The sequence below is a fragment of the Triticum urartu genome, chromosome 3A (assembly GCF_056163025.1).
Source record: "Triticum urartu cultivar PI428250 chromosome 3A, HENAU_Tu73, whole genome shotgun sequence".
NCBI lineage: Eukaryota > Viridiplantae > Streptophyta > Magnoliopsida > Poales > Poaceae > Triticum > Triticum urartu.
In genome coordinates, this window is record NC_141875.1 from 480,655,689 (window position 1) to 480,726,516 (window position 70,828).

General features: G+C 49.2%; 3 protein-coding genes and 1 long non-coding RNA gene across 7 annotated transcripts; 3 read left to right on the plus strand and 1 right to left on the minus strand.

Moving 5' to 3' along the window:
- Positions 1 to 29,860: 29,860 nt before the first annotated feature.
- Positions 29,861 to 30,957, plus strand: LOC147980194 (LEAF RUST 10 DISEASE-RESISTANCE LOCUS RECEPTOR-LIKE PROTEIN KINASE-like 1.2). The gene is made up of 2 exons (XM_087515511.1): positions 29,861 to 30,787; positions 30,938 to 30,957. Exons 1-2 carry the CDS (start codon positions 30,034 to 30,036, stop codon positions 30,955 to 30,957), a joined length of 774 nt encoding a protein of 257 aa, XP_087371637.1. The 5' UTR covers positions 29,861 to 30,033.
- A 7,073-nt stretch (positions 30,958 to 38,030) lies between these two features.
- LOC125544509 (LEAF RUST 10 DISEASE-RESISTANCE LOCUS RECEPTOR-LIKE PROTEIN KINASE-like 1.2) lies at positions 38,031 to 50,512 on the plus strand. 3 transcript variants are annotated; one of them, XM_048708231.2, is made up of 5 exons: positions 38,031 to 39,207; positions 48,532 to 48,564; positions 48,894 to 49,181; positions 49,268 to 49,718; positions 49,808 to 50,512. In XM_048708231.2, exons 1-5 carry the CDS (start codon positions 38,331 to 38,333, stop codon positions 50,265 to 50,267), a joined length of 2,109 nt encoding a protein of 702 aa, XP_048564188.2. In that variant the 5' UTR covers positions 38,031 to 38,330; the 3' UTR covers positions 50,268 to 50,512. The 3 variants fall into 3 exon arrangements, with proteins under 3 accessions (XP_048564188.2, XP_087403546.1, XP_048564187.2); XM_087547420.1 differs by lacking the exon at positions 38,031 to 39,207 and adding an exon at positions 40,293 to 41,814; XM_048708230.2 differs by lacking the exon at positions 38,031 to 39,207 and adding an exon at positions 44,373 to 45,836.
- Positions 50,513 to 50,660: 148 nt separating this feature from the next.
- Positions 50,661 to 53,847, minus strand: LOC125544510 (uncharacterized). The gene is made up of 5 exons (XM_048708234.2): positions 53,276 to 53,847; positions 52,199 to 52,235; positions 51,862 to 52,098; positions 51,731 to 51,778; positions 50,661 to 51,449 (listed from the first exon to the last, which is right to left on the minus strand). The coding sequence occupies exons 1-5, from the start codon at positions 53,647 to 53,649 to the stop codon at positions 51,051 to 51,053; spliced, it is 1,095 nt and encodes a 364-aa protein (XP_048564191.1). The 5' UTR covers positions 53,650 to 53,847; the 3' UTR covers positions 50,661 to 51,050.
- A 12,459-nt stretch (positions 53,848 to 66,306) lies between these two features.
- LOC147980195 (uncharacterized) lies at positions 66,307 to 69,038 on the plus strand. Of its 2 annotated transcripts, XR_015619148.1 has the most exons (4): positions 66,307 to 66,871; positions 67,350 to 67,437; positions 68,130 to 68,553; positions 68,770 to 69,038. It is a non-coding gene; the product is annotated as an uncharacterized LOC147980195 (long non-coding RNA). The 2 variants fall into 2 exon arrangements; XR_015619147.1 differs by having other exon boundaries at positions 68,130 to 69,038.
- Positions 69,039 to 70,828: the final 1,790 nt, after the last annotated feature.

Sequence of the window (70,828 nt, forward strand, 5' to 3'; positions counted from 1 at the left end):
TTTCTCGATCACGACAGGCGAGATTAAGTTCAGACCGGCCCCGCCATCGACTAGCATCTTTGTCACCTTGAGGTTGCGTATTGTTGGTGAAACCAACAATGGCAAGCACCCGACTGCAGTAGTGCAATCAGGGTGATCCTCAGTGTCAAAAATGATAGGTGTGCTGGACCACTTCAGCGGCCTTTGGGCATCAAACGACGGTTCCACCGCTGTAATCTCACGTGCCCACTGTTTAAGCTGGCGGTGAGAGGTATGCAGCGAGGCGCCGCCATCGACGCACATGGCCTCTGTAGCTTTCTGAAATTCTTGGTCACCAGACTCATCGTCCTCTTCGTGATCATCGTCTTCTGGCTTTTTGTCATGGCCCCGGGCGGGCCTCTCCCGCTGTTTATCTTTGCCGCGACGGCCCGTCTGGCCGTCATGCTTCTTGCCGGACCCCTCAGCACCGTCCTGGCCTTTCTCCTTGTCCCGCCTCTCATATTCAGCCCTCTGCTTCTCAGCAAGGAGCTCAACCTGTCGGCAGTTCTGGAGATCATGGCCTTTGGTGCAATGGATCTTGCAGTATTGCTTGTCGGAGTTCCCTGGCTTCTCGGCAGCCGCCAAGGCCCGACAGGCGACACATCCGGCAATTCCCTTGCCGGGGTCATCTGCCTTGGTTTTCTTGGTGGAGCCGGCGTCGTCAGATTCCTCGACGGCAAGCACGGCTTTACCTTTGCGCTTCCTGTTGCGGCGCCGGCCTTTCTTCGCCGGCGCGGCAGTATCCTCATCTGAGGAGTCGGTTTCCACGCCGGCATCTTTGTCGGGGTACTTCCTTCCCTCTTCAGCTCGGGCACATCTGTCAGCAAGAACATAGAGTTCTGCCACATCTTTCACCTTGTTCATTGCCAGTTCTTCGCGCATCCTGCGCCTACGCACGTTCTGATGGAACGTGCTGATGATGGCGGCAGGGTGAACATCAGGGATATTGTACTGTACCCGGCTGAACCTCCATATATACTTGCGCAGACTCTCGCCTCCCTTCTGGGGAATGACATGCAGGTCGCTTGCTTGGCCATGGGCTTGGTGACCTCCAGTAAAGGCGCCCACAAACTCATGGCACAAATCCGACCAGGAGGAAATAGAGTCTACCGGCAAGTGCATCAACCACGACATGGCGTTGGGTTTAAGAGCCAATGGAAAGTAATTCACAAGCACCTTATCGTCGCGGGCTCCGGTGGCTTGCATCGCGATGGTGTAGATGTTAACGAACTCAAACGGGTGAGTCTTGCCATTGTACTTTTCGCCAACGTCAGGTTTGAAGGTGCGGTGAGTGGTCCACTGGAACTGCCGCAGCTCATGGGTAAAAGCCGGACAGCCTACCTCGTAAGGTAGGCCTCCAGGGCTCTCCGGGGCTGGGTGGTTCACAGCAAGCCCTGCTCGCCTGTCTGACTGGTGGCGCGCTCCGCGCCGGCGCTCGATAGTGGTTCGAGCGTCTTCATGGGCTCATTCCCGAAGAACTTGGCGCTGGTCACAGTGGGTCCGCGGGTCAGACGATGCTATGGAGATGCCGTCGCCCCCGACGTCGCGATGAGCCGGCGTCCGTGGTACCGGATGGGGAAGAGGTGAATGCACCGTGGTCGCGGCGCCGCCGGCTTTTCCGCCACTGGTCCGCGGGACTCCATCGGAGCGTCGGCCCGGGGGGCCCATCGGACTTGGTTCGTCTTTGTTGGCCACCGCAACAAGGCTTCAGATAGTGGCTCTCCATTCGTCGAGTTTCCCCGTAGTGGGAGGAAAGTCGAGGAGCAACTGCGCGCGCGCCAGGGCCTCTACTGGCGTCGGTGGCAGCGAAACCTGCACGGATCGCGACCCGCTTCGACTTCTGACCATGTCAGAAGGAGCTCTATCACGACCCCGCGGTCGCATGCCATTTTCACCAGCGCCTCGGCGAGTGGGCAGGTCTTCTATGTCCCGGGAGTGGCGCTCGGGGCTCTTCCCGCGGCGACGCCCGGGATCTTCGGCGTGATTACGCCGTTCGTCGCGCGCTGCCTGGGAGGAGCGCACTGTTGGCGCCGGCGTGGGAGTCTTGGAGGCCCTTGCGTCACCTTCGGGCGGGGCGGCGATGACCTTGGAAGGCCCCGCTCCACCCGCGAAGGGCTTGGCTCTGCCTTTGGATTTGGCGATGTGTGGCCCGTTACCAGGTGCACAAACATCGCTGCCTCCCAAACTCCGGCTGCTGGGATGGTGTTGGTGTTCGCGAGCAGCGCCCCAGGTCCTTTCTGCGACCGGTCCGCTGCTCGCCCGCGTCGGAACGGGCTGTCCGGCTTCCGACTGGCCAACCGCCACCGTCGTCTTCTTCTTGGGCGCCATGATGATGAAGAAGTGCCGAACTAACTGCTAAAGCCGATTCTCACAACTGCGCCCCCTACCTGGCGCGCCAAAGATGTTGGTGGGAACGACACCTATGGGATCACAAGAATCCATACTATGGTTAGCGGGGCGCAGGGTCATGAGAAGAGCGGATCAAACAGATAGCACACGGTTCGTTTATCCAGGATCGGGCCGCGAGGATGCGTAAAACCCTACTCCTGCTTTGGTGGATTGTATATCTGTGTTTTTGAGCTAGCTATGGGGCGTGAGGAGCTCGAAAAAGCCGAATCCTTCCTCTGGTCGCCTCGGGCCTCCTTTTATAGAAAAAGGGTTTGCCACAGTGGCACACAGGAGGTGGAAAGGGTACAGTGATGCGAGGTTATCCCTCGCATTACATGACAAGCCGCATTTAATGCGTCTTGCTTAGGTGTCCTTGCTTTATCGGGGACGGGGGAGAGATCTGTCTCGTCCGTCGCCGCTCCTTCTTGTGTCGACACGCGCCCTGGCTAGCGACGCCTGCGATGCCATGTAGGTAGGCAGGCAGCTGAGGTGGCGCAGTGGTGGGTCTTCGCAAAGATCTGCATGCCGCCACGCGGGTGCCTGCCCAGCTGGTTGGGTTGGCAGTTGCATGCATGCGGTGGTGGAGGTTTGGTCTGTGTGGGCCTAATGGTGGCCCTGCGGGTGTCCTCGGCAAGGGCCTTGCCGGGGCCTCGGCAAGGGTCTTGCTGAGGCGCCTGCTGTCATCCCCGGCAAGGCGCTTGCCGGGGGCCTTGTGGTCTTCCTCGGCTGGGATCCCGCCAAGGGTTGTCGTCTCCTTAGTGCGTATCTGATCTTGAATGTCTTCAAAAAGATCTGCATGCCGCCACGGGGATGTCTCCCGAATCCTTGCCCCTTGGGGGCAGTGGACTCAAGGGTGATTTGCTCCGTAGGCGCGGGACGAGTCGCCGCGGCAAGGGTCTTGCCGGGGCTGCTAGAACTGTCTCCCGGCAAGGATCTTGCCGGGGGAGTCCGCTTTGTCCCCTTTGCTCTTCGTGGTCTTGGCCTTGGCGTCATTCTAGTTCTCTTGAGCTTCGGTCTTACCCTGGCTCACCTCCCTTGCCTTGCTTGGTGTGGTGGTATCCGCGGCTCAGACTGCCCGTGCACAGTTATAGGGGTATAAAAAGTGTACCCCTCTTTTTGTACACCGACATCCGGTTCAGCAACAGCAACACCAGCGGGAGCAGGGAGCTCTACACCACCTCCGGCTCAGGTTTTGTCCGATCTATTTGACGCTTTGGCAACATTGCTGGCAGCGGAGGTAGACGCGGCAACCCGGGATCAGCACAACACAGAGATTGCAAAGGTGAAGGACCAGATAACTCAGGCTAAAGCGGACCTGGCAGCAGAAAACACCAGGATGGCTACAGAGCGGGCCGGATTGGAGGCTCAGGCGTACCGGCTTATGCTGGATCAGAGTGCGTCAGATGACGCCATGAGGAGGAGATACCGGTCGTGCCTTCCGTCGGTCTTGGAGGCGAGGAATCTCTTTAACACGCCAAGGGCAGGCACCAGCAACCAACCTGTGGTAAACCGGGCGGAGGTACCTGGGACCGGGGCACCGGTTCAACCTCGTGCGACGGATCTGCCGCCTCCGCCTCGTCAGAATGACATTCCATCACGACATGTCTCAACACCTCTGGGTCATTACTCTAACCCATTTGATAACATCGTTGTTGTCGCTTCACGATTGGCAGCTCTCCCGATTGATGGCGAGTCCCCAGTAGCGGTTGAGACACGACGGGCTAGGGAGCTCCTTCAGACGGCTTTGACTCAGCAGCAGGCCTATTCATATAGCCGCGAAAGGATTCATTCTACTCCCCGCCCAAGCCGGAGCTACAGCAGGCATATCGATGAACCGGCCGTATCAAGTAGTGCGAGGAATCGTAATCCGCCCCGTGGCAATAACCCGGCGGGTGGCGGTGGCAATGCCCAGGATGTAGTGGATCGCACTAGGGCACGTCGGGAAGCCGAGTTAGCGGCACAACACAAAGCTCTGGTTTGTCAGCTCACATCGGTTCGTCAGTTCACTCCGGTTCGTCCAACAACATCGGTGGAACCGGGGGTTACCTCCAGTTCTTTGGGAGTGCCATGTCTTATCCCAGCGCTGCGCAATGTACGGTTACCCAAGGATTTCAAAGGCCCGCGTAAGGTGCCAAATTACACCGCCGATTTATCCCCTGAGTCATGGGTGGAGAGTTATGAGATGGCAATGGAGATGTTGGATGTGGACGAAGCGGCGTGTGCCAAATACTTTACCATGATGTTGGAGGGAACGGCTCGCATGTGGTTGAAAAATCTGCCAGCCAACTCTATTGGATCATGGGCCGAATTAAGGGCCCGGTTTATCCAGAACTTCAAAGATACGTGCAAGCAGACCATGTCCATCATGGATTTAGCTGCATGTATCCAGGAGGAAGGAGAATCAACAACCCACTGGGTGTGCCGGGTTTCGGAGATTTTGCATTCATCAGACTGCATCAATGCTGACATAGCCGTTTTAACATTGGAAGGCAATTGCCCGTTTGCACCTTTGAAGCTGAAATTGGGACAGCTCAAACGTCATTGTAATGACATGGGAACGCTTATGGCGGCTCTAGTAAAATATGCCGACTCTAATAGTACCAAGGACCCCGAGTCTGACGATGACAAGACAGGGAAGGGAAAGAAGAGCGGCAACGCCAAGGGGCAGCAGCATAATCCGGCAGGTCATGGGAACAATGGTAAACGCAAGGCGGATAATAGCTTAGATTTTGTGGCTAACACCAACGCCTAGGATAATGGTCAGCGGCGTAAGGGTAAACCGCCCCAGTGGGGTGGAGGGCAGGCCCCAATCTGGAGCGCATGTTAAACCAGCCTTGCCCAAAGCACGGATCAAAGGAGAGGCCATCTACGCATCTTTGGAAGGATTGCTTCATCATGCGGGAGTTCAAAAATTCAAATCTCTTTCAATATGACAATGGACCGCCTGGCGGTTCAGGAGGTGGTTTCCATGGGCCAGGTTATGGTGGTGGCAGTTCCGGTTCCGGGTTCCAGGGCAACCAAACTAGACATGGAAATCAGAACAGCCAGGGCAACCAGGGAAGTTACAACCATCAGGGGAATCAACAGCAGCAGCAATCGGGTTATCAGAGCAATCCAAAACAGTTGAATAGTGGGCAGTATCATGTCTTCACCACTAGCTTATGTAAGCGCGATCAGAAGCTTCATAAAAGAGCTGTGAACTCCGTTGAACAACCCATCCTATGGAGTCGAGAGGATCATCCACCCCGGGTTGACAATCCGGGTCATCTGGCTTTAGTGGTGGCACCCCAGGTTGGGGGGTATAAATTTACCAAGGTGATTATGGATGGAGGAAGCAGTATCAATATCCTTTACTATGAAACCTTTCGTCGCATGGGGTTAACAGATAAGAATCTTAAACCGTTGAACACTGTGTTTCATGGGGTGGTGCCTGGTAAATCGACATACCCAGTTGGCAAGATAGCTCTAGAAGTTGCTTTGCGAGACGATCATGATTCAAGATCAGAGGTGTTGACTTTTGAAGTGGTGAAAATCAAGAGTCCATATCATGCCTTGTTCGGGCGGTCGGCTTATGCTAAGTTCATGGCAAGGCCTTGTTATGTTTATTTGCAGCTTAAGATGTCGGGTCATAAGGGGACCATCACGGTGCATGGGAGCTGGAAGATTGCTTGGAATGTGAAGAAGGTGATGCGGCTTATGCTGAATCGGTTTGTGCCACAGAGGAGCTGAAATTTTACAAAGACAATGTTGATCCGGCAGATATGACTTCTCTGAAAAAGCCAACTACTGAGCATGATCCGGCACTGAAGTTTAAATCGGTTGAGGAGACTAAACTGGTTGACTTTGTTCCTGGCGATTCATCCAAGCAGTTCAACATCAGCGCTAACTTGGATCCGAAATAGGAAGGCGCACTCATCTAGTTCATCCGTGAGAACCGGGACATCTTTGCATGGAAGCCTTCTGACATGCCAGGTGTACTGAGGGAACTCACTGAGCACGCCCTTAACATAGATCCTAAGTTTAAACCGGTCAAGCAGTTTCTTTGCGGCTTCAATGAAGAAAGGCATAAAGCTATTGGTGAGGAGGTAGCCCGGCTCTTGGCAGCAGGGTTTATTGTGGAGGTCTTTCACCCTGAGTGGCTAGCTAATCCAGTGCTGGTACTTAAGAAAAATGGCACTTGGCGTATGTGTGTGGATTACACAGACTTGAACAAAGCCTGTCCAGCTGACCCCTTTGCTCTCCCACGAATCGATCAAATTATTGATGCTACAACAGGTTGTGACTGTTTGTGTTTTCTGGATGCTTATTCTGGTTACCATCAGATCAAAATGGCAGTTAAGGACCAGGAGAAGACAGCCTTCATAACTCCCTTTGGAGCCTTCTGCTATGTATCTATGCCTTTCAGGCTCAAGAGTGCCCAGGCAACTTATCAGCGATGTGTTCAGAATTGTCTACATAAACAGATTGGGCGCAACGTACATGCATACGTGGATGATATTGTGGTGAAATCCAGAAAGGAGGAGACACTGATAGGTGACTTGAGGGAAACTTTTGATAACCTCCGGGTTTATAAGATGATGCTTTTTCCGGCCAAATGTGTCTTTGGTGTACCGACAGGTAAGCTTTTGGGTTTTCTGGTGTCTAACAAGGGGATTGAAGCTAATCCGGAGAAGATCACGGCTATCACGTCTCTGTCTAAACCGGCGTGCATTAACGATGCCCAACGTTTGGCGGGCCGGATTGCAGCCTTAAGCCGGTTTATCAGTCCCCTTGGAGAGAAGGCTATCCCTTTGTATCAGATGTTAAAGAAAATGGATCACTTCGTCTGGAGTGATGCTGCTGATGAAGCACTTGCAGATCTGAAAAGATAGTTAGCCGAGCCACCTGTCCTTGCGGCTCCGGTTGATAAGGAGCCCTTATTGCTATATGTGGTTGCTAATGCCCGAGCTGTTAGTGTGGCTATTGTTGTGGAGTTCAAGGAGGCTGGGAAAGAGTATCCGGTTCAACGGCTGGTTTATTATATCAGCGAGGTGCTTATCGAATCCAAACAGAGATACCCACATTGGCAGAAACTGGTGTATGGAGTTTTTATGGCAAGCCGGAAGCTCAAGCATTATTTTTAGGGTCATCCTATCACAGTGGTCAGTTCAGCCCCCCTGGGAGATATCATCCAAAACAGAGAAGCAACTGGCCGGATTGCTAAGTGGGCTATTGAGCTTGGACCTCACGGGCTAAAATATACACCTCGCACAGCAATCAAATCCCAAGCACTTGTGGACTTCATCAATGATTGGACAGAGTCGCAAGCACCGAAGGAAAAGCGAGACAACACTTATTCGACTATTCAATTTGATGGGTCCAAGCAATTGGAGGGCTCGGGGCTGGAGTCATATTAACTTCCCCACGAGGTGATAAGTTTTGTTATGTTCTCCGTTTAATGTTCCCTTGTACTAACAATGCAGCTGAGTATGAGGCCTTGCTCCACGGTCTTCGGATGGCTAAGGAAATGAACTTAAGCCGGGTTAAGTGCTTTGGTGACTCGGACCAGGTGGCTCAGCAGGTATCTAGCACTTGGGATTCCAAGGATCCACTTATGGCAGCATATAGACGAGAGGTGGATGCAGTGGCTGGCCATTTCAAGGGTTATCAAGTGGACCATATAGACCGGCGGAAGAATGAAGCAGCCGACGCTTTAAGTCGCTTAGGCTCTCAACGAAAACCGGTGCCACCCAATACCTTCCTCGATGTACTGCATAACCCGTCAGTGAAGATACCTACGGAGGAGGATTTGGCTGTGCCCGACCCGGAGGCTCAATTGGTGGCGCCTCTTCATGTTATTCCGGATTGGACGGTCCCATACCTGGCATACATGAACCGGGGTGAGTTGCCAGACGACGAAACCTTGGCCCAGAAGATAATCCGGCGATCCAAGTCAATGACCATTGTCAATGGGGAGCTACACCATTGTAGCGTCACAGGAGCATTTCAGCGTTGTGTCTCTCCTCAGGAAGGTTGTGAGATCTTGCGTGAGATCCACGAGGGAGATTGTGGTCACACGTCGGTTCAAAATCTTTGGTGGCTAAGGCTTTTCGTCACGGCTTCTATTGGTTGACGGCTCATGCTGATGCTGAGGATTTGGTAAAGAGGTGTGATGGTTGTCAAAAGTTTGCACGTCGTGCTCATGTTCCAGCCCAAGAATTAAGAATGATCCCAATAACTTGGTCATTTGCAACTTGGGGGCTTGATGTGGTTGGACCTTTTAAGAGGTCCAAGGACAAGAAGACTCACCTGTTGGTAGCAGTTGATAAGTTTACCAAGTGGGTAGAGGCAGAGCCAGTCAGTAAGTGTGATGCGGCCACAGCGGTTCAATTCATCAAAAAGGTGATATTCTGTTTTGGTTTTCCACACAGCATTATCATTGATAATGGTACTAATTTGTCCAAGGGTGCTATGGAGGAATTTTGTCAACGATAGCACATTCGGCTTGACGTGTCATCAGTGGCTCACCCCCAATCTAATGGTCAGGTAGAAAGGTCTAATCAAGACATTTTGAGAGGTATCAAGCCCCGGCTTATGGTTCCTTTAGAGCGGACACCGGGTTGTTGGGTGGAGGAGTTACCTTCCATGTTATGGAGCATCAACACCACACCAAACAGATCTATGGGTTACATGCCTTTCTTCATGGTTTACGGAGCAGAAGCAGTTCTCCCTAGTGACATACGTCATGACTCGCCTCGTGTGGCGGCTTATGTTGAAGCTGATAATGAGAAAGCACGTCAGGACTCACTGGACCTGTTAGATGAGGAGCGTGATCTTGCGGCAGCATGTTCGGCAATTTACCAACAAGATCTGCGACGTTATCACAGCCGCTGGGTTAAAACCAGGACTTTTCAAGAAGGCGATCTGGTGCTCCGGCTCATCCAGGATCAGACTGATATGCACAAGTTATCCCCATCTTGGGAAGGGCCTTTTGTGGTCAGCAAAAATTTGCACAATGGATCATACTACCTTATCGATGTTCGAGAGCACAAAGACTCACGTAAATCGGAGGAGGAGACCAAGCGACCGTGGAATGTAGCTCATCTTCGGCCTTACTATACTTAAGCCATAGGCTCTTTTTTATGCACATAGTTATGACAATGTATATATTATGATCAATATAATAAACCAGAGCCTCAGCTAAAGCAGGGTCTCTGTTGTCTTTACATCTAGTATGTTTGCATAAGGGCTCCTATTCATAAAAGCAAAGTTTTGCTGATCCGGCTTGTCTAGCCACACGTATGAAATCACTAGGGGGCTTGGTCATATCCGAACCTGAGCTACACCTCTTGATCGGCTTAAAGCCAAAGGGAAATCACTAGGGGGCTTGGTTGTATTTACACCATAGCCACACCTCTTGATAGGCTTAAGGCCAACAGGAAATTATGTGGGGCCAAAGAGAGTGTTGCACCAGCGCAACTCAAACATAGGCACCCACCGAGCACAGCTCACATGTTGCTTAGGGGCTCTTTGCTTCTCAAAGAACAAAGAGTCTGCACCTTTGCAATAGGCTATCAAGCCAGGTGTATTCCCTAAAACCCCGGGTTATCCTGCCTCTTTAAGTAAGCCACTCCATCCATGTAAACCTGATATGACCCGTTGAACGTTTGACAAGTCAATCTCATAGACCCTGAACTTGTCAAAGTTAAAACGATGATTGGTTAAAGATTGAGGTACGTCTTAAAAGGCTTTGAAAAATGGTTTAACTCAGTGGCCTGGCAGCCCATGAAAAGCCTTGCATATTCTTGTTGTGTTTTTTGCAAAGTTTTTCTTTTTTGATATTCATAAAGTATTTTCTGATAAACCGACGTTTATTACAACCCGGCATGGTTTACAATGCTAAATTGTTAGTACATGATCAGCTATAATCCGGCGCTTATTGCTTCAGTCTGATTTTGACTAGGAGTCACCAGTATTATATGGATCAAACCGGTGTTTACCATAACCTGGTATGATTTTATCGTAAACCGGCAAACCTGGAAGGAGTCATCTATACTCCAGCTTGGTGTTATCACCTATTTTTTACACAGCCATGGGTGAAATGAACGAGGTAATCAGTATTTTCTATGTTATAAACAGCCTTGGTTCTACATCCAGGTTCTATATTTGGGCATCATGACCCGTCCAGTGGTAAACTGCCAGGACCCTTTTTCAATCTCTTGTATGCAGGAACAAGTTAACATATAGCCAGTGTGGATTATGCATATAATAACAATCCCAAAAGCATGGCGGGTTATCAGTATCCAGCAACATAAGTATGCTCGATGGCATAACAAACAACGTGTTTGAACTAGCCTATTACAAGGCGTTTTTATGCCCACACAGGATAATTGTTTCAGCAAGAAGGGTAGGCTATGACGGGCTAAACCGGCCTCTGGTTCAGGATTCATCATCAGGACAACTTGAAGATTGTGGGTCATCTTGAGTTGGTGCATCCTCCTCCTCTCTACCCAGTGGCTGGAAATCAATTGTTGTCCAATCGATTCCGGTTAAAGCTTGGAACACGGCTTCTTCACTTATAAGGGGGGAACGATCAATGTCAGGGGCATAAGTGTGCTTACGGAATGGCGGAACAAGATCCTCTACATCATGTATCGGCGCAGGATATCTTTTCTGATCCACATCATAAACCGGCTGATAATGAGACAGATCTATTTCATCCACCAATTTGCTTGATATAGGTCGCGTTTTCCTTGTAAGCCTTCGGAGATCATCATTATTAAATTCTGAGCCGTCTTCCTTCACGCGGGGATAGCCTTGGCCAATATCTGCCGGTTCAAGATCTGGAATCCATGCCTTGGCCCGAACTAGCGCAGTCAGCGCACCTAACCTTGCAGCTGATTTCTTAAGTTCATCCAACCGGGCGGGCAACATTGACAACTTCTTGATGGTTTCCTTTATCAAAGACGGAGGAGGCTTGTTATAAGCAGCAGTGCAAATAGCTCATTGGGATCGGGAATATAGCTGCTCTATCAAAGTATACGCAGCCTTCAGCTTCATCCGCATATCGGAGCCCAGATGGGTAATGCGGGTCCCTGTGACATTGCAAGCATCAGTAAACCGGTAACTGATAAGGTAAAGAGGACTTGAAACATATCAGATGAGGGCACTTACCAAATACAGCAGAGGTCATAGCATTTATTTGCCGCTTTAAACCAGTCAGTTCTTCAACCACCGGTTTAAGGGTTGCTTCTGCGTCCTTGGCTTTCTTTGCTAAAGCATCCTTCTCTGTATCCCAATCTGCATGTTCCTTCTTAAAGTTTTCCTTCAGCTTCTCCATGGCTGCTAAGGCATTAGTCAGTTCCTCTTTGGCTTTAGAAGCCTCCACTTGCTGAGATTTGATGTTTTCTTGAAGATCAGCGGTTTGGGCGTCCTTTTTGCTCAACTCGGCCTATAAAGAACAGACATGTCATCAACGGGCTATATATATTTGAAGTACCAAGCGTATAACAAGTTATGCACTTTGCACTTGGGGGCTAATGCCTACTCGCTTCATTCTAGAAAATTATTTCAAAGTCCCAAGTATCATGCAAGCATTATTCTTGGCACTTGGGGGCTAATGTACGTCTGCTCAAAAGTAACAGTGGTTAAAGTCCCGGTTCACCTTGGAAAGGTAAATCGGCCCTTGGGGACTACACAGGCGAAAGTTGTGAGGATACAATGCTCAAGTACCGGTTCATTTTGAAAGGATCAACCGACCCTTGGAAGATAAGTATGCAGAAGTACGGTATTATGACGTCCCAGTTTTTGATTATTATCATAAATCGGCCCTTGGGAGCTACTGGAATAGGTACTTACGATTGGACTTAAGAGAGAAAAGGATTTGTACTTACTTCATAACGTTCCTTCATCAAATTCACTAAACCGACTTCATAGTCACGGTTTGTGTGCAAATGGTTCAGAAAACCAGAATGGAGCTCTTGGGCGTTAAGGTGGGCATAGCTTGATAAATCGGTGCTCCACTTGCCTTTCTCCATGGCAGCACGTTCTTCTTTGGCACTATGTTTTGCCAATACAACAGGATGACCAGGGGAGGTGTGGCCAACGCCAGTAATGATAACCTCATCTTCCTTGTCGCTAGCAGCCTTTTCTGGAGTTGATGGAATATCAGTAGCCTTAACTGGACTAGAAGGTCCATCATCAGTTCGGACTGGACTTGCCGGTTTATCAGCTTGCACAGCGGTATCAACTTCTGTTTGTTCATCAACGTTATGATATTGAGGGGCGGTTCGTCAAACGTGGCCTCAGTATTTGGACCTTCTGGTTCTGTAGTCGGCTCCGGTTCAATCACCACATGGTCGTCAGACGGGTTATTCACCCGAGCCTTCTTACTGGGTCTAGCCTTGGCTCTAAAAAGAACAAATGCAAAGGTTAGCATAGCATACAAAGTGTAAAGCATCAAAAGATTAAGTTGAAAGACTTACCCAGCAACGGTCTTAAGAGGAGGGAGTTGTGTGGCCGTCGATTCGCCGGATGATGAAGGAGGTGTTACCTGATAATTCAAATCGGACGGATTAAGAGGTTGTCAGAAATAGCCTGCCTTGGGATAAGAAGTGTCAGAAGTGGGTGAGACCTCAGGTCGGCGTTTTCGAACCGGGGTGTTCGGTAAACCGGTCGAAGTGACAGTTTGGCCACTGTGCCAGGTTGTGCGGAGAGCCTCATGCTGCTGCTTCTTCAAAAGAAATTTTGGATCTGTCGTGGTTTTGTCACGGCAGATGTCCTAGAGAAAGGACTTAGTCGTGGAGCCATCGCGACGGGTTAGCTTGAAGGGGTTAAAGCGGACACAGGGACGCAAGAGAGTTTATACTAGTTCGGCCCCTTCGATGAAGGTAAAAGCCTACGTCTAGTTGTGATGGAATTGATGGGGTTTCGATGACTAGGGAGCAAACAAGCTTCGCCTATGTCTCGAGCTGTTGTCTGCCCTTGAACCACCGCCGGGTCGTCCCCTTATATACACGGGTGACGCCCGTCGGTTCACAGAGTCCCAACACCGGTCCATATTCATATCCGGGTTGGTCTCTCCTTATTCCTAACTTACAATACAAGTTTATATACAAATGCCGGTTTACAGCTACAAGTCTAAAACCGACCACGGGCCTTAGGCCCTTGTCTGTCTTCTTGGGCTTTAGCACTCTTGAACTACTGATGAAGTTGACCCGGCCCAGATAGGCCGGTTTACGCCCAGCGGTAATATCCCCAACATTAGGCCCCAGATTGATTTGAACGGGTTCATGTCAATCCTTTAGCAAAAACTTCATCTTCAACATCTTCTCATAAATTGGTAAACCGCCATGATGCCATCTTCTCTGATTGCTGTAAACTGGAGTGACGTCACCTGTCATAACGAAGCTTATCCATTATGCTTCCTTATTTAATAGATCTGCGGAAATCGAGGCGACAGCTCCGTTTCGTAGCCCCTTGATTGTCGCACCTGACACATGTCCTTTTGCCTTAGAAATAGGACCGAAGGGTCATTTCTTTTCTCCCCTTCGTGCCTTTCTTCTTCGTCTTCCTCGCGTCGCCATCCTCGGAGCTCCGCCGCCGCCGTCAACTTCTGCACCAACCTTGGCCGCTGCATCAACCTGAATGCACCAGAGCACCGCGGCAACCTTCCGCGTCTTCCTCAACTCTGGTAAGCCTTCTGCTCTTCTCAACACAGATCTGTTCTAGGGTTTCGTGTTCTTGCAGTGTTCATCACCTGTTCGTGTTCATATACTAGCTCCTGGATGCATCTGTGAACCCCTGCTCTGTGTAGCAGTAGCTTTTAGTATCCGCCTTTAGTTTCATGCCCAAGACCATAGATCTCACATATATTTCTGCCCATTGATTCAATACTCTTCTACTTTGAGCTTTTGAATATTTTTCTTATTTTCTGAACTTGCTTCAGATCCAATGCTGTAGAGAAATCTTGTGAAATCTGTTTCTGCATACTTATCCATCCGCAATCTCAGCTGTTTCAATGCTTAGATCAGGCGGTTTAACTTTGTAGAAAAATTGCCAAACCGGTATATACCATTAGTCCCCTTGTTGAACCGCCAGTTGTTGTTGCTTCATAAAACTCCGGTTTAGATAGATCTGTCTCTGGTTTAACATTGCACATACCAATGTACCTTAATCAATGCATTTTTGAACCGGGATCATCTACCTTGTAGATTTCATCATGGCCAAGCAAGTATATGAGTGCAACTGGGTTCCTTCTCGCGTCACAGAGGCTCAACTGGACGAGTTAGTCCTGATCGGCGCTTTAGGCAGCAAAGATACCATCCATTGGAGGGCTCCTGGCAAAGAATGCCCTCCCACACCTCAAGAAGGAGAGGTCGTCGTTTTCGTAGATCACTTAGCCCAGGGCTTTAAGCCGCCCGGTTCTAAATTTTACCGGGATGTTTTAGCCGATTTTCAACTCCATCCACAAGATACTGGCCCCAACTCTGTTACAAACATGTGTCACTTCCAAGTGCTCTATGAGGCGCTCTTTCAAGAGGAGCCCACAGTGGAATTGTTCAGAGACTATTTCCATCTAAACCGCTGTACTGAGTTTACTGACGGCTCCAATACGGAGTTGGGTGGTGTGGCGATTCAGAAAAGGAAAGAGGTCACATACCCTCACGCCAAACTGCACAGCCACCCCAAAGAGTGGAATCAAACATGGTTCTATTGCAAAGACACCTCCCTTGCTGGTGAATATCCCTTGCCTGGCTTTCGTCCGGAGCGACTTAGAAATACACACCCCTTTCCGCAAAGGTTGACTGCCCAAGAGAGAAGCAAATATGCTCCTCAACTGTTGAAGCTCAGAGCCTTTATGGCCAATGGTTTAACCGGGGTTGATCTCGCCCGCTGTTGGATATCATGGAGCATACTGCCCCTTAGTCAGCGCTCCGGTTTGATGTGCGAGTATACTGGCAGTGTTGATGATCCACTGCGACATTCCAACATCCAGCTCACCGATGAAGAAATCACAGAGGCTGTGAATAAGATGCTGAATGAACTAGAACACATCTGTGCTAAAACCGGCCTGCTTCCCTTCTGTGCCACCAACAAACCGCCATCTATAAGAGTTTGATTTTTCTTTTTGCTGAATCTACTGTTGATATATCTTGTCATTGTTTTAATATCAGTATCTGTGTAACCAGGGCAATGATCCGTTTTGGAGCAAGAAACTGCCGCAGGAGAAACCAGAAAAACCAGACAAACCGGAAAGGGCAACCCGGCAAAAGACTAAAGCTGTGAAGAAGACTGCCCACAGGAAAAGAACCACTGCATCCTCTAATCCGGCCCCTGATGATGATGTGGATAATCCGGACCTTGAGGTAGGGCTTGACTCACTTTGCTTATTTTTCATGTGTCTTATTGATGATGATATTTGTCAGGATGATGCCGAAGCCAGCCATGCTGATGCTGTAGAGGTAATTATTCTCTCTTCCGATTCAGGACCTTTGCCTTCACTAAAAATCCGTCAGGCAAACCAAAAGTTAAATTTTCTCATCCTCTTGCTTATTTGGATCCCAAATTTCTTATGAAGACCCAACAGCATGAAGCTCGTCGCACAACCCAGCACAACGGCCAGGTAGTTACCTCCGCCGGTTTACCGAATAGTCCGGTTCGGAAACGCCGTTCAGAGGTCTCTAATTTGCTTGTCAGTGCTTGTCCTAAAGCGGGCTGCTTTCGTCAACTTCTTAATCCATCTGACCCCGATTACCAGGTTACTTCCCACTCATCCTCTGGCGAGTCATCGGCTACTCAGCTGCCACCGCTCAAAACGGTGCTTGGGTAAGCTATACTTATCATAATATTTGCAGCACATCGCCTTGGGACATATGATGTATTTGATTTTGTTATTCCTTTCAGGGCCAAGCCTAGGCCAAGCAAGAAGGCTCGCCTGGACAAAGCGGCCGAAGAGGATGCCGTCCTTGAACCGGGCAAAACACCAGATCTTGAAGCGGCAATTCCTGAGGATATACTCAATGATCCACCGCAGCAAGACGACGATCTTATTGCTGAAGAGAGACCTATTGATACCTCAAATCCTGTCAATCAGCCCACAAGCTCCATCCGGATTGAGAAATCCACCGGTCCAACAAAGCCTACTGACAAGCCAACAGCCCAAGTGCAAACCGGCGATACCAAGGATGATGAGGTTGTCATTACTGGCACTGGCCATACAGAGCCAAGCAATCCTTTCGCTTTGTCCAAACATTCTGCCAAGGAAGAATTTGTTGCCTTTGGAAAAGGCAAGTGGAATGCTGATCTGGCGACTTACGCTGCTCTGAACGCCCAAGATATCCATTCTGGCTACCTGAACCGGCTGTATACCAGTCGTGACTATGAAGCCGGTCTGGTTAACATGATGAAAGATAAATATAAGGTAACTTCCATATGCTCTTTCCTGCTTGTATGCTTCAATTCTTGCTGACTCTCCTAGCCCCCAAGGGCCAGTTTGTAATCTTCTTTCAAATCGGGACTTACTAATATAAATCTTAATGCTTTGAAATTTGCTGATGTAGCCCCCAAGGGCCGGTTCAACTTAGCGTAGTTAAACCGGGACTTTAAGTAATTGAGATTGCCGCATCAAAATATATACGAGCAAATAGCCATTAGCCCCCAAGTGCCAAGTTGAATAATTGTATTGATCTTGGGACTTTGTAAGCAATTGAAAGATGAAAATCGAATATGCATTAGCCCCCAAGTGCCAAGTGCATAACTTGTTATGTGGTTGGTACTTCAATCCTTGTACCATTTTTGCTGAATCATATAACTGTCTGTATGCAGGCTGAGTTGAAGACGAAAGAAAGCCAAGTCACCGATCTCCAAGATAATCTGAAATCCCAACAAGCTGAAACCTCCAAAGCAAAAGAGGAATTAACCAGCGCTTTAAGCGCCATGGAATAGCTTAAGGAGAACTTCAAGAAGAAGTGGGCGGATTGGGCCACTGAAAAATCCGCTTTAATCAAACGAGCAGAAGATGCCGAGGCTGCACTAAAACCGGTGGCGGATGAACTGACTAGCATAAAGCGGCACGTTCATGCCATGACCACTGCTATCTTTGGTAAGCCGGTTTGACTTCTGAACTGATTCTGCCGTCTTACAGAGCTGTCGGTTTGTTAACCCTTTATGATATTTCAGGGACACGCATTGGTCACTTGGGGTCAGATGTGCGGAAGAAATTGAAAGTCGCCTATACGTTGGTCGAACGACTGTACACTGGTGCACAGCGGATCATCTGTATTGCATCCCACAACAAGCCGGCGCCCACCTTGATTCAGGACACTGTGATGAAACTGTCGATGCTTCCTGCCCGGGTTGAAGAGCTGAAGAAATCTGCTGCTCGAACCGGTGCGATCAATGCCTTAATCCGGGCAAAAGCTTGGGTGCTGGATTTTGATCCTATTGAAGCGGCTCAGGGCTATCCCAGCTTGAAGGAAGACGGGTCAGAGTTTGGTGAAGCGGATCCGCGAGCAATAAACCGGGAGGTGCGTCCGCTAGCTTGTCAATTGGCTGAAGAAGCAGACTTGTCTTATTATCAAGCCCAATATGACAATCAAAACAAGCGAATAGCTGCACCAATTCATGAAGCGGAAAATCTTATCCCTCCAATCCGTAAGCATGCTTACGCTCCCGATATTGACCCGTCGTTGTTGATCCATGATGAAGCTGTTTTTCAAGCATTAATGGGAATCGACTGGACAACTGTTGATTTCCAGCCGCTGGGTAGAGAAACTGAAGCTGAAGCGGCACAGGATGACCCACAACCATCAGGCCAGGCTGGTGACCAAGCTTGAACCGGAAGCCGGTTTAAAACTGCTTCTCCTTTGCGAAAAACAATGATCTTATTGTGGGCACCGTGTTGCCTTGTAATAGGCTAGCTGATACTATTGATGTTGATATGCCTTCATGCATAATCGCTGCCACTTGCTCTTCCTTTGGGTGATGAACTTTCCAAAATACTTTCTGCAATAAAAAATCTTCAAGTGCCACCGCGGTTGTACCGTCAGGCGGAATATGATGTCTGCATACATGAAATCAAAACATCCGGATTTTTTTAAGTATATGACCAACTTTTTGAGATACATAATACCTGCCACCGTTGAGCGTGAAGTTGGCTTGGCCAATCTTTAAGCGGAGTTTTATAAACCCACACTGTTGGAGGAGATAGCAGCTCCCATATATATATGACGCCGGTTTACCATGTAAACCGTGCCGGGTTATAATAAACACCGTGTTACTCCATAAGAGGATGTTAACAAAAAAGATCAAACCGGGCAAATAGTCTCTGGATTGAAATGAACCATGTTCCGTCAATTGACAGTGTGAACCGGTTGAAAACTTTGTCGGTTTAAAAACGCAATAAAAAGAAAGAAATACCTTTCAAAGAAAAGTGTGAAGCAAAGGCAATGACAAAACCGTTTGCAAAAAAAGGTTTATTTGAGCTGATCAGATGGCTTACCATGGCCGAACACGACCAAGCTCCCGATAGGTGTAACTATGGTTCTAGTCAGCCAGGTCCCCAAATGAAACCGTGGCATTTATGCCGATCAAGTGGCATGGCAATGGTTCGGGTTCGACCAAGCCCCCAAGTGATTCTGTGGCCTTAGGCTGATCAAGAGGCATGACTGGTTCAGACGTGACCAAGTACCCAAGTGATCTGGTGGCTCTCGCCTATCAAGAGGTATTGTATTGGTTCGGACACGACCAAACCCCCAAGTGATATAACATGATGCTTTTAAAAAGCTAACTCAAGGGGTAAACCGGAGACCGCTTTAGAACTACTCCGTGTAACCACACATGATGTAAAAGAACAGATACCCCGCCTTAGCTGAGGTTCCAGTTTATTATATTTAATCATAATATATACATCGTCGTAATATGTACATAAGTAGAGCCAATGGCTCAAGTATAGTAAGGCCGAAGATGAGCTATGTTCCACGGCCTGTTGGTCTCCTCCTCTGATGTATGTGAGTCCTTATGCTCTCGAATATCGATCAGATAGTATGACCCGTTGTGCAGATTCTTGCTGACCACGAAAGGCCCCTCCCAAGGTGGGGATAGCTTATGCATATCAGTCTGATCTTGGATGAGCCGAAGCACCAAATCTCCTTCCTGAAAGGTTCTGGTTCTGACTCGGTGATTGTGATAACGACGAAGATCCTGTTGGTAAATCGCCGAGCGGGCAGCTGCTATGTCACGTTCTTCATCCAATAGGTCCAAAGCGTCTTGCCGTGCTGTCTCATTGTCCGCTTCAACATAAGCCGCCACACGGGGTGAATCATGACGGATATCACTGGGGAGAACCGCCTCTGCTCCGTAAACCATGAAGAACGGTGTGTATCCTGTTGATCTGTTGGGTGTAGTATTGATGCTCCATAACACAGATGGTAACTCTTCTACCCAACAACCCAGTGTTCTCTGCAAAGGAACCATAAGTCGGGGCTTGATGCCTCTCAAGATCTCTTGATTAGCCCTTTCTGCTTGACCATTGGACTGTGGATGTGCCACCGATGAAACGTCGAGCCGGATGTGCTCCCGTTCGTAGAACTCCTTCATGGCACCTTTGGACAAATTGGTACCATTATCTGTGATGATATTGTGTGGAAAGCCAAACCGGAAAATCACCTTTTTGATGAACTGAACCGCCGTGGCCGCATCACACTTGCTAACAGGTTCTGCCTCCACCCACTTTGTAAACTTGTCAACCGCCACCAGGAGGTGGGTCTTCTTATCTTTGGACCTTTTGAAAGGCCCAACCATATCCAGCCCCCAAGTCGCAAACGGCCAAGTAATTGGAATCATTCTCAATTCTTGAGCCGGTACATGAGCACGTCTTGAAAACTTTTGGCAACCATCACATCGTCTGACCATATCCTCCGCATCAGCATGAGCAGTTAACCAATAGAAGCCATGGTGAAATGCTTTAGCCACCAGAGATTTTGAACCGGCGTGGTGACCACAATCTCCTTCGTGGATCTCACGCAAAATTTCACGGCCTTCTTCAGGAGACACACAGCGTTGAAACGCCCCTGACACATGCAATGATGCAACTCGCCGTTGATAATAGTCATGGACTTGGATCGCCGGATTATCTGTCGGGCCAGAGTCTCATCCTCTGGTAACTCGCCCCGGTTCTTGTATGCCAGGTAAGGAAGCGTCCAATCCGGAACAACATGAAGAGCTGCCACCAATTGAGCCTCCGGATCAGGAATAGCCAAATCCGCTTCACCAGGGATCTTGACCGATGGGTTGTGCAGCACATCCAGAAAAACATTGGGCGGGACCGGTTTGCACTGAGAGCCCAGCCGGCTTAAAGCGTCCGCCGCTTCATTTTTCCGTCGGTCCACGTGGTCCACCTGATAGCCTTTAAAATGACCTACAACAATATCCACCTCATGACGATATGCTGCCATGAGTGGGTCCTTGGAATCCCAAGTGCCAGACACTTGCTGAGCCACGAGGTCCGAGTCACCGAAACACTTAAGTCGACTTAGATTCATCTCCTTAGCCATCCGGAGACCATGGAGCAAGGCTTCATACTCAGCTGCATTGTTAGTACAAGGGAACATTAAGCGGAGAACGTAACAAAACTTATCACCTCGTGGGGAAGTTAATACGACTCCAGCCCCCGAGCCTTCCAATTGCCTGGATCCGTCAAAATGGATGGTCCAATATGTGTGATCCGGCTTTTCTTCAGGTGCTTGCATTTCCGTCCAATCATTGATGAAATCAACAAGTGCTTGAGACTTAACCGCCGTCCGAGGCACATACTTCAAACCATGCGGCCCAAGCTCTATAGCCCACTTGGCAATCCAGCCAGTTGCTTCCCGGTTCTGGATGATATCCCCCAAAGGAGCAGAACTGACCACCATAATTGGTGCCCTTAGAAGTATTGTTTAAGCTTCCGGCTTGCCATAAAAACTCCATACACCAGCTTCTGCCAATGCGGATACCTTTGCTTGGACTCAATGAGTACCTCGCTGATATAATAGACTGGACGTTGAACCGGATGCTCCTTACCTGCCTCCTTTCGCTCCACCACAATAGCCACGCTGACCGCCCGAGCATTAGCAGCAACATATAGCAGTAACGGCTCCTTGTCAATGGGAGCGGCGAGCACAGGCGGATTGGCCAATTGCCGCTTTAAGTCCTCAAATGCTTCATCAGCAGCAGAACTCCAGACAAACTGATCCGTCTTCTTCAACATCTGATACAAAGGGATTGCTTTCTCACCAAGACGACTGATAAACCGGCTTAACGCGGCAATCCGGCCTGCCAGGCGTTGAACATCATTGATACACTTCGGTTTAGCCAGGGAGGTGATGGCTGTGATCTTCTCCGGATTAGCCTCAATTCCCCTATTGGACACCAGAAAACCCAATAACTTGCCCGCCGGTACACCAAAGACACACTTGTCTGGATTAAGCATCATCTTGTATGTCCTCAAGTTATCAAAGGTTTCCTTCAAATCATCAATCAGAGTCTCCTTCTCCCTGGATTTAACCACGATATCATCCACGTAAGCATGTACATTACGGCCAATCTGTTTGTGAAGACAATTTTGCACACACCGTTGATAAGTTGCCTGGGCACTCTTGAGCCCAAAGGGCATAGACACATAGCAGAAGGCTCCAAAGGGAGTTATGAATGCCGTCTTCTCCTGGTCCTTAACTGCCATTTTGATCTGATGATAGCCAGAATATGCATCCAAAAAACTTAAACGCTCACAACCCGCCGTAGCATCAATAATTTGATCAATACGGGGGAGGGCAAAAGGATCTGCTGGACAAGCCTTATTAAGATCTGTGTAATCCACACACATGCGCCAGGTGCCGTTTTTCTTAAGGACCACCACCGGATTGGGAAGCCACTCAAGGTGAAAAACTTCAACAATAAAGCCAGTTGCTAAGAGCCTGGCTACCTCTTCTCCAATCGCCTTGCGTCTTTCTTCATTAAACCGGCGGAGGAACTGTTTCACCAGTTTGTATTTAGGATCCACATTAAGGGTGTGCTCAGGGAGTTTCCACGGTATACCTGGCATGTCAGAGGGCTTCCATGCAAAAATGTCCCGATTCTCACGGATGAACTCGATGAGCGTGCTTTCCTATTCCGGATCCAAGTTGGCACTGATGCTGAACTGCTTGGACGAATCGCCAGGTACGAAGTCAACAAGCTTAGTTTCTGCTACCGATTTGAACTTCAGGGCCGGATCATGCTCCGTAGTTGGCTTCTTTAATGGAGTCATGTCCGCCAGATCAACATTGTCCTTATAATACTTCAGCTCCTCGGTGGCACAAACCGACTCTACATAGGCCGCATCTCCTTCCTCGCACTCCAAAGCGACTTTGCGGCTTCCGCGAACCGTTATTGTCCCCTTGTGACCCGGCATCTTGAGCTGCAAATACACATAACAGGGCCGTGACATAAACTTGGCGTAGGCCGGTCGCCCAAACAGGGCGTGATATGGACTTTGGATTTTCACCACTTCAAACGTCAATGTCTCCGACCTGGAATCATGATCATCCCCAAAGGCCAGTTCCAGAGCTATCTTACCAACAGGATATGCTGATTTGCCAGGTACTACACCGTGGAACACCGTATTAGACGGTTTGAGATTTTTATCTGTTAGTCCCATACGACGGAAGGTCTCATAGTACAAGATATTAATGTTGCTCCCCCCATCCATGAGCACTTTGGTGAACTTGTAACCTCCCACCTGAGGCGCCACCACCAGAGCCAACTGACCCGGATTATCAACCTGGGGAGGGTGATCCTCTCTGCTCCATATGATTGGTTGTTCAGACCAGCGTAGATAACGGGGCACGGCTGGTTCAACAGAGTTGACCGCCCGCCTCTGAACCTTCCGGTCTCGCTTGTCCAAGCTAGTGGTGAAGACATGGTACTGCCCACTATTCAACTGCTTTGGGTTGCTCTGGTAACCTGACTGTTGCTGCTGTTGGTTGTAGCCACTCTGGTTGTTCTGACTATTTTGATTATTATGTCCGCCCGGATTACCGTTAAATCCTGAACCGGAATTTTCTCCACCGTAACCCGGCCCGGACCCTGAGCCACCGCCGGAGCCGTGATCATACCGGAAAGCATTAGAATTCTTGAACTCCTGCATAATGAAGCAATCCTTCCAAAGGTGGTTTGCTGGCGCCTCCTTCGTCCCATGTCTTGGACAGGGCTGGCTCAGTAGATAGTTTACGCGGTCCGGGTTAGGGTTGGGTGCCCCATTGCGATTTTTCGGTTTACCCTTGCGTCGTTGGCCATTGTCCTGCGTGTTGGTATTAGCCACAAAGTCCATGTTACCATCCACTTTACGCTTGCCTCCACCACCATTGCCTGCCCAGTGATGCTGCTGACATTTGGAGTTGTTGTTCCTCTTTCCCTTCCCTGCCTTGTCATCATCATATTCAGGATCCTTGGTACTATCAGAATCAGCATACTTTACCAAAGCAGCCATGAGGGTCCCCATGTCAGTGCAATGACACTTCATCCGTCCCAGCTTCAGCTTTAGGGGCCCAAACCGGCAGTTGCCTTCTAGGGTTAATACAGCGGTGTCAGCGTTGATGCGGTCTGATGAATGCAACACTTGTGAAACCCGGCGCACCCAATGAGTCGCCGATTCTCCTTCCTCCTGGACGCAGGCAGCTAAGTCCACTATCGACATAGGCTGTTTACATGTATCCTTGAAATTGCTGATAAACCGGGCTCGTAATTGGGCCCATGAACTGATAGAATTAGCCGGCAAGCTTTTTAACCAAGTACGGGCCATTCCTTCAAGCATCATGGTGAAGTATTTCACACACGCCGCGTCATCCACATCAAGCATCTCCATGGCCATCTCATAGCTCTCCACCCATGTCTCTGGAGGTTGATCCGCCGTGTAATTCGGTACTTTGCGCGGGCCTTTGAAATCCTTGGGCAGGCGCACATTGTGTAAAGCGGGGATAAGGCAAGGCACCCCCAAAGAACTAGAAGTAACACCAGGTTCCATCGAGATAGTTGGACGAACCAGCGTGAGCTGCCGAGCCTGATGCTGTGCGGCTAACTCGGCCTCCCTGCGCGCTCGGGCCCGGTCCACCACTTCCTGAGCGTTATCAGCACCACCTGCCGGGTTGTTGCCACGGGGTGCTCCACGTCGTTCATTACTCGACACTGCCGGTTCATCCATATGTCTGCTATAGCTCCGGCTTGGGCGGGGGGTTGAGTGGATCCGGTCACGGCTGTACGAGTATGCTTCCTGTTGGACCAAGCTTTCCTCAGAAGCTCCTTGACCCATCGCGTTTCTACTGCCTGCGGCGAGTCACCTTCAATTGGAATGGCCTCCAGCCGTGCAGCAGCGGCGATGAGATTGTCCATTGGGTTGGAGTAGTGACCCGGAGGTGTTAAAACAGCCTGAGGTATAACGGTGTTTTGACGAGGCGGGTCCATCCGACGAGGCTGAACCGGTGCTCCGGTCCCAGGAGCTTCCGCCCGGTTTCCCTCCAGCGGATTACTGGTTCCTACTCCTGGGGTGTTGAAAAGGTCTCTGGCCTCGAAAACCGGAGGCAAACGGGATCGGTACTTCCTCCTCATGACTTCCTACGACGCGCTCTGGTCCAACATGAGCCTGTAGGCTTGTGCGTCTAGAGCGGCCCGCTCTGTGGCCATCCTGGTGTCCTCAGCTGCCAGATCCGCCTTGGCCTGGGTGATATGTTCCTTTATCTTTGCAATCTCCGCGTTGTGGACGTCCTGATCCGCCGGATTAGCTTCCGCCATAAGCACAGCCAATGCATCAAATAGCTCTGATAGAACTTGAGCCGGCGGGCGCACAGGGCCTCCTGCCCCGGCAGTCGTCGCCGCTGCTGAACCGGAGGTTGTTGCCGCAGCGGTCGAAGAATGAAGCGCTGCTTGTGTGCTGGCCATGAATATTCCAACTCGGTTGGGCAGATCAGAGGGGTCCGGAATACTGTCGCCGTCGGAACAGCCCCCAATCTGGCCATCTTGTAGCCGATAAAGAGATTCGGTTTCTCCGGTCGATGACTCTTCATCGGAACAAACGACGGTCTCACCGCGAGATTCCGATCCATCCTCATAACTTCATCCATGGATGACTCCTACGAAGGCACGCTTCATGGCCGGTTTAACCCGGGCGGATCGCGCACGCTGAGCCGTCTCGACGAGGTCGGTGCAGATGTCCGGCTCAGGGCCCGGTTCACCGATCTTGCCAATGAAAACGTGAATGCCACCAAAGGGGACCCGGTACCCGTACTCAACTGAGCCGGCCTCGGGGCCCCAGCCTACGTCGTCAATGTAGAGCTTGTCGCGACGACTCTTAGTCATCCGGCCTATAGCGTAGCCCTTGAGTCCCTCAAAGCGGCCCTCCAAGAACCTGAAACCATCGTGCGATAGCCCCACGGTGGGCGCCAACTGTCATGGTTTTGTCACGGCAGATGTCCTAGAGAAAGGACTTAGTCGTGGAGCCATCGCGACGGGTTAGCTTGAAGGGGTTAAAGCGGACACAGGGACGCAAGAGAGTTTATACTAGTTTGGCCCCTTCGATGAAGGTAAAAGCCTACGTCTAGTTGTGATGGAATTGATGGGGTTTCGATGACTAGGGAGCAAACAAGCTTCGCCTATGTCTCGAGTTGTTGTCTGCCCTTGAACCGCCGCCAGGTCGTCCCCTTATATACACGGGTGACGCCCGTCGGTTCACAGAGTCCCAACACCGGTCCATAATCGTATCCGGGTTGGTCTCTCCTTATTCCTAACTTACAATACAAGTTTATATACAAATGCCGGTTTACAGCTACAAGTCTAAAACCGACCACGGGCCTTAGGCCCTTGTCTGTCTTCTTGGGCTTTAGCACTCTTGAACTACTGATGAAGTTAACCCGGCCCAGATAGGCCGGTTTACGCCCAGCGGTAATATCCCCAACAGGATCCAAGTGAGCAAGAGGGTGAGAAAATCTTACTTTCCGGACTGCTTGGCGGATTTTTTGTGTTGGCAGAGGGTCTGAACCGGAGGAAAGGATAATTACCTCTGTATCGTCAGCTTGGCTGCCCTCTGCGTCCTCCTGATAAATATCAATGTCAATGAGGTGCATGAAAAATGAACCAAGACAATCAAGTTCTACCTCTGCTTCCGGTTCATCAGGGTCGTCATCAAGCTCTAAACCGATGGGTTCAGTTGCCCTCCTCTTCGCAGTTTTCTTGACAGCTTTCGTTTTAGGTCGAGAAGGTTTCACCGCTTTCTCCTGTGATTTCTTTTTCCAGAAAGGATCATCACCCTGTTTAAAGGATGGGCAGAGGATATTAAGAGTTGAACAGTTCAAGGAATAGCAGATATAAAGCGAAAGCAAAGCAATTCTTACAGCGGACGGTTTGTTCCGTGTATAGAAGGGACTTAGCCCGGTTTTACTGCAGACAGCTTCCGGTTCATTCAGCATTTTCTTGACGAACTCAGTGACTTTACCATCTGTTAGCTGAATGTTAATATGACGTTGAGAGTCTTTTAGGTCACCAGTGTACTCGCACATTAAACTGGAGTGGCGACTTAATGGCAAGATACTCCAGGTCAGCCAGTAACGAACAAAGTCCACACCAGTCAAACCATCGGCCATGAAAGCTCTAAGCTTGGCGAGTTGTGCTGCATACGAGGCCCGTTCCCTGGCAGTTAGCTGTTGCGGAAGTGGATGTGTATTGGTAAGCCGGTGAGCACGATAGTCCGGCAGAGGATTCTCATCTTCGGGGGAAGTGTCCTTACAATAGAACCAAGTTTGATTCCAATCCTTTGGGTGGTTGTGAAGTTTGGCGTGAGGAAAGCTAACATCCTTCCTTTTCTGAATAGAGACGCCACCAAGTTCAGTGTTGGGTCCGTCTACGAATTCAGTGCGATGGTTGAAGTGAAAGAAATCCCGGAACAGCTCGACAGACGGTTCTTCTTGTAGATAGGCCTCACAAAACACCTGAAAGTTGCAGATATTGGATACATAGTTGGGTCCAATATCTTGAGGGTGGATCTGAAAGCTGGCAAGTACATCACGGAAGAACTTGGATCCAGGCGGTTTAAAACCACGGCCCATGTGATCAGCAAACACTACTACTTCGCCGTCTTTGGGAGTAGGAGGGCATTCAGGACCAGGAACTCGCCAATGGATTTCATCCTTCTTCGGCAAGGTGCCAATTTTGACACATCCATCCAGTTGTTCCTCAGTAACCCGGGAAGGGACCCAGTTACAGGAATAGAATTGTTTGGCCATTGCAAGTGAAGAGCTGGAAAAGATTACTGCCGGTTTATGATTCATAATGACAATGCATAAAGTACAACAGGTTGAGGAAAAAGGAATTTAAGCATGTAAAATTGATAAACCGGAGGAAGTTATAAATCGCCTACGACAGAGTGTTTATAAATGGTAAAACGATGGACGGTTTACAAGGGGACTAATGGCATATGACAAATTACTTTCTACAAGGATAAACCGCCTATGCAGGTAAGGAAGACACAGATCTAAGGCAGAAATGACTAAGTGAGGAAAAACAGGTTTCATAAGTTTGCATTGGAATTTTGGATCTACCGTGAGTCAGGAAAAGAAAAAATATCTAGACCTAAAAAAAGTTTAGTCCTGAAGCAGTTCACAAAAGGTCCAGATCAAGTTCTTATGTGTTTAAAGTTTGGTTCGATGGCGGAGATAAGGAATATCAAAGTTACTGCACAAAACGTATCAAGCCTAAGGTCTGCTATCTAGGGACTGACGAAGAACACGGAGAGAGCGACATGAACTCGTACGAACCCTAAGTGGATCTACATAGGAGAGAAGGGAGAGACTTACAGCGGCTGTTGAAGTAGCGGAGGGGCGCCGCGTTTCTCTGGTGCGATCAGGTCGATGCAGCGGCCAATGGTGAGGCAGAGATGAAGCTCGACGGCGGCGGCGGCGCTCGGGTGCAGGAGCGTCGCAAGGAGGAAGAAGAGATGGAGAGGCGAAGGAAAGAAAGGGAAAGGGATCCTCCACCTCTATTTATAAGGGTAAAGAGATAAGCGACAGGCGTGGGAATCGAGGAGCCCAAATAAATGGATATCTAACGAGGTTGTCGTTTCAATTGTTGGATGTTCATAAATGAAAGGGTATTTTTTTACTTTAAATGAACAGATGACGTCACGGCGGTTTACTGCAAATCCGAAGGATGACGTCAGGGCGATTTACAAGATCTATGCGAAGGTGCAAGGGGAGGAATTTTTCTAAGTGTTGAAGATTGACATGAATAAGTTCAAATCAATCTGGGGCCTAATGTTGGGGATATTATTACTGGATATAAACCGGCCAGGAGTGGCCGGGTTAACTCTATGATGATTAGAAGCCCAGAAAGACAAAGGATGGTGGCGCTTTATGAAGGACCGAGGCCCAAAGGCGGGTTAAGGCCTGTAGACATAAACCAACATTATCATGTAACTTGTATTGTAAGATAGAAGGAATAGAGACCGAGTTGGACACGATGATGATCCGGCTTGGGACTCTGTAAACCGGCGGGCGTCGACCTATGTGTATAAAGGGGCGACCCGGCGGCAGTTTAAGGAGGACGCACAACAACTCGAGAATTAGGAAAAGCGGATTCGCTCCCTGGTCATCGAAACCCAAGCAATTCCATCACAACTGGAGTAGGCTTTTACCTTCATCGTAAGGGGCCGAACCAGTATAAAACTCTCGTGTCCTTTGTCCGCTTTAACCCCTTTAAGCTAACCCGTAGCGATGGCTCCACCACTAAGTCCTTTCACAAGGACATCTGCCGTGGCAAAACCACGACAGGAACAAACACAAATCCGTGGTGTGTTTGCCATGACAGTGTGGATTTAGTCGCCATCTTCGTGGGCAACCTGGAAGTGCAATTATTTGGGACAGAAGGAGGAGAAAGAGGAGGAGGTTGGAGATCGACATGTTGGCTCGTCGTGCGTTTTCCGTCGATCGAGAGGGGGGTAGGGGCGCTAGAGATCTGGTCTGGCAACTAGAGAAGGAAGACGATGGAGATAGGTGATCGAGAGATAGGAGACGACGGCGGCAAGTCGCACTGGGGTTCGAAGGCAGATAGAGACGACGGGCACGTTAGGTTGTGCGGGAAGCGGGGTCATTCGCCCGGACGTGTGGGCGATTGTGCGACACACCGGACATGCGAGTTGTGGCTGGGTGCGCCCGGACGCCGTCGTGCGGGCAGGGTTGTCTCCGTGTTACACAGGGCATGTGGCACAATCCCTAAATGCCGCACCTGTGTCAGTTATCGTCGTCCAAACTAAATTAGCAAAGTGTCCGAACAGTGATAACTAACAACGCGGCTTTATCACCCTGTATTGTAAAATGCACTCCGGCCCACGACCATCCCCATCACCGGCGCCCGGTGCGCCCCCGTCGTCGTCCGCAATGAATAACGGGTGATGCAAGGTCGGATCATCGTGCAACCGCGCACTGCCGCGTGCTCCGTGGAGGATCGAAATTTGCACATTCAGTCGACGCACCTGTCGTCCCCGCCTAACACCCTCACTTGACTCTCACGCGCTACGATCGCGCCAGCTTAGTCGGCGCGACTCCACCCAGCCCCCACCTCCCCTTCTTGCTCATCCGCACCGCCGCGATGCCTGCCCTCCTCCTCCTCCTCCTCGCCGTCCTGCTCCTCTTCGCCGCGGCCAACGGGTACCCACCCACCTGCGGCAACGCCACCTGCGGCGGCCTGACCATCGCCTACCCGTTCTGGCTGAACTCCTCCTCGGCCTCCAACTGCGGCTACCGCGGCCTCGGCCTTGCCTGCGAGGGCAACACCACGCTGATCCTCCCCGCCCAGTCCCACCACCGGTACAGAGTCTCGGGCATCGACTACGACACGCACTCCGTCTTCCTCGTCGACGACGTCGAGGCCGAAGCCCTCAACACGGCCAGCTGCCCGCACCTCCACTTCAACTTCACCATCGACGCCGGCTCGGCGCTGCAGCTCACGCAGTCGGACTCCAACATCACCTTCTTCTACAACTGCAAGAGGAACGCCTCATGGCCCTCTGCCGTGGAACTGACCGGCTGTCCCGACTACAACGGGAGTTCGTACGCGTTCGCGGGCGATGGCTACACGGGCGAAGCGAACGAGTACGGGTGCGAGGCGGCGGTGGTGGCGCCGGTGCTGGACGCTCATAAGAAGGCCATGATGGAGGCGCCTCCTGCGGCAAGATACGTCGAGGTGCTCAAGGGCGGGTTCGAGCTGAACTACAGCCCGCACTCGGAGCAGTGCGGCGCATGCGAGAGCTCCGGCGGATGGTGCGGCTACCGGCACAACCAGACGCACGGCGGGGTGGGGTTCGCCTGCTTCTGCGACGGCGGGCCCACGGCGGATCAGTGCGGTACGTATGATGCTTTCTCTCCTCCCGCGCGCATTACCTCTTCCACTGTTGCTTGCTTGGGTTTCCAAAATATGCGTTCCCTTTTTTGTTGCCAATGTCTAGAACGGATAAGATGGTCCTGAACATTCACGCTATCTGATCTTCGAGCAGAATCAAACTTCCGGAGCTAGCCGTCCATAGCAATCTATTGCGCGCTCGTACTAGTTGCCTAAAGCCCTGAAGGATTCGAGTCTCTGCCAAAGCTTCTCTTCTCATAGAAACCAGAAGCAACAGGATCGTCGAAGTCAATCATTAACGCACCGCAATCTAATCAAGTCCTTCTTTATGAGCTTCCCGGTAGGTGTTTCCCGGTGGTCCGTTAGAACAGCAACAAGCGTTCAAGTCCACAAGTTGCAGCGACGGAGGCAGCAGTGTGAGTCACGCACAGACACACGACCTGACAGGCGACTCCCGAGGTTGGGTTCACAACCCGACGGTAGCTGGGGAGGGGGGCCCTGTTCGCGGATCGACGTCGATAGCTCAGCCCAGTGGTGACCGTCGACTGCTCCGCGTGGAATTGATCGCTCGCCGGTTGCTTCTTACGCTTCGCCCCGACTTCCGTGGACGATCGAGGAGTTGCGTTGCGTTGCGTGGGACGGTTGGCCAGGATTGCCTCCCGTCTTTCGATCTTCTGCGGCCAATTTGGAAAGTTTGGTTGGGTTGGTGCCGGCATCCTCGAGGGTTTTTCTCGCGTTCATACTTCGCACTGACATCGCGTGCGCCGGTAATGTGGCGCGTGTCGCTGTGCAGTAGTACGACTGTATAATTGTAATTGTACCTTGGGCAGTGACCACGCATCAACAGACGACGGACATCAGCGTCTCGTACCTACTGGGCTACTGCTGCTACTACAGTAGGACTACCAGTTAGGTTGCACCCCGCTGTCAACGAAATAAGTTTTGCAACTTCCATCCTCCAAAATCATACGAGGGGAGAGAAGCTAATCTCAGGGTGCGAAAAATATGTTTTAAAAAGCTGAACGGCCGTTGGATTTCGGATGGATGCTTCGGATTGGCCGTACCTAGCTGGTGACGGTGAGGCCTCTGTTCATTTTTTTTGAAAACCCATTGGCTAACACCTAAACTCAGAACAGGTCCCTTCACCAGCCCCCACTCAGGAAATCTGGAGCATCCGTCCGAGATTGAACGCTCTGCATTAGGTTTTTCTATTTTTGCACCATAAGGTTGTTGCTTCTATTGCATTATTATTTTTTCTAAAAAAACTTCCGATCTATTCATCAAACATCATGGCAGTATAAATAACACAAGGAGCAATAAAATTACATAATCTGACTAAAAGTTTGGTACTATTGTCACCCTATCTATACAAGAGAATGTTTCCTTCGACAACCCGCGGACCTTTTGATTAACAACAACATGGATTAACCAACTAGATAAGTTTTTCCTTTTCAAAACCGATACATCTTGCACAGATATCAACTTGGAGGCCACGTCCCTACCGAGCTACCGATTTTTCCACCCCAGTGACAAGAGTTATCACTCTATACAAGATGAAGGTTTTTACATTTTCGGAACCGCCGCTCCGGCTTCGTACCTTCGCAGTACAAGTGTGCGCACATACGAATGGGCACCGCCCGATGGAGGAGTTCATGCCCCAAAGGTAGCCCAATCTTCATAGTGTAGGATCAAATACAAGAGGGTGACTCGTTACAAGAAGCAAGGGTACTAGTTGAAGCTTTCTAATGTGCGATGCGACCAAAACGATGGGTGAAACGGTCCAAAGTTGCAACAACTTCAACCCGTTGTTCGACGCAAAACCACAAACCGGAACTAACCCACATAAAATAGTCGGGGCCATAAATCATGAATTATGGTAAACTGGAGGTTTCCTCTCACAAATCTAGGTAACTAACGAGAGTAATGGTGGTAAGAATCTTATGTGGTCTTGATGCATAAGGTTGTAGCTAGATGATTTTGACAAAAAGGTTTCTAAAAGGATGGAGTAGGGAGGTATTCCAAAAGGATGAATAGAAGGGGGTTTTATAACCATGGGCAAACTTCCCCACCACCCCCTAGCTAGGAGTGAAAAGAATCCCTTGGCATGCACCTAAGTTCAGTTAAGAAGGAACAACCATGTCAATGGAATTATAAGACAAACTAATGTTAAGGTTCACCTAACCACTTTTTTTGGCGTGCCTTCTTGTGATTGACCCAATTTTTTTTGGAGTCATGTTAGTGTAGATGATTGTCCTCGCCACGCGCACACATGTACTGAAAACACATACCATTCAAAATGACGATCTGCCAAAAAGAGACCAATGTCGGCACTCTACAACAAGATAATGGTTTATGGACTCTTTGACCTCACTTGCACATATGCATTGAAGTCGCGCACTAGTCGAATTGACAACTCTACCTCCCAAACAACCAATGCCAAGACCCTATAACACATCAACAACTTTTGAAACCACCACTTTGGCTTATATGTTGGCCATAGGACCACCTAAGCAGCCAAAGCTGACAAACCAACTAAATCATGGCAATTTGTAGAGACACCACTGCTGCTTTTTCTCGCCACACCGCCCGGGGTTAACTCCTCCATCACCCTCACTAGTAAGAGATCCTATTACAGTAGAATCTCGTCTGACTAGGTCAATATCTCTTAAGGTAGCACCTCCAAGGAGGAAGTGACGACGACATTGTTACTGCCAGCTCTTGCAAAAACTATATATTTTGGCTTTTGCCCTAAAGATCCACAAAACATCGTGGCAGGAGATTTGGCAAAGAGGGCCCGCGATGAAGCCTCTAAGGAGGTGAACAATGCTCATGGGCGCCCTATTCACGAGTCTCAACGAAGGTTGATCAGTGTTTTCACTCAAAGTTCTAGCACTCACACAACCGATGCAATCCACACTGGTTATCGCCTAAGGACTTACCAAGTTGGTATACTACATAGGAAGGGATATTTGTTAAATAATTTCTATATTTATTATATTTAATGTGCACAAACACCTACCGTGGGAGTGTTATCATCATTACAGAGGTCATAAGGGTAGTACTAGGATACAAGTGAAGGAGACCGCTGCACAAGTTTTGAACATAATGTCGATAATCGTCCACCTAATGGCAATTATTAAGCCAGGGGTCTGCACTGAGGTTGAGATAGTTAAGGTTTGAGTGGATGGATCACTCTAAACCTTTGGAATGGGACGACCAATCTGAAAGGATCTAGATGTTGCCTAGAGGGGGTGAATACCCATTTTTATAGCAAGTATGAATTCAACTTAATTTCTAAGCTGGAATTGGACTAGCCTGATTATTTTCAAACACAGTATGTAAATATGATAGGCTCAAGTAAGTGCACCAATAAGCCATGTCCAGACAAGATTTTCTTTAACAAAAACAAGCAAAAAGTTCAAACTTTACACAAGATATATCAGTAGTAGCAAGTACGATTGGCCTACTTCTACACTTGATATATCGTATAGCCCCTTGAATGTTTTAATGGAACACGGTGTAATATTCATATTGCGGAATGGAAGTTGGGGGGGGGGGGGGGGGATAGACAACTCATGTATTTCCTAGGGTTCAAATATCCACTGATATTCCAGCCTTCATCGAGGTGCATGCGGGTTGATGACCCTCTCTTAGTTCACTCTCCTCTCGGGGGATTACTATTCAATATGCTATGGATAGTTGACAAGCTCTACATCAACTTAACAAACAACTTGGGCTTCTCCACAAGCTTCACAAAGAGATCATCAAACCAATACTACATAAACATCTGGGAGGTGGTGTCCTCCAACTGAAACAAGCTCCCAGACTCTCACTAGAATCATTACACATGCAATGAGTGCAAAGCTAAGTGAAGGATTGATTGAAGTCTAGAGTGGTGAAATAACTAAAAAAACAAGCCCTAATCAATTTTTAAGTTGATGATAGATTTTAATATTAGCTAGTACTCCCTCCGTCTGGAATTAACTGCCACTGAAATGAGTGTATCTACACACTGAAACGCGCCTAGATACACTCATTTCATCTAGTTAATTCGAGACGAAGGTTGTAGTTTCCTAGAACATCCTACACATGCAAGTCTTGAAAGAGTAAAGAGTGGAAGCTGAACTTGCAAGAATGTAAAGGGATTCATGAAAGGAATTGCAAACACTGATCATCGCAGATAATTGGCATTATCCTACTCCTTGTTGGTGGAGATTCGGATGCAAAGTCCTAAGACTTGGTACCACAAAGGTCAAAGCATTGGCAACATCACTCATAAAAAGCACACTAAGTGTTTGCGCACCTATTCCACCATGGGTCGATACCACTAAGATCAAAGTCTCACTCCGGGCTCGATCTTCACACAAAGCGGGCAATCTCTAGCCTTCGCAAACTTATTGGTTTCTTCACACCTTGAAGGCCCCCAAGCACTCCTAGTCAATCTAGGAGGCGCAAACCCACTAAAAGTAACAAGATAGAGGTTGCTTGGTGATGAATACCTCTCTTGTGCTTCAAAAGGTAATATCCTCTACACTCAAACCTCACAGAATGAATACATAGGGTTGGGCGGTTGGTTGTTTTAAAGATAAGCTTGGAAAACAAAGAGAAGGGAACAAAATAATATAGCATTAGGGTTGATGTAGAATGCCCTTTCAAATTCAACACAAGACTTGATAGATACTGAGTGGAATGATGGGGTGGGTGGTGGCACTACATATAGGTTGGACCAAGAAATGTGACCATCAGACGAGTTTTTGCACAGCTTAGGGGTTTCAATTTCACTCGGAGGTACCAAAAATAACTAAAAGTGGCATCTTTACATAGGCCCGGAGTGTCCGGCCGGAATGTTCCCGGAGGCACTGAATGGAAATGAAACAGAGGAAACAATTATTGTATGTTGTTCAGAGGATTCATCCAGCGGTGGTTCAGAGGTTTCGAACGACATATATAACTCGTTTTTCACTGCTTCGAATGATCCAGGTGAAAAGTGATTAGAGGGTCTCATTGGCCCACAGAACAAAGGAATTAACTCGCTAAAAGAGCCAAATGCTCCTGATGAAAAGTGGTTGGAGGGTTCGAAGAAATGAATAATGTAGAGAGGTGGGCAAAGGAAATATGGGACTTTTGAGGGGTGGAGTTTGGTCTCTAAGCACTTTGCAACAAAAGTTTCACCTTACTAGAAAACCAGTATCCTCTTTTTCATAGTATCAACATACCTAAGGACTCAATGGGATCTTAGACACTAAAGGCTATGAAATGCCCTTAATCTTGTTAACACTTGTCCATGGAGAAAAGAGGGGTCAAACCATCTTCCTAACTTGTCTCTTGTGGCACCTAAGGTGGTCACCACTTAAAATAAATATTACTCCTTCTGTTCCTTTATATAAGGTGTATTAGTTCTTTCCAGAAATTTCACAATGTAAGGTGTATTTCTCTTTTCCTCGTAGTTTCCTATGTGTGCCCTTCCACCATCTATTACATCCCTTGGATAAAAAGTACTACGTAGTTCCCAATAGAAAGGTAGTAAAAGAAAGAATCTCTCTCTCCCTGATTTCATGCACTCACATCTCTCTCCCATCCCACCGATTGATTTTATTCTGGTGCAGCGAATTTAGTTGCCTTTTATTAGGCCGCTGGTTATTTAGTTGCCGCTAATTAACCTACTAACTGCCTAATTAGCTGAGGGTATTTTTGTCCAAAATTCCCCTCAATTCTATTCCTTGGTCACCATGCCCAAAAAATGCACCTTATATAAAGGAATGGAAGGAGTACTCCATTTAATCAACTTATCATAGATCATAAAAACACTAGGGGCAATGGATGCACTTCCACAAAAAGCAACTTATGATGTAACCTCACACTATGTAGCTCATGCAATGGGTTGATTGCTAAAACAAAGGGGGGAATTCACATCAACCCCCCCCCCCCCCCCCCCGGCCGAAGGAAGACATAAATAAGGGCCCAGATTTATGCCTATCGAGGTGTCTATATGCATTCTAAAGGCTTCAGAGGACCGAAGTTCCGGCGATGTCCATAAGTTTGTGGACTCGCCTGGAGTCCCAGCAAAAATCCATCCAGAGGTTCTAGAGAACTAGAATGACCAACACAAAAACGTCATAACTTTCTCATACGATATTGTTTTTAAAGATCTCAGCCTTGAGCCACCATGACCCACATTGGCGGGATCGAACCCTAGACAGGGCCGCTCCACTGGACCAAGCATGCAGTCGCATTGTGGCAACAATGCGTTAACTTGATGGTGGCCACCACTTAAGGATACCGCTCATGATCAGAGTTGGATCTACGCCCCTAAGGGCCAGATCAGGTTCACCCCTAGCTACCGGCATAGCTACCGGCAGGGATGACCCACCACCTTTTGCAACGTCATCCGGGTCGAGCGTCTGGACAGGGTCCCCCATTCCGCGACCTTGGTAGTACACCATCATGCCATGTATGGCATTGGCTCATGAACATAGCCTCGTAGATCCCTGTGTCCTTATTCCCGGTGGCGCGAACCGTTTCTGCTCCATCCCGAGTCGTGTGTTGCGGAAACGGTGGCCAGTGCAGTGCTAGCTAGCTACCGGCCCCGATATGGAGGGGCAGTGGACTTACCCTCACCCGCCTACATCTACAAGGGGAGGCAAACATAAGCACGTGAAAGGATGCCAGGGACGTGATCACCGACGACATGTTGGTCTGCCTATGGCGACATCCGCAGAATCAGTGGCAGGGGAGTGGCTCCCACCAGCACGACCACCCCTCCCTTGAACTAGTGGCGGGGAGGCGGCCAACATGATGCCAGCAACTCAGGAGGACGGGGCGTGATAGTGTCGTCGCCATCGCCATGGGAGATGGAGACGATCACCCTGACTTTTCCGATCAATTGGTTTCGCTATCTATCTTGGATTGAGGGATCTTTTCATCCAATGAATAGAATCCAAATTAATGAGAATTTCCCCGCAAAAAAATGAGAATTTTTACCATTAGAATCATCATCCAATATAATTCCATATGATATATATTTGTTAATGTGAAAGTTTAGGTTGTTTACAATGAACTTGGTTAAACTTTACAAAACTTGACCTAGGCCAAAGCTAATAAGCAGAGCATATAAAAACGGAGAGAGTATATCCGAGAATGTAATAACGCACGCTTGACGCGTTTTCAGTAGGTAGCAAAAATGCCTTGTGCAGAAAGGCACATAAAAAAAAAATATCATACTCAAGTCTCAAGTAGTACTACGATCGGGCTGGAGGTCAAGTCAACTAGTGAAGCCATGGCATGACGCGGGAGGCAGCCCATCATGATCCATTCATTCATTTTGGCTTTTTCTCTCAACAGCAAAGTGACCCAAGACGAGGAGACCGACTTTGCTTCGGTCTTCCGCGAATCAGCTCCACGCTAGTCCTAGCGGCACACCAACCAAGCAAAATTTCCACCAGACCCGGTCGCGCCCGCGATTTAAATACGGCGTCGCTCGCCGGAGCCTGTGGCGTGCAGGACCGAGCAGAAAACAGCCAGCCAGATTCGTCTTCCTCCTCTCGCCAATGGCTCACCTACCACCACACTCGCTCTTCCTCCTCCTCCTCGCCGTCCATGTCTTCCTCGCCTCCCATGGCTCCCCTCTTCCGCCGTCTAGCACCTACGATGATTCCATTTGCTCGGAGTCGTTCAGGTGTGGCAGCGTTGACATCACATATCCATTCTATCTGTCAAACGCCACTGGAGCAACCCCTGATTACACACCCTACTCATGCGGCTACACCGATTTGAAGATCTTCTGCCAAGGCGAGGGGAAGACCGCGATCGCAACCCTTCAACTCGGCCAAGACAAGTTACACAACTACATCGTCCAGAACATCTTCTACAAAAATCACGCCATCATTCTGAGGGACACTGAAGCCTTTATTAGCGGCGGCAAGTGTCCCACGGTCACCCACAACGTGACATTCGACAGGGAGTGGCTAAACTACACCGAGTCCTTGGAGGAGCTCACCTTCTTCTTCGGCTGCCACTCCACGGAGAGCGATCAGCCGGCTCCTGATCCTCCGCTAGACAAGTTCCAGATCAACTGCAAAGGGTTCAGTCCGCCTCCAGGCAGTGGAGACGGTTTTTCCTTCGTCTTCAGCTCTGAGGAAGGCAACGTTTCTCGGGAGCACGAACTGGCTGAGTACTGTAGGCAGAAGGTCATCGCGCCGGTACTCCAGGAAGATGCTGTGAGAAGTGGTCTGCTCGTGTTGCCGAGGGAATATGGCGTCGTGCTTGGACAGGGCTTCGAGTTGGAATGGAAGCAGAGCAAGGATCGGCAATGCGAGCTGTGCGAGAAATCTTATGGACGCTGCGCCTACAGCGAGAAGAAGGAATTCCTTTCTTGCTTGTGCTCCGGCGGGATCTGCAAGAGCAATCCAAACCCTCCATCATCAGGTAAGTCCTTCACAACCGGTCCTTCAATTTCATTGCCGTTTGAAAACAAAACTGCCGATGGTAGCATGACTCGCTTGCCAATTGCCATTTCGCCGGAAGCCAGACCCAATTCCGTTGTGTGAGCCCACGCATGTTCATCTAGAGTATACAAGAATGACGAGTAATTTGACATGCCGTTTTGGCGCTTTCTTATCTAGAGCAAGCAGTTGCTTGGCGATTTGCAACTCTTAACCTCCTGCTTGCCTGCTCCCTCTCCATGTTCTTATCCATGCTCCCACTTCATCCTACGGCTGTCTTTTTTTCTTTTTCCTTTCTAATCTAATCATCTCCCCCCCTGATTTTAAGAGGGTGGGGTCAGGCCTTATTTTGCTCTCATCAAATCAAGTCACGTATGCGGGAGCACGGATGGGAGCATGGGAAGGGAGCAGGCAAGTCTCGTCCCTCTCCGGTGTGTGTGCACGCGCGTTGCTGCTGCTTGCCCGTCGCAAACGCCAATATGATTTAATCGGAAATCCATTTCAGGAGCGCTTGCCCGAAAAACGAAACCGAGAGCGTGTCCGTCGGTTTCGAAAACAGAATAGCGCGTGAGAAGCGGTAATATTTGCTCGCCATTTCGTCAGTGGACAAGGACGGTTCCTGACCTTTTCCACGCCCCTTGTTCCCTACCATGTATCGAAACGCGCCAGCTCGTGACTGCGGGGTTCATTATCATCAGGCGGACCGCTGCCTCCTGTGGAGCTTTTCTTCTTTTTCTTCTTTGAGTTTCCCGGGTTAAAGCATCTCGAGCCGTTGGAGCCCCCAGGACAATCGCCGGACCAAAAATAGCACGTCCTAAGAGGCAAAATATTTTTGCCGGATGAAATGCGAGTACGTTTTTCCAGTCGTTGGTGCCCCCAAGACAATCGTCGGGCAAAAAGTGATTAGGTGGGTTAGAAAAAAGGAGGAGTGGGGGAATAGGATTGGCTGTTACTTCCGCCGGCGCCCTCAAGAGAGGCCAGTGCGTTGTGTTTGGTCTGGATTTGCCGGCGCTAATTTGAGGTCTTGGGAGGGAGGGGGGGGCTTCGGGGGCACGGCCGGGCCGTTTTTTCTCCTTTTACATCACCGGTGCAAAGAAAATGGTCTGGAGGGGCGGCTCGAGATGCTCTTATGTTAGACAAACACGTAGTACCTTCATCTGCAGTAGGTCTTCGGAAGAGTTTTGACGTGGTCCTTATTCTTTCTTGAGTTTGGCTACGGCACATCTAAATACACCTAGATATGGTACGTCTAGATGTGCTGTTCTTTTTGTAGCTGGGAGGGATCCAGCTTGGATCACCACCAACACCAGGTGCACTGTTTTTACAGAGACTATTAAGAGAACTTAGCGATTCCCAAATTTAAAAAACCTGCTGTGGAAGACAAAAGTGTACATCGGCGACTAGCTAGAAGCCTTTCTTCGACGCGGCTGGGCCAATAAACTGAATAAAGTATACCACACCAGTCTCCACGGAACAACGACGGGAGGTAGCAGTACAGCAGACGACTTGCGTGGCACACTCGCGTTATGTGTGCGCGAGACCGGACTGGTCAAAGGTTTGAGCAAGAGGGGCCTTCCAAGCCAGCCAGCCGCCGGAGAAACTCGCAAGGCCTCCGCCACTTATAAACGCGGAGGAGGAGCAGCGGCAAGAAACAAACGGCCCGGTGCAGACAGCCACCAAACCAGAGGGGAAGAAAAAAAGAGGCCCTCGTTCGCCTAACTCCATTAGCCCATAGCCATGCCTCTCTTGATATGCCACCGGCTGCTGCTGCTTCTCCTCCTCTGGGTCGCCGCCTCCCATGGCGATTCATCCGATGATGGGGCTTACGACCCCTCCATGTGCCTGAATCAAACTTACACATGCGGGGACGTGAGGATCAGCTACCCGTTCTATCTCGTCGGGAAGACAAAAGATATCAAGGGCAACAACAACTCCTACTGCGGATACCCTGGCCTGGGGATCCTCTGCGACGACGACAAGCCCATCCTGCAGCTTAGCGGCACCGCCAACTACACGGTCAAGGGCATCGACGGCGCGCTCGCAACCGTCTCTCTAGCCGACCCGAACGTCGACGACGACCTCAACCCCTGCCCGAGACCAAGAATCGGCCGCAACGTCACTTTTCAAGAGGGATCGCCGCTGTACTTTCCTGACAGCACGGTCGATTACCTCATCTTCTTCATCGGCTGCACCTTCAACTCTACCTTCTACCGACCGAGTAGCATCTACCCGATCAGCTGCCAAAGCTTTGAAGATGGTCCTGGTCCTGGGCTATCGTTCGTGCTTCCGGATGATGCAGTGCCCGCCGGCAACTGGGTGCAAGCGTGCAACCAAATCATACAATTGCCTGTGCACAAATACGGCGAGATCAACTTTACTGACCATGGATGGACAAACGGGAGTGGATATGCCAATCTTCTTCGTCAGGAATTCCAGCTGGGATGGAACGAGAGCGCAAAGGACCCGGCATGTATCCAGTGCGAGGGATCCAATTCCAAGGGACAGTGCGGTCACAGTCGGACCGGCGATTTCATCGGCTGCTTGTGCCCTGACGGCCTAGTACACTCCGATGATACTTGCAGTAAATCCCGTAAGTTCTCTGAATCTGAAGCTTTTCCTTTGCAGAAGTTGCGTTTTTCTAGGTGCTGTGCTTTCTTTCCATTAACGGACAAATCCTTAATTTCATCGTCTCTTGGAGAAATACCTCACACACATACTTTCTCACCAAGTAGAGGGTCGAGTGCAGAGCCTAAACATTTCTTATCGCTGTAAACAAAGCCTGTCAGACCACATAAATCTAAGCCTTCAGTTTCGTCAGTTTGACTTCCAGGTGTGAGAGAGCCTGCAACCTTTTTCTTTTGGATGGGGCGAGAGAGCCTGCAACTTACACCAACTTGTTGCATATAAATGTCGAGTTTTTTTTCCTGTGGCATGGTAATCGTTCAGGTTAATAGTACATGAGCGGAAGCCCAGCCAATTCTAACTCGTAGGCGAGACCAAATCCCACCCCAATTTGGATGTCATTGCTTCATGTGAAGTACTGCAAACGCGTTCTGTTTTACTCTTCTTGTATCTGGCGAGGACCACATTTCTATTACTCGAATGACGAATAGGAAAATTAGACGCCAGCTTAACCATTCCGCGGACATTCCTTTGTTTTTTTTTCGGATATGCAATTTCTTAGCCATTGCTGAAATTTGTCTTGGTCCACGGAGGACTTTTTTTTTCTCCAACCAAGTCGTTGACCAACTAGAATCCTGAGAAATCCATGCCGCGGCACCAGAGAGCGCGCCCACAGCGGGAGGAAGCCAGACACCTCCGCAATATCTCCATCTTCTCCGTCTCATCCAGTTCCGACTTTAGCGGTGATGATACATCTGGTTGCAGGGCCATGCGGCTCTAGGACTGGATGCGACGGGTGGGCACGTCGCGGGTGGTGAGGTATGAGGAGAAAGTGAGGGGGGCTTCAATGAGGAGGTTGAACAGGAGCAGGGGCTCCTCGATGACGACGTGGGAGAGAGGAGGAGAAGGAGTTGCGACCAGTGGCAGAGCTTCATGAGGGTCATACTAGGTTGCGACCAGTGGCGGAGCTTCATGAGGGCCATACTAGGCGCCCCCCTCCCCCCCTCCCCCAAGAGCGCACACACACACACTCACTCCCAAGCCCATGAGAAAAACTGTGAACACCTATTAGTGTTTTGTCCCATATTTGAGAAAAACACCGTCCTATAACGCATTACCCCCTCCCCCCAAAGAAACGAGCCCAAGCTCTGCAACTAGGTACGATATGCGAGAGATATGAGAAGGATTGGCTTAGTGGGAAGTCGTTCCTTTCAATGTGTGCCCTGACTTTGGCGACTAACATGTGGGCCCACTTGTTACAAGACAACCATATCAACCACTAAAGTCAAGGTGTATCCCAATGGGAAGGGGGGGGGGGGGTTGAGATTCGGTTTGAACTATGATTACAATTTATCTCTCATGGTTGTGGTTGATCTTTTGGGTCATTTAGTGCTGGAGAAATTGGGCATTGGCAAATCAAAATTAGGCCCGATGAGCCAATTTGTGGTAACAATGTTTGATCTATCTCGAATCTCAAACTTCTATTGAAGTCACCACTAACCGCCGAATTTTCTGCTCGTCAGCGGTGTTTGTACCACTGATGGCTCATTGGTAGCCGGTCACAAATGGTCGACTACTAATGGTTGCTTTTGTAGTAGTGACTCTTCACTAATGCAAGCACACAGCCAAACCAGTTGTCGTCTCTTTAGGGTATTAATCATTAGATAGGCAACCAGACACTAGACCTGGTGGACATTGGACTTAGCTTGGCTCCATGAGGCCTGGGTGCAACGTCTTTCCAAGAAGCGTCATGGGCTTTGGTGGTGGATCTCCAAAAAGACTATGACACTGAAGCGGTGCCGCCACCTGATTTGACGAGTCGGACGAGGGTTTTTAGTCAGGTTCAAAGAGGAAGAATTAGCACAATGATGTCTCCAGTTAGGGACGTGATGTCCGCGAGTGTCACTGTCATCAGAGTTCGTCGTCAGGACGCACTTTCGCTTGGTCCACATCTTCCCACGCGTAGTAGCCGCATCACATCCATTTTTCGTGGAACCACCATCCTAGAGACCACCATGCGCCGGACCCAAAAAACCTCTAGACTATACCTATGAGCCCATCCATCTCCTTCCATCAACTCGCCCACCTTACGGTCGAGAAGAGCGACATCGTCCGTGAGCACCGCCTACAAAGGCGAATATGACAATTCATCAATCGCTAGACAAGGGCGCCGCCCTGGCTATCGTGCCATCATCGTCATTGGTAAGCCACCACAATGGGAGGATGATGAGAGGCCCATTGATGTCATCCACCATAAGTTCAAAGACTAGGTAGAGCTTGTGTCGTCACAATTTACCATGAGGCTTTGGGAGGTGGCTAGAGTTGAAAGAAAGAGTAGAGGCGCCTAGCACTTGTCGGTTACATCGAATCAATTCGAAAGTCGAGTGAAGGTTTCATTTTGGAAGTTTATTAGAACCATTTGAGATTTTTCTTGTATGGAAAAAATGAAAAGATCACGGGAACAGTGGCGGAGGCAGGGGGTGCTGGCAGGGGCCTCCCCCCCCCCCCCCCCCCCCCCTCGGAAATATAACTACATGTGCTCTTGATCCTTTATTTGTCAAACAAAATCAGCAAGATTTAGATGATTTAACCCTGTCTAACATCATATAACATGTTTGGCCCCTTCTATATTGAGTTTCTGGCTCCGCCACTGCAGGGGAACCGTTGGGATGTCCACGTGGCCGAAGAGAGTGTGCATAACCACCATCATAGTCGTGCAGGTGCAGAATCGTTCCGAAAGACAACCAAATCTTTCTAGATAAAACGCCAAACTATATCATATAGACCACGAGCATATTTCCTTGGACCGGCAACAAAAAGGAAACCACTGTCGAGTCGCGAGTCGCGACTCAGCTACGGGGAGGAGACTTGGCACAGCCGAGGCAAGCTGGCCCGTCGCAACTGCCACAGCACAGGCGTCCCATCAACTGTCACGGTGCCGTACGTCCCGCACCGCCCACCCAACCGGCCAACCCCCTCACCCGAAGCCCGCCCAGCCATGCTCAGCGCGCGGCTTATAACCAGGAGGCAGGCAACCAACCGCGCAGAAACCGGCCCAGCTCGTGCCAACCAGAGAAGAATTCGAGAAACTGGCCATGTCTCCCCTCCACCGCCACCGCCTCGGCCATGTCATCGTCGTCCTGCTCGTCGTCCTCCTCGCCGCCGCTTCCCATGGCGGTCCAGCCGACCGCCCGACGTGCCAGCTCGAGCCTCTCACCTGCGGCGATCTCACTGTCCGCTACCCGTTCCGTCTCTACAACGGGACGGAGGACGCAGTGCCGGCGTACGGCGGGCCGCAGTCGTCGTCGTACTGCGGCTACCCCGGCCTGGGCATCGTCTGCGACGACGACAAGCCCACCCTCCTCCTCGGGGGCCACGACTACACGGTGTCGGGCATCAACTACACCAGCCTCACCGTCTCCCTCGCCGACGCCGACGCCCTCGACGATGGCACCAGCTGTCCCATGGTCGATCACAACGTGACCGTCCCGAAGCAGTTCCATCTGCCCACCTCCACCGTCGCCTACCTCTTCTTCTTCCTCAACTGCACCTTCCCGCCGGAAGCCGATTTCCCTCCCAATCCCAAGCCATTGCGCAAGCCGCCGAGCATCAAGCCGGTCACCTGCGGGAGCTCCGGAGAAGAGCCTGCCACCATGTCCTTCGTGCTGCCGGAGCGCGAGATCCCTCCCAAGGACTGGTGGCAGGCGTGCCGGTCAGTCTACGCAGCGCCCGTGCTCAAGGACGCCCTCCCGGCCGACGCAAAGGACCCCGGGTGGAGGGAGGACGGGTACGCGAAGGCTCTCCGCGGCGGGTTCCAGGTGGGCTGGGACCGGAGCTCCGGCCCGTGCGACCCGTGCGAGCAATCCGGCGGCAAGTGCGGGTACAACCGCACCGCGGGCTTCCTGGGCTGCTTCTGCGCCAACGGCGCCCTGGTAGTTGGCAACGCCGCCGGCTGCAGCAAGATATCTGACACCACCGCGCCATTGCCCGGTAAGCCCACCGTTCCGATCAAACTGCTGCAGCACTTCTGTGACCGAGCACCGTACACACCATCTAATCTTGGTGCTGAGAATCCTCATTTGCCTTATAGCCCGTCCTTCACTCACAACCAACAATCCGGACACTCTGGGTAGCTTCGCTTGGCAGTCACTAGTAGTAATTTGCATGCCATAACTGAAGTCATCATAGGCTCATGGTACTCGCTAGCTTCATCCACACTCATAACCTGACGGGTGCATAGGCCACCTGAGCAACTTAGAATTTTCAGCGTAGAAGAAAGAGAAATATCAGCGTGTGAAAGGAACCAAAGCTCTCCCTGGAAAAAGAAAGGAAATGAAGCTCAATAAATCACACCCGTACCATTCGTCCTCCCATGCCTTCTTTTTCCATCCGACAATGATGCCTCCGATTTTCCTCCCCATGGCCCAACCGTCATTGCGTTGCGTCGAGAGGAGTTAATACTCTTTCCGGAACATCCATGTCCAGCAAATCACGTCGATCGCGTATGCTTCACCATACGGCTACTCGGGGAAGAAAAAATTAATGCACATCGACACAACTCCATCCATGGACTGGGTCCTTCCGAGCTCCAAAATCGTCTCCGGTTACGCGCAACTCCATCCAGCGACCGCGGGGTCAGTTCAAAACTGCGACACTTGTTATGGATCGGAGGTGGCAGTAGCACTTTATCATGCCCCGTCTGCCGTCTTGGCTGCTGCGGCAGCTTCCCGGCAAGAGCTAACCAGCGAATTGATGGTTCAGTAGGTGATCGGTCGCAAAGTTGATGTGCACCAGGCCTTTGCCCTGTTTACTTGAAGGGTCGACATCCTTTCACACTTTGTAACAACAGACAGAAGAAGGGAGGCACATTCATTCGACCGCTGGTCGTTGTTGCCCTGCATCGCTGGTGTTCACACCGCATGATCCACACAGGGCAGGTGAAGCAACCTGAGATCTGGGCCGCCTCCAAAATCTGTGCAAATCTTCTATCATATGGCTACAGAAACATTACTTTGGACCATCAACGTCTGATTTGAACAATTTGGGGGCGTGTTATTCAGCTTTTTTATCTTTAGACCTAACCTAGACTGGTTCAGATAGTGTGAGTTGGTGGCTCAAAATTTGCTCCGTCTTTTCCAAGGAATTAAAAATCGAGCCCTAAAGCAAAAACATTGAAGTTCATTGTGAAGTATAAAACCCAAGACTTTCCAGGCCATTAGTCTTTGATTTTGAATGCTTTTTCAGACGTCATGGTCAGATAATATTTTCATTTTTTATATGAGGGAAAACTTTTCAGTGTTTCAGCTGTCTTGAGCATGTAGTTTTCAGTTTTCCTGCCTTTATGACTTCTTCAAATTTCTTTCCTGATGCCGATGCCCTACCTATAGGTATCTTTAATGTTCCCCTAAAATACTACTACTTGCCATGCCTATATATACTCTCTGAAGTTCATTGTAAAGTATGTTAACAAATACTCTGAGGACTAAAGCCCACCGCAAAATGCAAACTTGTATGCTTTGCTACAACTTTATCCAGAGTCATAGTATTTTAGTTTTGCTGTCATGATGCACCATTTCTTGAAAACAAAATGTTAATTCTTCGACAAGCATAGTATTTTCGTTTTACTGTCATGATGCACCATTTGTTGGAAACAAAATGTTAATTCTTAAACAAAACTAAGAAAAGATGAATGCAAAAATCCATAGGTGTGAGTTGGTGGCTCAAAATTTAGTCCCTCTTGTAGGGAATAAATTGAGCCCTAATGCAAAAGCACTGAAGTTCATTGTTAAGTATAAAAACCAAGACTTTCTAGTAGTATTAATCTTTCATTTTGAAAGCTTTTCCAGACGCTCTAACGTCATGGTAAAATAATATTTTCACTTTTTTACAAGGGAAATTTTTCAGGATTTCAACTGGCTTGAGCATGCATTTTTTGCGTGCCTTTATGAATTCTTCACTTATCTTTCCTGATGCTGAAACCCTACATATAGATATATATAGTGTCCCCTAAAATAGTACTCCCTCCGTCCAAAAAAACTTGTCCCTCAAATGGATGTATCTGGCACCAAGTTAGTGTTAGATACATTCATTTGAGGGACAAGCCTGGGACAAGTTTTTTCGGACGGAGGGAGTACTATCTGTCATGCATGCCTATGCATATGTTAATTGTGATTTTAAGGACTAAGCCCTCATAAATGTGAGCAAAGTCTTGTATTTTTCATCTTGCTGTCATGATGCACCATTTCTTGAACACAAAATGTCAATTCTTCAACAAAACAAAGAAAAGATGAATGCAAAGATGCTGCATCTGCTTTTATCTTCTAATAACCTAACCTAGACAAGTTCAGATGGTGTGAGTTGGTGGCTCAAAATTTAGTCCCTCTCTCTTTTGTGGGGAATAAATTGACCCCTAATGCAAAATACTGAAGCTTATTGTTAAGTATAAAAACCAAGACTTTTAAGACTAGTAGTCTTTGAATGCTTTTTCCAAACTCTCTGATACCAATGGTCAGATATTCGTATGGCTATTTCAGCTGTCTTGAGCATACGTGTTTTCCTGCCTTTATAGTTTTCAATAAGCAGTCAGAATTAATGACAGGAAACAATATATTACTCATCATTTGGTTGTCCTGTAATTTTGAGACTTTATTGCTGACTTTTTTGTGTGTTTGTTATTGTCATGCAGGTTCGAACAAGAAAAAGAGTGTCACTATAGCAGGTACTACACATGCATATGTCCCGTGTCACTTATCAATACTCGTGCAGTTATTTTCTTTCCTTGTTAATGTTTGGATGCCGCACAAGACCTGTTTAAGCTATTTCAGCAGCTACGATTGATCGGTGATTCAGCATATATGAAATATGAACTTGCACTCTGCTGACACTTGTAGTTTAACTGCGCTTTTGATTTAGTTCTTTCAGTAACAGAGATTTGTGTCAATCTTACCATCGCATCGACCTGATACTATCTGTACATTCCTCTGAGTTGTACAACTAGCTGATACAATGCCAGTGGTTAATATGTTCGATCTTCATAAAAAAAATCAGGTGTGGTGGCCGGTGTCGGAGGTGCATTGCTTGTTGCTGCTGTCATGGTCTTTCTGTTCATTTGCAAGAGAAGGCAGAGGAAGGTGGTGAACTCGTCTTCGAAGCTCCTCAAGTACAGGTACAGCGGCTCGGGCGGGACCCCGACGCGCTCCAGGGGCGGCGACATGGAGTCCGGCAGCTCCCAGGACATGGGCAACCGGTTCAGCTACGAGGAGCTCGAGGAGGCCACCGATTCCTTCAACGAGAACAGAGAGCTCGGCGACGGCGGCTTCGGCACCGTCTACAAAGGTACTACAACACGTGAAATGCACTTGTGCAACAATCTACCTACGTAGCTCCGTTGGTGGAGACCTGAACTTGATCATGGGTTGCAGGTTACCTTGGGGACGGGCGGGTGGTGGCGGTGAAGCGGCTGTACAACAACAGCTACCGGCGCGTGGAGCAGTTCGTGAACGAGGCGGCGATCCTGGCCCGGCTGCGGCACCCGAACCTGGTCATGTTCTACGGGTGCACCTCCAAGGAGAGCCGCGAGCTGCTCCTGGTCTACGAGTTCGTCCAGAACGGCACGGTGGCCGACCACCTGCACGGGCCCCGCGCGGCGGAGCGCGCCCTGCCGTGGCCGCTCCGGCTCAGCATCGCCGTGGAGTCCGCGGCGGCGCTGACCTACCTCCACGCCATCGAGCCGCCCATCGTGCACCGCGACGTCAAGACCAACAACATCCTCCTCGACACCGACTTCCACGTCAAGGTCGCCGACTTCGGCCTCTCCCGCCTCTTCCCGCTCGACGCCACCCACGTCTCCACCGCCCCCCAGGGCACCCCAGGGTACGCACCCACGCCGCTCCTGTCCATGGCATATATTGTGCAGACACAGACAGGAGCATGTAACTGACGGATCATTTTGTTGATGGCAGGTACGTGGACCCGGAGTACCACCAGTGCTACCAGCTGACGGACAAGAGCGACGTGTACAGCTTCGGCGTGGTGCTGGTGGAGCTCATCTCGTCCAAGCCCGCCGTGGACATCACCCGGCAGAGGAACGAGATCAACCTGGCCGGCATGGCCATCAGCAAGATCCAGAAGTGCCGGCTGGAGGAGCTGGTGGACGTGGAGCTCGGCTACGAGTCGGACCCGGCGGCGAGGAAGATGATGACCATGGTGGCGGAGCTGGCGTTCCGGTGCCTGCAGCAGAACGGCGAGATGCGCCCGCCGATCAGGGAGGTGCTGGACGTGCTCAGGGCCATCCAGGATGACTGCCTGGGTCACAAAGACGGTGGAGGCAAAGGCATGAAGGACTTCGCCGAGCCCTTCTCTCCCAACACGGTGCACGCTCCCTGGGACAGCAGGAACACCACCCCTAACACCAGCCAGTAGTAGATTAGTAGATCAGTGTTTGCGGCCGGCCGATATTTTATCACTATTGAGAGATTTGCTTGCCGTGTATGAGCGATCCGACGATTCCTTTTTTTCCCCTTCCAGGTGATGTAAATATGTGCTTGTTTTTTTAAACTGCCACGGTAGAGACAGTACTGTACATACTACGTACGTACACTGGAGTGGTGTGCTGAACTGGTTATATGATGCATATGATTACATAGGTTTTTACCATTTGGGATTCACCTGATCTTGAGTTATGTCTATTCTGCAGCCCCAACAGTCAGATTCTAAGTAACATACAGTACAGTGTACACACATGAAGTGCAGAAAGACGCAACGAATGGAAAGTTCCTTTCAAGCCACAAAACATATGAACACTATATTTGCATATCCAGACTAGAATATGTTGCTTCTTGTGATTGCTCCAAGACTTTAGACTGCGCCGCAAAGTGGCCGCAAATGTTCTATCCTTGTCCCTCGTGATTACAGACAATAACACGGTACACTTTTACATGATGGAAATCCTACCACCACTGGGGGTTGCAATACAGGTTAATTAACCGAGAAAGTTACCATGTTGAGACGTACCCTCTTTGATAAATAACAGCTTATTCACCAGCGTCCTCATTCTTCTTCTCCCACATTTAACACAGCTATTATCCCTCTACTGCGGGAACTGTCGGCGTTGTTCCTCGCTATACAGTATGACACAGTTGCTTGATCCCCATTCCATGGTGTTCGGAAACTACTCCATGAACTGTGCAGACGTCATATCATAGATCACCAAACCAAGCATCTTCTCCTCCTAAACTTGTCAACGTCATCTGAGCTCATTCGTGGCTTTTCAGGAACATCCACCGTTTTGGATTTCCCAACTCTACTATCTAAGCTCTTCCGCGAGATCTGTCGGCACTTTGCAGCTTCTTGGGGTTTGTCCGAGGACACAGATTCTGCGTCTTTGCGAGATGTGTCTTCTGTTGCTGGTAACTCTTTCAAGTCAGGTTTCGTTGATTTTTTGCCAAGGCTCGACACAAACTTCTTCAAGTGCCTGATGTAGTCAGGATACAGCTCAAGGTTGCAGTGCCCACCGCCACTTAGCCACAAAGGCGAATGTTTCACCTTGCAAAGCTCCCATAGCTGCTTTCCATGGGACCAATCAACAACATCATCTGACGTGCCCTGGCATAAGTATTATAATTGTTTCAGTTATGGGCTTATGGCAACTGAAGCACCAAAATTGTAAAGTAGAAACTCTAGTGTTAGATTATCACCCCAGCAACTTTGACATCTGATTGTTCATTTGATTCATTTTTGTTTTATTTTTACATACTTGGCTTGGTGAGCATTTACAAATGAATCATCTATTGTCAGCTTCTCAATCCATTATCCCACCAGAGAGGCAATGCAAGAGGCAGACAGTATTGAAAAAGAAGAGGGTAGGGTAAACTAATAGAACTTACATGAATGACAAGAACTGGACAATTCACCAGGCTGATTTTGTCGACATTCTACAAAATGGAGGAAAATTTTATCAGCCATTTATCATCAACAACTCTGGGGAGGGGGGGGGGTGGGGGTAAATCGAATTAACCTTGTAAATGTCAAACCAAAAAGTTTTTTTGACTGGATATAGCACTCTCAGTCCAGATAAAATAGGACTGTGAAGAACCACAGCTCGCAAATTTGGCAACCGTGAAGCAAGATCAATGGTTGGACCACTTCCAACAGATTGTCCATACAAAATTATATCCTCATCTGGCACACCATATTTTTCCTTGAGGCAGTTATATGCTGCTTCAATGTCTGCATATGTATTATACTCAGTGGGCTGTTCAATGGAAGAATAAATTGTCCATTAAGATATGCTTGCATAGAAGATTGGCATTGCTATGTAAGTTAAAGATGAAACAGCGCAAACACAAATATACCTTCCCTGTAGACCTCCCATAACCAGCATAATCATACCTGCAACACGTAGGGGGGGTCTATTAAGATGGATGTCAGGGGGGAAACATATTCTTTTGTAGGGTACTAACTTTGAACATAAATCAAGCGAGTGTGTGGGTGGTGTGGGGGGAGGGGTCTTGGGATCCATGTCTGCATAATTCCAATCATCAGGTACATTGGTGATCCACTAGACAGACCCACTAATTATGCCTCGAAATACAACATACCCTCTCCTCATCATTCGAAAAGTTTCTTGTGTCAGATCCAAGCTACCTCCACAAAATACATTATCTTATTTCTTTAGCACCCCCACAATGTCGGGTACAGTACCATGGCCCCATTCTTACCGTATAACGGTGTAACTAACAAGAGATGGCCTGGAACTGGAACTATATTAAACTTAAGTTACAGAGTTTCTGCTGTAGCATATACAGCACATTACTAGGCAACCGCCTGTTTTCTTAAATCCATCTAATCCTAGAAATAAGGTCGAGGTTTTCTAAACTAATGGACTGATATGGTGTGTCCCTTAACACCAAAAGCAAGAACCAAATATACATTGAGGGTCTCGCCGTGTTGGACAGCAATATAAAGATAATTTTCATGGCTGGACAGATTACATAGTGCTAAACAGTAACTAACTGGAACGGGGAAACGTGGCAGCTAATACAGCTGAATTTCATCCGCAGCTAATACTAGCAACAAGGTTCTTTTTCCTTATCTTGTGTGCAATTCAAACATTTGAGAGGAAGAGGATCTGCAGCAGTGAAGTGGTACTACCTAAATAAGATGATCTTTCGCCAATTTACCCCGAAAAAATAGAGAAAAACCCCTCTTGCAAAATTGCAGCAACCATTCATAAATAGGCACACGGAATCTAATACTGCTAATAAATGCACACCGCATATCCATATACTCCTACTACTACTACCCAGTACGCACCTTTCCCAAACGTCTCCCGGAAGTTTCCCCTAATGGAAACCTTCTCAGCCGCAAGCAACTCCGGCTTCGAAGAAGTAAGAATGAAGCGAAGTGAGGCGGGGGGAGGGGAGCATTACCCGAAAATGTTGACGCGGAGGCGGCGGCTGAGCTCGACGAAGAGGCCGTACATCTGGCCGAGGTCAGCGGCGTTGCCGTGGGAGTAGAGCAGCGTGGCGGAGGCCCGCGCGTGGCGCACGTAGACGGCGACGATCTCGTTCCCGCGGCGCGTGCGGAGGCGCACCACCTCCGTGGCGTCCTCCTCCTCGGCTGCTGCGGCGGCACCCGAGGAGGAGTCCCCGCCGCCGTCCCGCCTCCGGCGGCGCGCGGGGGGCCGGGAGATCTCGGGGATGAGGAGGCGGCCGGTGGCCGCGTCGGCGACGAGCGTGTAGGAGGGCGGCGTGGGCGGGAAGAAGGCGAAGCGCGCGGCGATGGTGGACGTGACCCCGCCCATGCCGGCGGGCTCCGGGAGCGGCGGTGGGAAGGGGTCAGCTGCGCCGCCGCCTCGGGGGGCGCGGCCGCATGCGAGGTGAGAGAGGGTTTGGATCGGAGGGTTTGGTGGTGGGAGCAGAGAGGAGGGGAGGGAGGGAGGTGGGAGCTCACTCGCTGGTGCGTACTTTCCGTGGCGAGCGTGTTTAATTCTAGCGTTGGATTTAGCTCGGGGTTTCCTTTACTTTAGATTTAGCGAAAGGAGCGAAGCGGTTGGACTCACCCGGACTAGCGGAATGTGGCGGATCGGCTGAGGCCGCCAGCTGCCGTCGTCGTCTATGGTGGGTGGCCAACTAGTGAAATATTTCTCCCATTCTTTCTCTTTTTACTACTCAGAATGGATTTGCCTCAACAACAAAAAGAACCAATTAAAATGGATCGTCGGAGATGTAAACGGTTGGCTAGAGATGGTTTAGGCTAGGCGAAGAGAACTAGGAGTGCGTTGAAGGAGAGAACGTGGCGAGGTCGGCTCCCTTTTTAGTTTCCCGATAAAAGAAAAGGCTCTCTTTAGGATGGGGGGTGTAAAGGTGTGACGATTGCAGCATACCAGTACATGACAAGCTGTATGGCTCCTTTTGTAAAGAACCCGTCGGTCTTTCCCGCTTTATTTATCTGCGCTTCATCGGTGCGGGTCATGTACTCGACTCGAGCTTGGAGTGTCTCCTACACTTTAATTAGCACAGCTCCAGCAAAAGTAAACCTACACACATATACGGAACGAACGAGCAGACACGACGCCCCCCGCGCGAGCCCAGGCACACACACACGTCGCGCCGACGGGTGAACCCGTCCGGTCCCAGAGCGCGCCGGACGCAAAGATCGATCTTTTCCCTCCTGCCGGTTGGATAGGGATCGGCGGGGAAAGTCCAATCGGTGGACGGGGGTCTCTCTCTCCGTCCGTTTCCTCCTTGTTCGCTTTTGATTTGATCCATGTGCACAGCCAGCAAACAGGAGATGTGGCATCATATCGCGGGACGGCGTGACGGGCATGGGAGACCAGGTCACGAGGAGCAGGAGCTCCTTTGACCAACGAGCTTGCTGGGAAGAATCACACATCTGCCGCGCCTTCTACGCGCGATTCTCCCGTCAAAATACTACAAGTGCACTAATATTTTGTACTATACTGGAGCTCCTTTGTGTTACAGTCCGCCCGTGGGCACGAAATAAGAAACTCAGGGTTTATATCAAGCCAACTCTCGGTCCAATCAAGTGAGTAGGCTATACGTGCACACTGATGGGCCGGAACATTTGTAGCAACTCGAGCGCTCCTTCGGGAGCCTCGCAACGATCAGCGTCACTTGACGCGTTCTCAGTCATTAATCACGTGTCGCGTTCTGGACGCTTCCATTGAATTTTATTTTTTTATTTTTTCGTATGCGTTTTTGGCTTTTTAAACGGATTTTTTTCGGGTTTTTTTTGACGTTTTGGTTTTCCCCGGTCTTCCTTAGCTTTTCGATCAAAAAAATTGAGAATTTTTTTTACGCGAAAGAACGTGTTTTCTTTTTTTCCCTTTCGAGAAAGTTACGGTTTTTTTCACGAGAGGCACGCTTGTGCTTTAGCGAGAGTCATGGCCGTGCCTTTCGGAAACGGAAATAAACGCGTTTTCTGTTTTTTTTTCTTTCACGAGAGTCACGGTTTTGCTTCCGCCACGGTTGTGCTTTCGCGAGAGTCACGGCCGTGCCTCTCGAAAAAGGACAAAACACGTTTTCTGCTTTTTTTTCTTTCGCAAGAGTCATGGTTTTGCTTCCGCAAGAGTCACGGTTGTGCCTCTTGAAAAGGAAAAAAATAAGCGTTTTCTGTTTTTTTTCTTTCGTGAGAGTCACGGTTTTGCTTCCGCGAGAGGCACGGTTGTGCTTTCATGAGAGTCATGGTCGTGCCTCTCGGAAACGAAAAAAAAACGTGTTTTTTGTTTTTTTCCTTCCACGAGAGTCACGGTTTTGCTTCCACGAGAGGCACGGGTGTGATTTCGCGAGAGGCACGGGTGTGCCTCTTTCGAAAAGGGAAAAAACCGTTCTCCCGGTTCGGTTTTTTCACCTGGTTTTTTTCGTCTGGTTTTTTCGTGAAAAAAAGTTCGTTAAAATCTATCAACATGGGATCTAGTTTTGAAGATCTTGACGCGAGGAATCCAATGACGAAAACGGTTCGAGATTTGGACGCACAGTTTAAAAGATAAAGCATTTTGAATAAACGAATCTACGAAAAAAGGGAAAACTTCCAAGTTGCGACAAGTGGCGCGCTGCATGTGCACCACTTGTCGCGACCTGGGAAAGTGGAGTGTTCTTTGCAACGAGTACTCCTTCATTAATGATCTCAACATTTGTATCCCTACTGACATGAGCGACTCTGCGGCGATTGTGGGCGACTCCGCGGCGGCGGCGATCGACCCCGCGGCGACTACGGGCAGTGTGCTTGGTCCTCGCGCCGCCGCGGCAGCGGGCCCTCGCCTTCGGGGGATTCGTGAGGTTTCAGGCAACAAATCAGGCGGAGGGCTTCCCACCTTCGAGGAGATTCCGGTGGAGGGGGGGACCGTGGAGGGAAGATGGCCGGTCCTCTGCATCTCCAATCTCCTCGCGGCTGGACTACTCTGTTATCAGAGAGGTTTCATCCTCGTTCAAGGTACGATACGTAGATTACTGTTACTCGACGAGGCGGGGCGACTGGTGGACAACAAAGGTATACGAGACGGCGGGCGAATTTCATGGCGATCGAAGATTTTGTTCCCGTGTCACATGGTACATGTTGGGTACACGATCGAGTGTGAGGTCGAGGGACGCGGGGGGGAGGGGGGAGCCCGAGGCGAACGACCGCCATGAATGCGAGCGCGAGGAGGACAATAACCCCCCCCCCCCCCCCCCCCGCTCGGTGGTAGGACGACGCATCTCACTTCGGCTTCCTCCACCCACCGCACCGCCCAACGACCCAATCCGGAGAGAGAGCTGTAGGAAATATGCCCTAGAGGCAATAATAAAATGGTTATTATTATATTTCCTTGTTCATGATAATTGTCTATTGTTCATGCTATAATTGTATTAACCGGAAATCGTGATACATGTGTGAATACATAGACCACAACATGTCCCTAGTGAGCCTCTAGTTGACTAGCTCGTTGATCAACATATGGTCATGGTTTCCTGACTATGGACATTGGATGTCATTGATAACGGGATCACATCATTAAGGGAAAGATGTGATGGACAAGACCCAATCCTAAGCATAGCACAAGATCGTGTAGTTCGTCTGCTAGAGCTTTTCTAATGTCAAGTATCTTTTCCTTAGACCATGAGATTGTGCAACTCCCGGATATTGTAGGAATACTTTGGGTGTGCCAAACGTCACAACGTAACTGGGTGGCTATAAAGGTGCACTACGGGTATCTCCGAAAGTGTCTGTTGGGTTGGCACGAATCGAGTCTGGGATTTGTCACTCTGTATGACGGAGAGGTATCTTTGGGCCCACTCGGTAATACATCATTGTAATGAGCTCAATGTGACTAAAGGGTTGGTCACGGGATGGTGTGTTATAGAACGAGTAAAGTGACTTGCCGGTAACGAGATTGAACGAGGTATTGGGATACCGACGATCGAATCTCGGGCAAGTAATGTACCGATTGACAAAGGGAATTGTATACGAGATTGCTTGAATCCTCGACATCGTGGTTCATCCGATGAGATCATCATGGAACATGTGGGAGCCAACATGGGTATCCAGATCCCGCTGTTGGTTATTTGCCGGAGAGTTGTCTCGGTCATGTCTGCATGGTTCTCGAACCCGTAGGGTCTACACACTTAAGGTTCGATGACGCTAGGGTTATTAGGAAGATTCGTATGTGATTACCGAATGTTGTTCGGAGTCCCGGATGAGATCCCAGACGTCACGAGGATTTCCGGAATAGTCCGGAGGTGAAGATTTATATATGGGAAGTCATCATACGGTCACCGGAAATATTCAGGGGTATGCCGGTATTGTACCGAGACTACCAGAGGGGTTGCGGGGGTCCACCTGCCCTGGAGGGCCTTATGGGCTGTAGGTGGAAGGGAACCAGCCCCAGTGGGCTGGGCACCATCCCACCCTAGGGCCCATGCGCCTAGGGTTTGGGGGAAACCCTAAAGGGGGGCGCCACCCTTGCTTGGGGGGGGGGGGGGAAGCCCCCTCCCCCTTGGCCGCCGCCCCCCTCTAGATCTCATCTAGAGGGGCCGGCCCCCTTTCCCCTTGTCCCTATAAATAGAGGGGCAAGGGGAGGGCTGCAGCACCACATCCAAGGCGCAGCCCCTCGCCTCCCCAACACCTCTCCTCCTCCGCGTGAGCTTGGCGAAGCCCTGCCGGGGAAGTGCCACTCCATCACCACCACGCCGCCGTGCTGCTGTTGGAGCCTTCTTCCTCAACCTCTCCCTCCTCCTTGCTGGATCAAGGCGCGGGAGACGTCACCGGGCTGCACATGTGTTGAACGCGGAGGCGCCGTTGTTCGGTGCTTAGATCGGATTCGGCCGCGATCTGAATCGCTACGTGTACGACTCCTCCAACCGCGTTCTTGCAACGCTTTCGACTCGCGATCTTCAAGGGTATGAAGATGCACTCCCTTCTCTCTCGTTGCTAGTTACTCCATAGATTGGTCTTGGTGATGCGTAGGAAAATTTTAATTTTTGCAATGATACCCAACAGTGGCATCATGAGCTAGGTATATGTGTAGTTTCTATGCACGAGTAGAACACAAGTTGTTGTGGGCGTCGATTTTGTCAATTTACTTGTCGTTACTAGTCTTATCTTGATTCGGCGGCATCGTGGGATGAAGCGGCCCGGACCGACCTTACACGTACGCTTACGTGAGACTGGTTCCATCGGCTGACATGCACTAGTTGCATAAGGTGGCTAGCGGGTGTCTGTCTCTCCCACTTTAGTCGGATCGGATTCGATGAAAAGGGTCCTTATGAAGGGTAAATAGAAATTGGCATATCACATTGTGGTTTTGGCGTAGGTAAGAAACGTTCTTGCTAGAAACCTATAGCAGCCACGTAAAAACTTGCAACAACAATTAGAGGACGTCTAACTTGTTCTTGCAGCATATGTCGTGTGATGTGATATGGCCAAAAGGATGTGATGAATGATATATGTGATGTATGAGATTGATCATGTTCTTGTAATAGGAATCACGACTTGCATGTCGATGAGTATGACAACCGGCAGGAGCCATAGGAGTTGTCTTAATTTATTTATGACCTGCATGTCAACATAAATGTCATGTAATTACTTTACTTTATCGCTAACCGTTAGCCATAGTAGTAGAAGTAATAGTTGGCAAGACAACTTCATGAAGACACGATGATGGAGATCATGATGATGGAGGTCATGGTGTCATGCCGGTGACAATGATGATCATGACGCCCCGAAGATGGAGATCAAAAGGAGCAAAATGATATTGGCCATATCATGTCACTATTTGATTGCATGTGATGTTTATCATGTTTTACATCTTATTTGCTTAGAACGACGGTAGCATAAATAAGATGATCCCTTGCAATAATTTCAAGAAAGTGTTCCCCCTAACTGTGCACCGTTGCTAAGGTCCGTTGTTCCGAAGCACCACGTGATGGTCGGGTGTGATAGGTTCTAACGTTCGCATACAACGGGTGTAAGCCAGATTTACACACGCAATACACTTAGGTTGACTTGACGAGCCTAGCATGTACAGACAGGGCCTCGGAACACGGAAGACCGAAAGGTCGAACATGAGTCGTATAGAAGATACGATCAACATGAAGATGTTCATCGATGATAAGTAGTCCGTCTCACGTGATGATCGGACACGGCCTAGTTGACTCGGATCATGTATCACTTAGATGACTAGAGGGATGTCTATCTGAGTGGGAGTTCATTAAATAATTTGATTAGATGAACTTAATTATCACGAACATAGTCTAAAAATCTTTGCATTATGTCTTGTAGATCAAATGGCCCATGCTAATGTTGCCCTCAACTTCAACGCGTTCCTAGAGAAAACCAAGCTGAAAGACGATGGCAGCAACTACACGGACTGGGTCCGTAACCTGAGGATTATCCTCATAGCTGCCAAGAAAGCATATGTCCTTGATGCACCGCTAGGTGAAGCACCTGTTTTCCCAGCTGATCAAGACGTTATGAACGCCTGGCAGACGCGCAGTGATGATTACTCCCTGGTTCAGTGCGGCATGCTTTACAGCTTAGAACCGGGGCTCCAAAAGCGTTTTGAGCAACACGGAGCATATGAGATGTTCCAAGAGCTGAAAATGGTTTTCCAAGCTCATGCCCGGGTCGAGAGATATGAAGTCTCCGACAAGTTCTACAGTTGTAAGATGGAGGAGAATAGTTCCGTCAGCGAGCACATACTCAAAATGTCTGGGTTGCACAACCTCTTGTCTCAGCTGGGAGTTAACCTCCCGGATGATGCGGTCGTTGACAGAATCCTTCAGTCGCTCCCACCTAGCTACAAGAGCTTTGTGATGAACTTCAATATGCAGGGGATGGAAAAGACCATTCCTGAGGTATATTCAATGCTGAAATCAGCGGAGGTGGAAATCAAAAAGGAACATCAAGTGTTGATGGTGAATAAAACCACTAAGTTCAAGAAAGGCAAGGGTAAAAGGAACTTCAAGAAGGACGGCAAGGGAGTTGCCGCGCCCGGTAAGCAAGCTGCCGGGAAGAAGACAAAGAATGGACCCAAGCCTGAGACTGAGTGCTTTTATTACAAGGGAAACGGTCACTGGAAGCGGAACTGCCCCAAGTACTTAGCGGATAAGAAGGCTGGCAATGTCAAAGGTATATGTGATATACATGTTATTGATGTGTACCTAAACGACGCTCGTAGTACCTCCTGGGTATTTGATACCGGTGCGGTTGCTCATATTTGTAACTCGAAACAAGAGCTGCGGAATAAACAGAGACTGGCGAAGGCCGAGGTGATGATGCGCGTCGGGAATGGTTCCAAGGTCGATGTGATCGCCGTCGGCACACTACCTCTACATTTACCTACGGGATTAGTTTTGAACCTCAATAATTTTTATTTAGTACTAGCTTTGAGCATGAACATTGTATCTGGATCTTGTTTAATGCGAGATGGCTACTCATTTAAATCTGAGAATAATGGTTGTTCTATTTATATGAGTGACATGTTTTATGGTCATGCCCCGCTAGTCAATGGTTTATTCTTATTTAATCTCAAACGTCATGTTACACATATTCATAGTGTGAATGCCAAAAGATGTAAGGTTGATAATGATAGTCCCACATACTTGTGGCACTGCCGCCTTGGTCACATTGGTGTCAAACGCATGAAGAAACTCCATGCAGATGGACTTTTGGAGTCTCTTGATTATGAATCATTTGACACGTGCGAACCATGCCTCATGGGCAAAATGACCAAGACTCCGTTCTCCAGAACAATGGAGCAAGCAACCAACTTATTGGAAATCATACATACTGATGTGTGCGGTCCAATGAGTGTTGAGGCTCGCGGAGGCTATCGTTATGTTCTCACCCTCACTGATGACTTGAGTAGATATGGGTATGTCTACTTAATGAAACACAAGTCTGAGACCTTTGAAAAGTTCAAGGAATTTCAGAGTGAGGTTGAGAATCAACGTGACAGGAAAATGAAGTTCTTACGATCAGATCGTGGGGGAGAATATTTGAGTCATGAATTTGGCACGCACTTAAGGAAATGTGGAATTGTTTCACAACTCACGCTGCCTGGAACACCTCAGCGTAATGGTGTGTCCGAACGTCGTAATTGCACTCTATTGGATATGGTACGATCTATGATGTCTCTTACCGATCTACCGCTGTCATTTTGGGGTTATGCTATAGAGACTGCCGCATTCACTTTAAATAGGGCTCCGTCAAAACCCGTTGAGACGACACCGTATGAATTGTGGTTTGGTAAGAAACCTAAGCTGTCGTTTCTAAAAGTTTGGGGATGCGATGCTTATGTCAAGAAACTTCAACCTGAAAAGCTTGAACCCAAATCGGAAAAATGTGTCTTCATAGGATACCCTAAGGAAACTATTGGGTATACCTTCTACCTTAGATCCGAAGGCAAGGTCTTTGTTGCCAAGAATGAATCCTTTCTAGAGAAAGAGTTTATCTCGAAAGAAGTAAGTGGGAGGAAAGTAGAACTTGATGAAGTATTGCCTCTTGAACCGGAGAGTAGCGCAGCTCAAGAAAATGTTTCTGAGGTGCCTGCACCGACTAGAGAGGAAGTTAATGATGATGATCATGAAACTTCAGATCAAGTTGCTACTGAACTTCGTAGGTCCACAAGGACACGTTCCGCACCAGAGTGGTACGGCAACCCTGTCCTGGAAATCATGTTGTTAGACAATGGTGAACCTTCGAACTATGAAGAAGCAATGGTGGGCCCAGATTCCGACAAATGGCTGGAAGCCATGAAATCCGAGATAGGATCCATGTATGAAAACGAAGTATGGACTTTGACTGACTTGCCCGATGATCGGTGATCCATAAAAAATAAATGGATCTTTAAGAAGAAGACAGACGCGGATGGTAATGTGACCATCTATAAGGCTCGGCTTGTCGCTAAAGGTTATCGACAAGTTCAAGGGGTTGATTACAATGAGACTTTCTCACCCGTAGCGAAGCTGAAGTCTGTCCGAATCATGTTAGCAATTGCCGCATTCTATGATTATGAGATATGGAAAATGGACGTCAAAACGACTTTCCTTAATGGTTTCCTTAAGGAAGAATTGTATATGATGCATCCAGAAGGTTTTGTCGATCCTAAGAATGCTGACAAGGTGTGCAAGCTCCAACGCTCAATCTATGGGCTGATGCAAGAATCTCGGAGTTGGAACATTCGATTTGATGAGATGATCAAAGCGTTTGGGTTTACGCAGACTTATGGAGAAGCCTGTGTTTACAAGAAAGTGAGTGGGAGCTCTGTAGCATTTCTCATATTATATGTGGATGACATACTATTGATGGGAAATGATATAGAATTCTTGGAAAGCATAAAGGCCTACTTGAACAAGTGTTTTTCAATGAAGGATCTTGGAGAAGTTGCTTATCTATTAGGCATCAAGATCTATAGAGATAGACCGAGACGCCTCATTGGTCTTTCACAAAGTACGTACCTTGACAAGATATTGAAAAAGTTCAATATGGATCAGTCTAAGAAGGGGTTCTTGCCTGTATTGCAAGGTATGAGATTGAGCACGGCTCAATGCCCAACCACGGCAGAAGATAGAGAAAAGATGAGTGTCGTCCCCTATGCCTCGGCCATAGGGTCTATTATGTATGCCATGCTGTGTACCAGACCTGATGTAAACCTTGCCGTAAGTTTGGTAGGAAGGTACCAAAGTAATCCCAGCATGGAACACTGGACAGCGGTCAAGAATATCCTGAAGTACCTGAAAAGGACTAAGGATATGTTTCTTGTTTATGGAGGTGACGAAGAGCTCGTCGTAAAGGGTTACGTTGATGCTAGCTTCGACATAGATTTGGATGACTCCAAGTCACAAACCGGATACATGTATATTTTGAATGGTGGGTGTCGGTGTCAAAACCAGCGGATCTCGGGTAGGGGGTCCCGAACTGTGCGTCTAGGCCGGATGGTAACAGGAGGCAAGGGACACGAAGTTTTACCCAGGTTCGGGCCCTCTTGATGGAGGTAAAACCCTACGTCCTGCTTGATTAATATTGATGATATGGGTAGTACAAGAGTAGATCTACCACGAGATCAGAGAGGCTAAACCCTAGAAGCTAGCCTATGGTATGATTGTTGAATGAATGTGTTGTCCTACGGACTAAAACCCTCCGGTTTATATAGACACCGGATAGGGTTAGGGTTACATAGAGTCGGTTACAATGGTAGGAGATCTGCATATCCATATCGCCAAGCTTGCCTTCCACGCCAAGGAAAGTCCCTTCCGGACACGGGACAAAGTCTTCAATCTTGTATCTTCATAGTCCAGGAGTCCGGCTGAAGGTATAGTCCGGCCATCCGGACACCCCCTAATCCAGGACTCCCTCAGTAGCCCCTGAACCAGGCTTCAATGACAATGAGTCCGGCGCGCAGATTGTCTTCGGCATTGCAAGGTGGGTTCCTCCTCCAAGTACTTCATAGAAGATTCTGAACACAAAGATAGTGTCCGGCTCTGCAAAATAAGTTTCCACATATTGCCATATAGAGAATAATATTTACACAAATCTAATCTGCCGATGTATTCCGTAGTGTGACATCACACCACGACCAAGCCTTTATTCGAATCGTTTTATTGTCCCACCTCAACGTGTTATGCGAGGCGGTTTCCTTGGCACGTCTTGTTAAAGCAGAGATCGTGTCCCCTTATTCCGGGATTCTTATCAATACGGGCGTGGGTAACCCAACTGCACCATTGATTACGGCGCTTGGGAGATAAGCGAGTTTTACCAGGCTGGTGGGGACGCATACTTGCGTCCGCCCATATAAGGGGATAAGGATCCACCTTTTCACCTACGCCTTCTTCCTCCTTTGCCTATCCATTTTCGCGCACTCGAGCTCCAGCGCCCAAGTCCGCACTCCCCATCTCAACCTTCTCCAGCTATGTCCGGAGCAGGAGGCAAGTGGATGGCCTCCTCCATTACGGAGGGGCACATCAAAAGACTAAGGAAGGCCGGATATTTGTCCAACAACATTGCGCACCGGCTTCCCGAAGAGGGGTAGCTCATCCCCACCCCTAGGCCCCATGAGAGGGTGGTGTTCCTCCCCCATTTCCTCCGCGGACTGGGCTTCCCTCTCCACCCATTTGTCCGGGGGCTCATGTTCTACTATGGCCTGGATTTCCACGATCTGGCCCCGAACTTTGTCCTCAAAATCTCGGCGTTTATCGTCGTGTGCGAGGCCTTCCTCCGCATTCGCCCCCATTTCGGCCTATGGCTCAAGACTTTCAATGTCAAGCCAAAGGTGGTGCGCGGCAACCAGGCGGAGTGCGGAGGCGCCATGGTGGGCAAGATGCCCAACGTCTTATGGCTCGAGGGCTCCTTTGTGGAGACCCTGAAGGGGTGGCAATCGGGGTGGTTTTACATCACTGAGCCGCGCGACCCTGAATGGGTCGCAGCCCCCGAGTTCCGATCCGGACCCCCTATGCGGCTCACCTCCTGGAAAGAGACGGGCCTGTCGTGGGGTAAAAAAGGAGAGCTGACCGGACTCCAAACATGCGTCCAAACCCCGGTGGACAAGCAGCTCAGGCTTGTCAACGTAGTCCAGGTTATGCTCATCCGCCGGATCCTCCCGTGTCAACAACGGGCTTTCAACCTGTGGGAGTTCGACCCGGCGCGGCACCGAACTCTGAGCAGGCTCTTCGACACGACGTACGAAGATGCCTGGAAGGTGCTTTTCAAAGGCGCCGAGGCCCCCGCATCTGCTACCGAGGATCGCGGATTCAGCACGCAGCGTCATGCTCGTGCGGTAAGCTATTTTTACCTTTTACAGGGTATTAGTTTTTCATAGTTTGACTCCATGCGGGATCTAAGCTCCCTTACCTTTGACAGGATTGGCAGGAGACGTCTGGACAAATCAACTGTCCGGCTCCTTTGCCCGAAGGCCCAGCGGACGCTCGTTTGGCGAAGCTGCTGGTTCCGGCACCCTATGTGGTGCCGGAGAAGAAGGCCAAGAAGAGGGCCACGGGGACTCGAAAGAGTGCCCGGCGCCCGGAGGTGTCGGATTCATCATCCGATGACTCCAAGACGCACTCCTCCCATGAAGACGAGGAGGAGGAAGAAGAGACCTCTCCCCCTCCAGCGGGGGAAGGGAAGAAAAGGAAGGCCGCCCCAACTGGGGAGGCCGAAGGGTCCAAGAAGGGGAAAACCCTTCCTCCGGACTACTCCACCAACGCCGACGACGGCGAAGAGGAGTGGCCGCCCAGGGCCAAGCCCCTGGCGAAATCGTAAGTATCCGGATACCAGAGTAACTCGTAGTATTCCTTTATTGCACAGCTTTCCCTTATGTCGAATATGATTATGCAGCCCACCCAAAGACCGGCTCGACGCGTCGTCGAGCGGTTCACTGGACTCGTCGGATGTGAATTCGCTTCCGACGGCTTCCTCCCCCCGCCCTGCGAACGACGCCGAAGTGCTGTCCCCACAGGTTCCAGGCTAGGAGGAGGTGGTCCTGGAGGCGCCGCAAGGCGACCTCCCGGACTCCAGGAGTAAAGGGGATAAAACCCCCCAGGGCTCCAAGTCTGGCTCTAGGCCGGACACCGCTCCGAAACCTTCAAAGGTTCCAGAGTCCGGCGGGTGACCTCCTTCCAAGAGGAGCAGGTCCTCCGTGCCAGTGACCCCCGTCCAACCGGAGGCGCCAGACAATCTGTTGGAGGCGCTCAAAGGCGCTACCATCGACGAGGGGCATCGCACCATTATGAGTGCGGTGGTCCAGAAGGTTCAGTCCGCCAGGAGCGGACTGACTGAAGCTTGTACCACTACAAGAAACCGGTTAATCCATGATGGATTTCCCATGACAAATTCGAAAACTGTCATGGATGACCTGGTACAGCCTTGCAAGCCCGCTAAAGCCCGCTCAAGCCCACTCAAGCCCGCCTAAGCATTCCCCATATAAAAAATGCAAACCCTAAAACTTCTCCTCAGCCCACTCCCTCCCCCCCTCCTCCATAGCCTTTCCTCTCTCCCGAGCCCCCTCTCTCCCACACATGACTCCTCGCGCAGCCACCCGATTCCGACGACTTCCCGCGGTATGGCCGGTGCGCAGCACACCCTCATCTTCCTCCCACCCCGCTCCTTTCTCCCCTGTAGCTAGATTCACAGCTCCCGGCCACCAGCGGTCGCTGGCAGGCCCTCCCCATGGCTAGGGTTTCGGCGACGGGGCAGCTCCGATGGATCCTCTCCGTCGCCTATCGCCTGCTAGATGGTGCTCCTAGAACATGGCAGCGCGGATGCCCTCCTCCCACAGGATGTGCTGAGGCGATGCAACCTGCAGCGGCATACTCGGGACGAGTGCGGGGGCCACGGCCTTGTCTCGCTCGAAGATGGTGGCGGCGAACGCCGGTAGTCCTTCTCGTCCTTTACCTCCAATGACACGTTTTGATACAACTCAGGCACCTCTGCCCCTGAAGCCTGTCCTCCCATCCGGTGATGTATAGATCATCCTCGCGTGCGTCGATCTGCCTCCTCCTCGATGCGACACCTACAACCTGGATGTGGATGTGGTAATCTCTCTCTCTCCCTCCCTGTACCCAAAATCTGGATCACACTTGTATCTGTAGTCACTTGCATCTGTACATAGATACACATGAATAAGTTTCTCATTAATTTGTGAGTACATTCTACTTAACCTAATTGTACTTGCTGCCCTATAAGCGATGAGAAGGAATTGTTTCATGAAAAGGGCCAAACACAATGATAACGACCCTTGAATTAGTTGAAGGGGTCAAAGAAATAGCATCAAAATATATTGAACTGAAATGTACTAATATATTGAAGTGAAAGTTACTATGCACATAATTTTGCAAAGCTAAATGTATTGCGGCTATCCTACCATGATTGCATATATTGAAGTGCAAAAGGATTTGGATGTGAGATGTAGGCACGTCCATTCTTTTAACTGGTAGTTTTTACCGTGTGTCAATATATTTTATATTCTTGTTTTCTTATGATACATTTTCATACATTTTTTGTATTTCGTAGGCCGGTTTGAGTGCATTCACATTCTATTTCTCCGAGCTGGTTCAATACAACCACACACAAGTCACAATATTGCTGACCTAGAACAAAGGTAGCCTCTATGTTCTTATTCATTATCAGTCTGCAAGAATTCAGTTAGTGGAGTAAGACATTTTGGAAGGCATAATTCTTTTAAGATTTTGGTTCTGTTTAGATAACATTTACATGCTAGTATTAGTGAAATGAAACTGCATATCTGATTTTCAAACCAATTTCTTTGGTCTGGACAATATAGTCGGTACACCTCTGCTTGGTCGCCACCGACAATATAGCAGTAGTAGTACAGTTTTAAGTTTTGGTTTTGTTAAGATGTAGTCTTGGCCTTGCATCTTCAATGAAGAGTATTTGCTTGCTTTCACATTAGCTTTATTGGTGGGCTGCTTGCTGAACGTAAGATTGCTCTGTACTTATTTCCTCTGCTTACAACCTACTAGCATCAGTATTTTAACTGCTTAAAGCCATTTGCTCTTGTTATTCATGATGTTGCAAATTTCTGTAAGGAATTCGAAAATAGTTCAAGAGTTACTCATTTGCATCACAAAGAACCAAAAGATGCCAGAGTGGCGTTCACACTTATTTTGATACGTACGAGCATATTTTCAAGCCGCTAAAGCTGCAAGTTATAAACAGAATTTACATAATGTTGCTTCTATTCCGCACACTAAAAAGGCAGCTTGTAGTTAGAGCTGAATGGAAATATTCTGTAATTTTTGTTTGATAAGTTTTTCCATTCCATTGATCCAGGTTTGGGTCTTCTCATTCAGTACACAATGTAGCTGAGCTTGAGGCATCAACCAAGGAGCTTGAGGCGTTGCTTGTTGAAAATAATAATCAAGAAACACATGTAAGTACTGTGGTGCAGCAGTTCCATTGTTTTCTGTTCCATGGCATATGGGATGAATCAGTAATGCTCTGTCTATGCAACAAGGAACATGATTTCTTACATGGTATTCTTCTCCTTGACCGATGTGTAAAATTGTGATGTATTGTTGTATTATGCCCTCTTCTGTGCTCCTTGCTATATTGTAACCAGTGAGTACCCTCACCCATATCAGTATCACACACGTTGGGAATTCTTCTTTGGGAGCTTGCAGATTCTATTAGTCGTCAGCTTAACTCGTTCAGAGAGGAAATTCAGTTTAAGGACATGTATTAAATGCAAGTAAATGTAAGTGGGCAACCCCTAGCCTTGATCATATATAATCGTTATGCAAAGTAGTACTTCAATAATTATAACAATTTAGGTTTCTAATTTTTTTCGGCGGATTTATATGGCCTCAACTTTTGCTGCTACAATACTTGAGTTCTCTGATGTATAATTTGTTATGTTGACACTTATAGGTCATCTCTAGAAATGTCTAATGTTTGTTATAATTTTGCACAGATCATGTTATTCCTACCTTGTGCAGCCTATCACATATGCCATGGACATTGTAGCTGTGAACAAGAGGGCCAACGACAAGAAGTTGAATAATAATCTTTTTTATATGTTTTTGATGTAAACTCCATATTGTCAATTGATGTTGTAAATTGTCTATTCACGGAGGATTTTGTAAACTGCTATGTTGTATATATAGGTGGATGGCTTCATAATACATGTTCTCTGTACTGTAAGACACTTGGGAAATACTTTGTCTTGGGCCAGAGTTGGCATTATGATCTGTGTAAATGCTAAAATAATGTACTGGCTCAAAATATCATGGAGGCAAATGGGTTAATTGGCTGGATATAAAATTTAAAATTTACATAAATCCATGATGTTTTCTATGACGAAAACTAGTATCCATGTAGGCAACCACGTCATTCGAATAGGTCAATCCAAAATGCTACGTGGCACTTGTCTGTGACGGCCTATTCTGTCACAAACGCTCGGGCCTAGTTTGGGCTGTGCGGGCCTGGGGGTAGACCTGTGACGGTCAAGTACCGTCATGGACGGTGTGGCGTGAAATTATGACGCGATATACATGACGGATCTGGAATCCGTCATGCCTGACCATCCTTGACAGATTTTCACTGCGCTGTGACGGATTGGAATCGTCATGTATTAACATATTTCTTGTAGTGTACTAGCCTTTTAACAGGCTTTGAGGTAAGTAAAGAATGTGTAAATAATATTACCGCATAGACAGTAGCCCCTGATGCTCTGTTTGGCGTTCGGGAAGAAAAGCCGAATAGAGGATCAAATAAAATTCGCAGGAGTCTAACAAAAAGGAGTCAATATGCGTATGCAGGCTTCTCTGCTGGCGTCCGCCATACTGACTGCGGAACTAGACACGCTAAAGCAGAACCTTGAGCAGTCCGAGCAAGAGCTCGGACGTGCCAAGAAGCAGCTCGAGGACAAGGAAGGTAAGAAATACCTTGTTTAAATATATATATAAAAAGTGCAATTGCAAAAAATGACAGGATTATCATGGCTATTGTAGGGGCCACGTTTGAGGTGGCAACCCTTAAGCAAGCGCTGCTCGAGGCCGAGAAGATGGCGACCACGGAGCGCACCGAGCAGGAGAAGTATGAGGCCGAGGTTGGCAAGGTGCGGCAAGAGCTCCGAGCTCTCATGGAGAAACATGAGAGTTTGGAGCTTGACTCAAAGACGCGAGCGTCCGAGCTCGCGGTGGCTATTGAAAATGCCAAGTCTGCCAAGGCCGAATCCCAGAAGACCCTCCAGGAGTTGGATGAGGCGAAAAAGATAGCGGCGGGTAAGGCATTCTTTATGCAAAGCAAACACATAAACGTGAGTTACTTGTTACTTACCCGAATCCAGAGCTCTCCAGGAGCGTTCGCAGATCTTCCCCGTAGCGTGTCCGATGCCGCCGCATTCTATCGAGCCGAGGAGGGCAGCTCGACAGAGAAGGTGTTCTGGTCTCAGTATGCTGAGGCCAGACACCCCGTGCCCCTGAGCGACCAGCTGAAGCAACTGGTCGAGCTCCACAAGGCGGCCGAACAGGCCATGAAGGGCTTCATAGTTCGGCTGTGGCCTGGGGAGGCTCTGCCTGGGAGCTATTTCGGGCTGGTGCGGCGGCTGGTGGAGGCCTGTCCAAGGCTCGAAGTCATCAAGCGCTCCGTCTGCATTGAAGGTGCCCATAGGGCCCTTGCTCATGCTAAGGTGCACTGGGGCAAGCTGGATGCTGAGAAGCTTGTGAAGGACGGGCCACCGCCGGGGAAAGAGCATCGCAAGCCCGAGAATTATTATAAGATGTTCTGAAGGGTGCCCGCCTTATGGCGGATGAATGTTCCAGGGATGTAATTTTTGAGTAAAACTCGCTCGTTTTGTCCTGTGCGCTGAAAACTTGTTCATATGCGCTAAGCAATGCTGTTGGAATTTAAAATATTACCTTCTGTGCGGCTGTTTATCAATTCTGAGAGATGGCGAGTCGTCGGCTTATGCCCCCGTGCCGCTAGTGCTGGGGTGTTCGGGGATAAACCTGAGCGCTCTTTTTCCCATG

Coding starts and splice junctions, on each gene's coding strand:
- LOC147980194 (XM_087515511.1), top strand. CDS start 30,034: ATGCCTGCCCTCCTCCTCCTCCTCCTCGCCGTCCTGCTCCTCTTCGCC. Junction 30,788..30,937: donor GCCCACGGCGGATCAGTGCG/GTACGTATGATG, acceptor ATCTTCGAGCAG/AATCAAACTTCCGGAGCTAG.
- LOC125544509 (XM_048708230.2), top strand. CDS start 44,942: ATGTCTCCCCTCCACCGCCACCGCCTCGGCCATGTCATCGTCGTCCTG. Junction 45,837..48,531: donor CACCACCGCGCCATTGCCCG/GTAAGCCCACCG, acceptor ATTGTCATGCAG/GTTCGAACAAGAAAAAGAGT. Junction 49,719..49,807: donor GCCCCCCAGGGCACCCCAGG/GTACGCACCCAC, acceptor TGTTGATGGCAG/GTACGTGGACCCGGAGTACC.
- LOC125544510 (XM_048708234.2), bottom strand. CDS start 53,649: ATGGGCGGGGTCACGTCCACCATCGCCGCGCGCTTCGCCTTCTTCCCG. Junction 52,236..53,275: donor CTCCGCGTCAACATTTTCGG/GTAATGCTCCCC, acceptor TACGTGTTGCAG/GTATGATTATGCTGGTTATG. Junction 51,779..51,861: donor TTTGGTTTGACATTTACAAG/GTTAATTCGATT, acceptor TCCATTTTGTAG/AATGTCGACAAAATCAGCCT.